Source organism: Nelumbo nucifera, chromosome 1 (genome assembly GCF_055504915.1).
Source record: "Nelumbo nucifera cultivar China Antique chromosome 1, China Antique-T2T, whole genome shotgun sequence".
Taxonomy (NCBI): Eukaryota; Viridiplantae; Streptophyta; class Magnoliopsida; order Proteales; family Nelumbonaceae; genus Nelumbo; species Nelumbo nucifera.
Window position 1 is genome coordinate 170559082 of NC_142649.1, and position 66247 is coordinate 170625328.

General features: G+C 40.6%; 4 protein-coding genes across 11 annotated transcripts; 2 read left to right on the forward strand and 2 right to left on the reverse strand.

The window, feature by feature from the left end:
• Positions 1 to 2498: 2498 nt before the first annotated feature.
• LOC104596513 (spindle pole body-associated protein) lies at positions 2499 to 6631 on the forward strand. Its single transcript, XM_010257706.3, has 3 exons — positions 2499 to 2930; positions 3842 to 3983; positions 6365 to 6631. Exons 1-3 carry the CDS (start codon positions 2647 to 2649, stop codon positions 6446 to 6448), a joined length of 510 nt encoding a protein of 169 aa, XP_010256008.1. The 5' UTR covers positions 2499 to 2646; the 3' UTR covers positions 6449 to 6631.
• Positions 6632 to 10735: 4104 nt separating this feature from the next.
• Positions 10736 to 13254, forward strand: LOC104596512 (Haloacid dehalogenase-like hydrolase (HAD) superfamily protein). Of its 2 annotated transcripts, none has more exons than XM_010257705.2 (8): positions 10736 to 10984; positions 11078 to 11143; positions 11270 to 11367; positions 11483 to 11520; positions 11669 to 11756; positions 11887 to 12096; positions 12191 to 12256; positions 12917 to 13254. In XM_010257705.2, the coding sequence occupies exons 1-8, from the start codon at positions 10924 to 10926 to the stop codon at positions 13088 to 13090; spliced, it is 801 nt and encodes a 266-aa protein (XP_010256007.1). In that variant the 5' UTR covers positions 10736 to 10923; the 3' UTR covers positions 13091 to 13254. The 2 variants fall into 2 exon arrangements, with proteins under 2 accessions (XP_010256007.1, XP_088751343.1); XM_088895217.1 differs by lacking the exon at positions 12917 to 13254 and adding an exon at positions 12815 to 12888.
• Positions 13255 to 24074: 10820 nt separating this feature from the next.
• LOC104596661 (ent-copalyl diphosphate synthase 1) lies at positions 24075 to 59423 on the reverse strand. 7 transcript variants are annotated; one of them, XM_088895220.1, is made up of 16 exons: positions 59113 to 59364; positions 58557 to 58649; positions 58257 to 58342; positions 57865 to 58168; positions 57570 to 57753; positions 57125 to 57339; positions 56866 to 56986; positions 56650 to 56762; positions 56326 to 56570; positions 56098 to 56213; positions 55875 to 55973; positions 55515 to 55769; positions 54078 to 54201; positions 53652 to 53864; positions 52455 to 52667; positions 24075 to 24531 (listed from the first exon to the last, which is right to left on the reverse strand). In XM_088895220.1, exons 1-16 carry the CDS (start codon positions 59201 to 59203, stop codon positions 24442 to 24444), a joined length of 2562 nt encoding a protein of 853 aa, XP_088751346.1. In that variant the 5' UTR covers positions 59204 to 59364; the 3' UTR covers positions 24075 to 24441. The 7 variants fall into 7 exon arrangements, with proteins under 7 accessions (XP_088751346.1, XP_088751347.1, XP_088751344.1 ...); XM_088895221.1 differs by lacking the exon at positions 24075 to 24531 and adding an exon at positions 24862 to 31059; XM_088895218.1 differs by lacking the exon at positions 24075 to 24531 and adding an exon at positions 47834 to 48523.
• On the reverse strand, positions 24862 to 25796 carry LOC104596510 (photosystem I reaction center subunit II, chloroplastic). Its single transcript, XM_010257704.3, has one exon. The coding sequence runs from the start codon at positions 25686 to 25688 to the stop codon at positions 25050 to 25052; it is 639 nt and encodes a 212-aa protein (XP_010256006.1). The 5' UTR covers positions 25689 to 25796; the 3' UTR covers positions 24862 to 25049.
• Positions 59424 to 66247: the final 6824 nt, after the last annotated feature.

The window sequence follows — 66247 nt, forward strand, 5'->3', positions numbered from 1 at the left end:
TTTCCTGGACCTGGACCTTCCTCTGGATTTATCATATTTGTTACGGAGTCTCTGCTCTTACTTCTTCCCTATCTTTCTTTCTTTTCTATCACAAGAGCTTGAGATTCTGAGTAAGTTCCTTATTCTTTCCTCCTGGACTCTTCATTCAACAAAACATCTTTGACTGTGTCAATGGTTACTATACCATTAGGGGCTGAATTATTGACTGAAACCACCAAGATTTTTCAACTGTCAGACAAGGAATTAAGTAACAACAAGGCCTGCATTTCATCATCCAGATTCAATTTCATAGTAGTCAATTGATTTATCAAAGCTTGAAAATCACTTAAATGTTCAGACATATTAGTCCCATCTTTATATCTCAAGTGTGCTAGTTTTCTAATCAATGCAGCCTTGTTTAAACCCGTTTTCCTTTTATACATAAACTCAAATGTTTTCCTATGCATGATTCCCCATTCATCACTTGACTTGTCACTTGGCTTTGCTTCATCACCTCTTATGGGTAAGTACAAATCTTTGCAATAAAGAATGTCCTCCATTCTGAGTTTCCAAATGGCATAATTCGATGAAGTTAATTTTATCATAACACCCGAGGATTTCTCCATTTGTATCAACACAAACAATTAATTTCAGCTAACCTGGTTCTGATACCACTGTTGGGTAAGTTACACTATAGTAGAAGAAATGAGTATAAAACCAATCACAGGACAGCAAGAACTTTTCCCCTAAGTTTGTGTGTGAAAATGAGTATGCCAACAACAATGATAACAAGTAAACAATTCAGCCAAGCAACAGAAAAACAGATAACAATCACTACACAATAGCACAGCAGAATTTTTACGTGAAAAAACCACAAGAACTATGGTCCGTAAAAGTCTTCCACTAATTCAGAAATTAATGGGTACAAAAGTCTTCTTTACTTGCAACTAGAGGCTTATAAACATCAACGAAATAATCCTTGGCTCACAAGAATAGCATTAACATCACCAAATGCAAGGTGGATACAACACAAACAGAGGTTTAGATCTTACCAAGTTGCTGTAAATCTGAATTGAGAAATAGAGAAAGGAAGAACAATCAAAAAATCTGAACTGGAGTGGGATTCTTAACTCCAACACTTAATATCATCAAGAACAGGCTTGAAAGGCACCTCCGAACTTGATCTTGAATGGAATAAGAGCCAGCTTCTTCTTCTTCTTCTTCTTCTTCACAAAACTCAAAGGATCTCTATCGGGTGGTTACAAATTTGATGCCAAAAAAAACTAAAAGTGAAAGCATTATTTCTACTATACGGCTCCTTTTTTGGGAGCCAATAAAGGTGGGGTGGGCCCCTCATATGGGCTGGACCCACACCCAATAGGAACTCCGTTGGTTATTGTCTTCTTCCGGGGGCGCAGGCGACCCCTCTTCTATCAGATGATGACTATCCACAGATGCGTAGTGCCTCCACGAAGTGCCCTCTATGGGTCACTTATATGCCGATCGATCAGAGCCGAGGGGACGATACCTTGCCCATTTGGAGCCTGAGGTATCTATTATAACCAACTATCTGTTGATTAGACAGTCTTCCCTGTAGGCTGTAGCTCCAACGTACGTAATTTCTGGCACATCATATGTTTTCAGGACGACATTAACCAAAATCTTTTGGGACTGGGAATTGCAGGAATAGGCCAATTGAGAACAGGGACGACATCGTGCTGTGGTACACATTGGGCTTTCATCATGTCCCTTGCCAGGAAGACTTTCCGGTGATGCTGACGCTAAGAGGCGGATTTGAGATCCGACCGGCCAATTTCTTTGACAGCAATCCGGTGCTGAAAACAAAACCTCCCATGTATGTAATATGGTCCAACGGCACAACAAGATGATGCTAGCCTGCTAGGAGGAGCTCAACTCAAAGCATTTTCCTCATGGGCTGGGCTTGTATTATTGCCTTCTTATCCTGTAGAATTGCCCACAAAAAATTATATGGTCTATATATATATATATAATGGTCAAAAGATTTGATTTGAGGATCAAGATAGAAAGCAATAAAAAGTTAGGTGGATAACTGGATACGCATTTTACTATAGTTGCGTTGCACCGGGTTGCAAGAGGAAGATGTGACGTGTGGGGGTCTTTTTTACGCCAACCATCTTGCCACGTGGAACATTCGTTAATTATTTTTACTCATTATCCCACTAGCAATAGCAGAGTAGCAGACCGCTCCCATATAATAAGCATTAAGCACCCTGCACCCTGTGGGCTATGGCTAGTCAGCCTAGTCTGGGCTGGGGCCTAACCGCGTTTCAACATGCTGTGGAAGCCCATATTAGGCTCATCCCCACTCCAAGTCTCCAACCCCGGGCCGGACCGCGTTGGTGGCTTGGTTCTAGTCGCCCGGGGGATGTCGTCCAGGCGAGGGCCGAGGAATACAGATGAGCATTTTTCATATCCAAAATTCCCGTGAAACAAAACATTACACGTATAGATTCAGTGTCACAGGCGCTCAAGATGATAATCTCCTGTGGGGACACATGTTACCTGGACGGTCAGAGATAGGCTCTTGGATAGTTGGATCAGGATAATAGATTGCGATTCGATCTTCATCTTTGCTTCGGCGTTGGCGAGACTCGAGACTGAGAGAAAACGATATTTCAGTTGGAAATGGGAACTCTGTCATTCTTCCCCCTTCATGTTTCTTCTCTACTACGACATCATCATTGCTCATCAAAAACCCATCTCGTCAATCTTGTTTTCTCGCCAAAAATCTCTTCAATCAAGCTTACTCCAAAAGATTTCTGTAACCAAATCACAGTTGCTCGATGCAATCGAAATGACTTGAACGAATCTAGGTTCGTGGATGAAAACGGCGTGGTTGAGGACATGGATGGTTATATGAACTACCTTTCTCTTGAGTATGACTCTGTTTGGGACACCAAGCCATCATGGTAAGCGTTTTCTTTGATGGATTTTCTACTTCTGTTACAGTGTTACTCTCTATTGGGCATTTGGAGTTCTACTGTTCTACTTCTGGTGGCATTCGATTGAATTTACCTTATTATCAGACATTGGGATTGTTGGTTTATGGCTTTGTACACTTGCAATTGGGCTTGTTGGCTTTGTACACTTGCAATTCTGAATAGTGCTCAGGTTTTTTCCAATGTTGAAATGGCAGAACATTTTTCGATTGACTTTGCCTTATTATCAGAAATTGGGCTTGTTGGCTTTGTACACTTGCAATTCTGAATAGTGCTCAGTTGTTTTTCCAATGTTGAAATGCAGAACATTTTCGATTCGAAATGTTTTAACCATTTCCCCGCCCCTTTTACATGTAAACAACAACAACTTAAAGATTTGTTTCCACTCTTTCTGCCCTGTAAGAGGGTGTTAGGTATCCCTATTTCTGCCAAAAATAAAAAATAAAAAATGGAGGCCTTATTTATACTTGTGTCTTTTCATGATTTAAAAATCTGAATTCCATGTTTAAGCTACATTTATGTGTTCATCCTTACAATTCAGCATTTGGAGCAGTCTTAGATAGTTAGATGGCCATGTATTGGAATTAAATTACTAGTAAAAATTGAACTAAAGTGATGTAAAGTTACAAGCAAAGTAAAAAATATTAATGCATAAAGTGAGTTCTTTTGGCTTGAAGGTGGAGAACTCCAAATAGTTGCTTCAAAAAATGCATATGGTTTACTGCTAAATCTTAATCTTAATTTGTTTTGTTAAAATTTAGCATAAGGTCTGTTTGACTGGGAATATCTATGCATAGCTCACAAGGTTGCATACAAGAAATTGCAGTATCTACATTTGTGTTTCCATTCCATTTACATCCATCCTTCCATTTTCTTGCTAGGTGTCAGCCGTGGACAATAATGTTTACTGGACTATTGGTTATTACTTTTAGCTGGCTAATCTTACACTCTCTTCCAGTCACCATTGTGGTTCTATCCCTGATTTGTGTGTGGTGGTATCTCTTTCTCTATGCATATCCCAAGGTTTGAATGTCATCCACTTGTCTGACACTTCAATTTCCTCCTTGTATGAGCATCTCATTAACAATCATATAATGTCATCAATACAGCTCAGATCAGTTATTTGATGTATTAGTCAAGTTAAATCCAAGGGAGAAACCTAAAGGATGGTGCTCTGGTGAAGCACCTTCTCTCACACTGGCCTGGAGAAGTTAAATAGTAACAGTGAAGTATGGAAAAATTGGTTGATTTTCACAGCATCTGTTGTTTGTTTATCATAGTGTTCCTTTTTTTATCCATCTTTGTTTGTCAGCTTGTAGTAGTTATGATCTGTTGTTCACTAGACTTTACCGGTGGATGTTGGAAGGAAAGGAATAACCGTAATGAATTTTCTGTAATATGGTATCAGAGTGCACATGAGGTTAATATCTAGAAACAAAATGTGATTCATTCAATCCAGAATAGTGTTGTAAAAATTGGTTAAATGAACAGAGTGCACCATGAATCTGAGTGGAGCCTCCAGAGGAACAACCACAGAAAGAAGGCTTGCCAATGATGTTTATTACCAACACAATAATGTGCCACAAAGTACTTTTGTTTCCTTCACTAGGTACAGATTGGGCAATGGAAATAAAATAAAATTTTGGACTGATCTCTGGTGGGGAAACAATCCCCTATCAGTTTCCTTCCCTTCCCTGTTTTCTTTAGTAAGAGATAAAAATGCCCTGGTCTCCTCAACCATCCTTTTGGCAAAAAACCAAGCTTCATATAATTTTAACTTCCATAGAGACTTAACAGATTCTGAAATCTCAGACATTTTCTGCCAACTCTCCATGATCTCAGAAGGCTTCCTCACTCCCTCATCTCAAGACAAGCTAATTTGGTCCCTCACTCCCTCAGGCCAGTTCTCCTCCAATTCCTACTTTCAAAAGCTAATAGAGAACCCTCCCCCCCCCCAGCCTTTCTGGACAAAAGGATTTGGCTCTCCTTTGCTCCCCCCAAAGTGGCCTTCTTCGTTTGGGAGGCAGCCTGTGGCAAGCTGAACACCTGTGATATCTTACAGAAGAAATCCTTGGGAAAGAGATATATCTCCCCCCATGTTTGTTTCATGTGCTTTGAGAATGGAGAGTCAATTAGTCACTTATTAATCAACTGCAGCTTTTCCAGAAATATATGGCAATTTTTTCTGGATGCGTCTCTAGGTGGAAGCTACGGCTGGACTCCTCCAGACTCAGTCACTGATTTTGTTACCCAGTGGGTCAAACCAAAGATGAGGAAAAGAGGAAAGCTCTTTTTGGGAAGCAGTAATTCATGCTGTGATGTGGGGAATCAGGGAAGAAAGGAATAGAAAAATCTTTGAGGATAGCTTCTCCTCCTTGGATAGTGTTCGTGAGAAGATCTTATCTAAAACTTCTTCTTGGATGCTGGTCCACCAGCTCTTCGATGGGGTGAACAGAGGGGATTTACAAAGAAACTGGCTGCAAGTCCTGTAGGGACTGTGACTACTTTTTACAGTTTGATGACAGCTTTAGAAGGTCGCTGCAGCCTCCATCAGCTGCTGGAATAGGGGGTACTGTGAGAAACTCTACAGGAGATGTCTTGTGGGCCTTTAGTGGCCCAGTCCAAGCTGCAGATGCCTCAGAAGCTGAAGTCAGATCCCTTATAGAAGGTTTAATAGTTGCTATGAACAACCATTTCAGTCCATTAGCAGTAGAAGGAGACTCAAGAGTTACAAACAAGTGGGAAAAAGATTCGGATGAGGATCCATGGAAGCTAGCTCACCTCCTTGCAGAAATCCATGAGCTGTCTTCTTTGCTGAACTTCTCTTTTAGATGGGTTCCCCAGGAGATCAATAGAACAGCAGATGCCTTAGCAAAGCAAGGATTGGGAAGGGACTTTTTGTATAGTGCTAACTCTTTGCCATCTTAGTTTGATACAGGCTTTTCCTTTTATGTTTTTTAGGCCTGTTTGTACATCCCTCCCCCCCTTTTTGAATATAAGTTATCCTTCTCTTCAAAAACAATAATGTGCCATAGTGAACTTGGGGATTATGATAAATTGAAATTTTGAGATGTGATGAAATGTCTGTGCCTGTGGTTTTGTTGTGTGGTTGGTTTTGTTTTTGAAAGCAAAAACAAAACCAACCATACTGTTGAAACACCCCCTTAAAGTTCCAATTAGATTGATTTGACAAGATGATATGTATGACACCAACCCAAGGCTGCTGAATGGTCCACTTATATGATTAGTTATAATATTTGGCTGTTCTTAACTCAAATGTATAAGATGGATGCTCTGAAAGATACATTTTGGGCAACTGGTTGATGGTAGGAGTAGAATTGGTTTATACAATGCACCAGATAAGGCAGAAGTGTATGCTGTTAACTTGCATTTCTGCTTTACAGGCATATTCTGACATGATTGCTGAGCGAAGGGAGAAAGTTCGAAGTGGTGTTGAGGACACGTTTGGTCTAAGAAAGAGTCAATGATCAATAGAAGGGTTGTCATCTTGCTTTTCTTTCTGTAAATTCCATCAAAACAAATTCCTGGTGAACAATATAAGTATTTCAACCATGTATTTACTTTCTGAATCTATTTCTAAAAACTGTCTAATTTTACTTATTAATTAAAAGGGGAATGGTATAAGAATGAGAGCTATTACATTTGCAAAAGGCTGTCCACAAAATAATTATAACAGCTATTACCAAGAATAACAATGTTGCATGGGCATGGGCATGAAGATGCCAGCTACCTTACTGGTAAGGTCTCTGGCCAGTTGCAGCTCCTGTTCTGCAGCACATTAAAAAAATGGACACGGACATGGGAATCAGAATCCAATGCATGTCTGATAGTTGTCTTGACTTGGCAAGAAGAAAAAACAAGGATTAATGGATACATCTATAGGAAAAATATAAAGTACTAAGTATTCATTTGGGAAAATGGCATTCATTGTGTAAATGTCATTCTTGAAGTGTCTAATCTATGTAGTATCGGAATATGATGCATGTCTGACGTGGATACTTCATTCACTTAGGAGAGTCCATGCAACAATGTAGAATGCTAAATTTCAACAGAAGTATGTAAAGCTAAGGTTAGGAATCACTAATGAAATCGGGGATAGGAACTGAAATTGAATACAGTGTTAACAATTAAACGTGATAGGATTTCAAGAGTTGAAAGTATAAGAACTCTAATATGATACTGATGTTAAACTTTATTCTGTTCAACTGTCTTCTCTCCTATCTGGTAACATATCATGTACTTTGTTCTATGCTTCACATCGAGCACCAAAAACGTAATCCATGGTAACCATGGGTTACAAAAATAATGTATGGTCCATGATAACCAAAGGCATTCATTTATTTTATGGACTCTTTTATTCCTTTTGCCTAAAATGCCAGCTGCATCACTCTGGAATGCATATTCTTAGAAGAGCAGTTGGTGCTGAGATTTGAATCAGTTGCATCATTCACTGTAAGGAACGCAATGATGAAATTGCTTGTGGCAGCCCATATTGCTGAAATCTGTTTGTCTCAGTTAATGTTTCTTGTAAAATTCCAAACCATTTCTTTGAACTTCTATTAATTTACTAAGATCTGAATTTGATTCTTATGATCAATATCATTATTTTTGCAAATAAATTAAACTGAAAACATATTTAGTTATTGGATAAAAATTGAAGTATTGATCAGTTAAATCTACGGTTTTGTTATTTTACCTTTTCTAACTGATGTCATAACCCTTAGTCTTCATCAGCATTTTTTCTCTAAATTATATTCCTCAGTGTTGTCTGTTGACTAGTGGTTCATTTTCTTGCTTGTTTCGGTAAAGATGTCTTTCATTTTTATATTCTTTACTCAATCATGATGTCTTGCATGACTAAAACTCATTCTGTGGAAGAGGGGAATTCTCTAGTTTTGTGATTCGGATATTTAGGGTTCTAGACTGCATTTGAGGTTATCTATTTATTTGGTGGCACATAGTTTCATATCTGTGTTTATGATCGTGATATCATCAGAAGGCACTGATTATGTACATTATCAACCTATGGAACATTGCTCTGCCCTTAATCATTAATGATGAATATTTATTTCTTATTTTGTGGGAAAAGAAGAAAGAAAACACTAACAGGAAACACTCAGTAACCCTAACCATTAAATAAACAGATCATTTTCTAAATAATATCATCCCTGTATTTTAACCATTAACAATGGTTGAAACGGGTATATACTAAATAAAAACCCAATTTCAAATAAAGTCCCCAGACCATGAATAGACAAAAAAAGAGGCAGCCTAGTGCATGAGACTTCCACCAATGCGGGGTCTGGGGAGGGACAGATATACACAGCCTTACCCCTGTACATACAGAGAGTCTGTTTTCAAGATTTGAACCATGGTCACCCAGGTCGCAATGGAGCAACCCAACTGTTGCACCAAGGCCCACCCTCACCATGAATAGACAAATATGTCTAAATAAACTGGGCGCTACTTTTCAATAAAATATGCTGCTTGATTGCCTTCTCAATATCGGTAACTGATTGCAGTTTGTATCTCTGCTTATGGTTACCCCAATTCTCCTTGGAGAGGTCAGGGGTACATTATGAAGGCAATCAATAGTAATTTGAGAATCTCCTAGTCAAAATAATAATATTATTTTGTCAAGATGATCAGAATAATAATATTAATATTGTAAATATAATGAATTAGAAGTCTGATAGGGATTTTTACTAAGAGTTTACACAATTGGGAACAGTAGCAGGTGGGGGAATCCATCACAATTAAAGGGGGAGGGGGCGGGGGGGTAGCATAAGTGAGGGGACAATACATTTAGAAAACCAATAAAAATTTTTGAGGGGGGAGTAGACCATAAATTTTCCAAAATATATATAAATTGGTTCTTAAGACAAAACAAAATCGAAGAAACATGTTATTTGGTTGTGTATGAGTGTTTATGTTTTCAAAATTGAAATAAAAAATATGTTCTTGAAGTTTTTGGTTAAAAGAATATTTTTCATAAATCATAAGATACTTTTACTCTAAAGTTTGTTTTTGCCTTTAAAGGCATAATTTCAATGATTGCAAAAATAAGATTTCCCTTTTGAAATAAATTCAATTTATTTTTCTAGAACAGAAATAACAACGGCCATTTCACCAAAAACTAACACATTTTTGTTGATTTGGTAGTTACTGTTTTTTTAGAAAACAAAATCATTCACATTGACAAATACTTCTTTTTTTTTTATAAGGAAAAGATAAAACAATATACAAAGTAGGATAGATATCAAACTAACACAAGAGAGAGAGAGAACAGAACACAGAATTCATTGTGAAAGCAGGATTTAATACCAAGTTTCCACTACAATCAGCAGGAGACGTTACCAACTAGCCGGTTGGCACTTCACAAAGTATGAGTTGCTATTGCTTGACCTTTTAAGTAAAATTAGCAAAGCATTACAGTCGTGTACTATTAAGTATTAAGGCATTATTTGATTCACGGGAATAGGAGTCTGAAATTGGAATTGGAATGAGTTATTTTGATTTTAACTATTTGGTTGGGTAGAATTAAAACCCCATTTTCATTTCTATTGAAATAATATTCCCACATTTAAGTAAATGGCCATTCTCTACCTCTCCCTTCGGAATGACATTGTCAGACAATAGAAACTAATGTGTGGCTGAAATGTATTTTGTGAGATTGGTGTGAAAGAACAAATTGGGTCGCTTTGTGTGCATAGCTGAATAGATTGCAGATGAAAACAAACTTGGATGAGACTAGGCTCGGACTTTTGTCTTCTTTGGGTTGGTTGGAAATGGATGTCAATCTCTACTTCTGGTTTCTGACTAAGCAACTTGTCATTTATATAAAAAAAAGCTAAAAGCTAGTGTGTGCTGGCATCTGCCATCTCTATTTATATTATGTTATTTGATCGATTTGATGGATTTATGGCCAATTATTGGCTATTGTTGGTGAACTCTATTCCTTCCAATATGACAACAATTAAAACATCTAAAATTGTATTAATACCCACCATTTAAGTAATGGGTTTTGGACCAGAACAAGGCATACAAAGCTTAGTATGATTTCAAAGGGTCGGATCGAATCGGATATGTCAAGATCCAAGTTTGATTTATTAATACTCACAATCTTATTGGATTTTAATTTAATTTAACAAAAATATCAAAATATTATATATAAAATAACTTGTGCAAAATTTAAACCTATGACTCTTTACTCTTGACCAAAAATACAATACTGAAACAAATTTTACCACTATATATAATATTATATATATTCAAATCGAATTTATTTGATTCGGATTTGGACAATGAAACCAACTTTATCACTAGATATTCCAACCAGGTGTTGCCCATCATCGCATACGTAAATTTGATGGCAAGGACGCGTCTCAATCTGACGGTCTGGATCTACAAACAAAAGAAAAAAAGGAAAAAACAACTGGAAAGTGGGAAAACATTTTTCATGCGTCAGACGGACGTGTCCAATTTGGATTAGACTGGACTGCAAGAGGACAAAACAAAACGGAAAAAACAAAATGTGCTCATGTGCTAAATAAGGGAAATTCTAGTCATTTTACCTCATTGATGAGATGAGCATACGTGTTTCGGGATCTAACCGTTGGCTATGAGAGGACTCACCAGCTGTCTGTAATCTGGATAACTATTGTTAGATGAGGACGATGGAGTGTGGGCCCCTCATCCGTTTGTGAAGACAAACACATAAAGTTGATATCGTTCCTTCCCTCTCTCTCCCTTGTAGCGTCTCCACGCTCTGAATAATCTATAAATAGAACTTCTCTCAAACACTTTCAAGGGGCTCAGCCTAGAAATTTCTTATTCACAGTGGGTTGCCTGGTTGGTTGGTTCGTCTTCTCCTCCTCCTCCTTCCTACTTTTCTCTTCGGCGAGGCAGTTCGTTCATCTTTTGCTGCTCTTCAATCCTGATAATGGAGCTATGCAGCAATCCTCCTCGAGAATCCACTTCTCCTTTCGATTGCCTTCTTTTCGGTATCTCATCCTCTCCATGATTCATCCTTAATTGCTTGATTCACTGTTCTTCAGTGGATGATTAATTGATTATTTCTGATTTAATAATTGCAGATCTCGACGACACTTTGTACTCGTCGAAGGTGGGAATCGGTGAAGCGTGCAAGAGAAACATAGAAGGTAAATGCATAAAACACATAGAATATAACCAGTTTCCAGCTAAAATGAGTCGCTAAACTTAATTTCAGAAATTAAAGAATCAATAAAGGCCTGATCAGTGATCGTTCATCATTGAACCATATACAGAGTTCCTTGTGAAGAAATGCGGATTTCCAGAGGACAAAGCATCCAGTTTACGAGTTGAGCTTTTTAAAACTTACGGGAGCTCCCTTGCTGGCTTGAGAGTAACTACTTTTAACTAATCATTCAAAAGAAAATCATTTAAATTGTTTTTTTCTGCATTTTTCATTTTCTGTATGCCTATTTTTCTGGTAAATTAATTTCTCTATTGCATTGCAGGCTTTAGGCTATGATATCGACACCGATGACTATCACGGGTGAGAAACCTAAAAGACTGCAAAGCTGAACAAATAGTCTCACCTTTTCTTAATTTCTCTCCACTGAAGAAGAGAATTAATTTCGACAAGTCTAATTTGTTAAGAGGTTTGGTGTTGCGTTACTGATATCCATATTTTTTCTTACTAGTTTCGTGCACGGAAGGTTGCCTTATGAGACCATTAAACCAAATCCTCAACTACGAAATCTTTTGCGGACCATCAACCAAAGAAAGATAGTAAGATTAAAAATATTCAAGTGCCTCTTGTAAATCTCAATTTTCAAGTTTACAATTCGACTTCAATTTCCTGTTAATATTAGATATTAAGCAGTCTCCGTCTTCTCTTTAATTATTATTATTTTTGCAGATTTTTACCAATTCGGATAGGAACCACGCGATTAAAGTGTTGGACAGGCTAGGATTACAAGACTGCTTCGATCAAATAATCTGTTTCGAGACTCTTAACCCAAACCTTTCGAAATCCAGTCGTCCCGACGAGTTTCCCGTTGTTTTGAAGCCATCCATCAACGCCATGAAAATCGCAATCGATGTTGCACAAGTAGATCCCTGTCGTACGGTACGCCACCTCATTTTTTGCATTTGAGACTTATTTTATATTTGCGTGATATTTTTTTATCCTGAAACGCGTATTGTTTGGCAATCTTTCCCAGCTATTTCTCGACGACAACGAACGGAATATTGCCGCCGGGAAAGTCGTGGGACTCCGCACTGTCTTGGTAAATTTTCAACTCTTTTCTGCGTGTGTGGGGGCGTGCGCCTTACGCGGCTTTGTCTCCTCTGTGAAAGACTGGGATACTGGATAGTCATAGGCTTCACGGAGGAGGAAAAGCCTCATATCGGACGGTGGATAAAAAAGCCACGCCGCCGCTTATACGGACTGTACGATCGCATTAGGAATTCTACGTGAACTGAACTCAAAATCTCAAATTGCCCCTAACAACACAAACCTAAACTAGTTCTCAGAGCCACCTATCAGAATTCAGAACTTCAAAAGCGAGATTCTGGTTTGTGAAACTTCGTGCGACACATCCAGTTTGCGTTGATAAAGGAATCAGCGTGGTCAGTCATAAGTCCTAATCACATGATACAGAGATTGTGTTCTGTATCAGTATCCTGTATTTCTATGATAGATCGCGTACACATCATTGGGTTTACGCCTCCAAAGCTAAGGATCGAAGATCCAGTTGTTTGGGAATTGGGATCTTTGATATATATATATATATATTTGTTCTTGCTGTTATGCATTTACAATTTAGGCTATGTTTGTTTTGTAGGGAGCTTTTCCCTACCTTTTCCTTCAATCCAAACATAACCTTAAAGTTTATTAATAAGTAGTTAACAATTCAACTAATGGCATTGATATCCTGGTCGTGAAGATTGGGAAGCAAGTAAAAAGCAAAGAAGCTGGTTATGTGGCGGAGAGCGTAGTCCATCTGCCGCAAGTGGTTCCAGAAATATGGTTCAGTCGAACGGACGGTAAAGATCAAAAGATCAGCAGCAGCGGGAGCGAGATGGATTCGGTTCTCAAAGCGACGACTGTTGGTGCATAGCTGAAGTTTAGTTTATAGCCCACGACCCTGTACATATCGGATCGTATAATCCGATTATTCTGTGGCTCTTGTGTACTTGTGGAAAAGATCGAATGATCATGCATGTAAATGGGTTGTACAAATAATGACAATTCAAAAAAAATGTAGAAAATAAATTCCACGTACACCTCACGCATGGCTGGTTGGGAACGACGTAGCCTTTAGTTGTTGGCCTATTGGGTCGGTTAGTTGGTTGATTGTTATGCCTGTCTGATAAAGATGCACACCAACCAACAGCTACCTATCAGAAGTTTCCAGAGACCACAACGATCTCACAGGCACATTTCATCATGTATCGAAAATATCTTTCATAATTAAGTATTATTTTTCATGGAAGATGTTTCCAATACACAGAAGGGGTATGTCTGAAAGGTCGGAATGAGGTGTGATCTGTGAAAAGCAGATCCACCAATTCAAGTTTCTATTACTTGATGTTACTCTAAGCACTCTGATTAATTTTAGTCAAATTAAGTGAAGGTCTTGGTCCCCCCAAAGCACTAATTAAGGACCATTACATCATTGTCTGCTTTTACAAAAACAAAACAAAGATGCTGTATATAATTTTACTTAGTTCATGATGTAAATGAATAAGCAAACAAGTTTATTGACCTTGATGAGATGAGATGGAGGAAAATATATATTCAAAGACAGAAGAATATTGATTGATATGAACTATTAATTAGATGTAGACGGTAGTGTTAGTAGTAAGGTTTTGTTATGGGCTTAATGGTGCAGAAAGCGGGGATACAATTGGATGTTCACTTCCATTTTAGTGCAAAACGAGTCATTCATAATTTCATATGGGAAAACCGCTTTCCGGTGACGTGTCATTCTTTTTGTGTGTGCGTGTCTCTCTCTCAATGGCCGTCACGAAGTGGATTATGGGTAAGGGAAAGATTGAAAAGGGATAATAATTAAATGATATACTACACCTGCATGAACATTGAATTATATGGTCTCCAACTCCAACCCTTCTGCTGAAACAACTCACTATTTTCAACTGTAATAATGACATGGAACCATGCTCGCATGTATCGTAAGTGGAGCCCTAATAATATCAATATCTCCATGGTATAATTGATTATTTTAATTTTTATATTCTAATATTAACTATTCGTGGAAAATCCGCTTGTTTTATTTTATTTATGCTGAATGTCAGATCTGAAAAATCTTCTAACATGTACGATTCAAGCATTCAGCCATATCATCTAACAAAAATCAGACCGTTCTTATCCTACTACCTTTAGTACTCAAGTCTAAATCTATTGGGAACCAGCTATGGTAGATCGATCTCCTCTCTCTGGGGGTGGACGAATGGGCATTCTTGAGCTATTTATAGAGAGGTAGGCGTGTTGGGAGAGCGAGATGTTTTCATACCGAAGATCCCAAGATCCCAAGTTCTAACAACACATTTGTAATTGTTCTTAAGTTCTTGAAAATTATTATATAGCAATTTCATGCAAAGTTAATAGTAGTTTTGCCTTTTATGGTACAATGTCAAAATTTGACTGAGAAACCACACATAGCGTGAATCAATTGCTATCAAATCGGATTTATCCAAGAGATTTAGGGGGCATTCTTTTTCTGGATTTTGAAAGGGGGAAGTTGGTCAATGGGATTCTGATTCCTATTGACCAAAAAACCCATATTATTTTTTCAGATTTATGTGGGGGATAGGGAAAGTTTATTTACCTGGGTATCACTTACCCGGGTAAGTGATACCCATCTCCTAGGTGGGTAAATAACTTTCCCACTTGGGGGGAAAGTTGCCAACACTTGAATGGGACAAAAATATCCCTTTTAATATTGTATTTTTATGGCTAAAACGGTCATTGCCTTAGGTGCCGTTTGGTTACACTTTTAGTGGTCTGAATTTGAAAATGCTACTTTTCATACCTCACCCCTTGTTTGGTTATACCTCTTAAATTGGGTCTGAAATTGATTTTCAGATCTGAAAATCATAGACCTTGGGCTGACTCTTAACGCGCTCAAACACGTTTAGAGCCGGCCCAATGTCCAAAATATCCTTACAATTTTTCATAAAGGACTCGAGTTACCCCTAATACCCCCAAACCCAGAAAACCTAAACATTCGACCTCTCTTTCTCTCTATCTCTCTCTCTGTCTCTCTCTCTCTCCGCCCTATCTTCCTGCCACCACCACTGCAATTGCAATGGCTCTCTCTCTCTCCCCATGTCTTCTCTCTCTCTCGCTCTCTCGCTCTCTCCCTTTCTCTCGCTCTCTGTCTCTCTCTCTCTCTTCGCGCTGTCTTCCCGCCACCGCTGCTACAAATTGCAGCTGTGACTCTCTCTCTCTTCGCCTTGTATTCCCGCCATTGCAGTTGCAACTTGTAGTGGCGACTCTCTCTCCCCCTGTCTTTTCTCGCTCTCTCTCTCTCTCTCTCTCTCTCTCTCCCTTCCCTGTCTTCCCACCACCGCCACCGCCACCGCCACCACCGTTGCAACAAGCAATAGTGGTGGTTTGGTGAATAATAATAATGCTTTTATTAATTATTAATTACAAATTATTTTTATTAATTATTTTAATATATTTATTAAATCTTAATTATTTTTATTAAATTTACTTGTTTTATTTATTATTTATTAATTATTTTTAATAACTAGTAATTTTTAATTATTTCATTAATTTTTATTTGTGTAAATTATTAATTATTTTAGTATTTTTATAATCATAATTATTTTTTAAATTCTAATTCGTTTCATTTATTAATTAGTAGTTATTAATTTACTATTTTTATTTGTATTGTTTCAATTTTATTTTGAGGTTGAAAAATAATTTTTATGAGATAATGTAAATTGAATTCAATACTTCCAAATTGTATATTTTAGGGGTAAAATAGTAAAATCAGTAAATTTCAGATGTCAAAGGGTTGATCCAACACAAACAAACTTATGGATTTAGATCCTCTAAAAAGTAGAAAAGCAACTATGCATCTTTTCATATTTTAGACACATTTAATATCTTTTTAACTTTTCAAATCTAAATTTTCAGATTTATCAAATGCCACTTTACTTACATGGGAAATAAAAGAACATGGGTAAATGTAATTACTTGGATAAGTCTTTCCTGTGAAACACTTATTTGGGTAAATGCATTTACCCGGGTAAGTAACTCACCGAAAAGCGAATGGACCTTAATGTCATAGGGTGTCTTGTCCTTTTTCTACTTGCCACAATGTGAGGATGATTTGTTGAGTGTAAGAGTGTCAATGGACCGGACCCCATCCAGTCCAAAATCAATTTGGACGGATTGGACAAACCAAGAAGACATATTGGATTGGACCACTCAGATCTAAAATATTTATTAGATTGGACTGGACCTGGTTCATCCGTAATTAATTTATATTGGATGCAGTTGGATTAAACTAATATCCAGTCCATTGATCTAAGATAAGAATATAGGTGTCAACGAATCGGGTTTGGGTTGAAATCAATCTAACTTAAAACGAATTTGAACAGATTGGACAGTCCGAACATTAAATTGGACTAATCCAAAATATTCATCGGATTGGATTGGAATGGACTTGGTCTATTTGTAATGGGCTCACATTGGACTAAATCCAATCCAATTGACACCCCTAATTGAGTGCCTTCACACGTCACTCGAAAAGAAGAGAAGAGAAGAGAAATCAGGCCATAAAAGGGCCTCTATGAAATGAAGAGATAAGAAAGTGATTCCTTAGTGAGAGAGACACGGCCAACCCCTACTCTAAGTCCAAGTCTCCCCAAATGTGTTCCATCCACCTTCATTTATAAAGTGAGGAGAAAATGAAATTAAATAATACTTTTAAAATAAAATGTGATGTCATGATCGTAATGAGTTTTTAGAAGAGTAAGAAATAGATAAAAGATCATTTCAGCACATGTTTTCATACAACATCTAATGTATGTCCCATTGTGGGTTACACACTACCCATGGGTCGTATCAACCTTCTAAGGCACCACAAATACTCTATAAAAACCATTATTTTATTTTATGATTGGTTAATGGCATCTTGCCATGTCAGCCCTACCGTTCATTTACTTTTCACCATATGCACCGATCTTTGGGGCATGTTTCCCTGACCTTCAAAGTCCAAACCACTTTTCTCACGTAAAAAGATAAACGAACCTTGTTAGAAAGAATAAAGCATCCACCCTTAGGCTTATTGGATAACTAGGTCTAGATTATATATATCTATGATGTGTGGACCTATGCGGACCAGGTCTATGGCATATGAGCCCAAGTCACTAGGTTGAATTAAACCCATAGGCTGAAGGCTTCAAGTCAAGGTGTGTCTCTAAGTCGAACATTCCATGTCGCGCCCAGGCCCCAGGTCGAATTAAATCTCTAGAAACACAGTGCTAGGCCTAGATAAGTATAAATGTCATGAACTATTGAATTATGAGGGTTTATGCAAGTTCCCTTTTGTCTACTGTGTCAAAAACATCCCCGGGGATACTTCCAAAAAACTCTACAGCACATGCTGTGTATTGGGAACATCTCTTGATGATAGTACCAGTCCCGATGATGACATCATAGGGAGATGTTCCCAATACACGAAGGGGATGTGCTGTGGGGCGGAGATATGATCTCGAGTCTTAGTGCTATAAAGGCATTTCCCATATTCGTTCAAGAGTCATCTAGAACTAAAATACCAGAGTTCTAGCACAACTAGGATTTTTCCCTAAAAGTCTAATACAACTAGGAGCTTTATGATATTCATCCCAACTTTACCATTAGACTTAGGGTTAAAGACTTAAACCTCCCTTCACATTTCTCATAAAAATACTGAAACCTCCCTTCTGTTTTGAAATTGGACTAAGACCTCCCTTATTGGGTGATATCATTGGACAGAAACCTCCCCTCCTCTAACAAATCTGTTTGTGATCCACTTGCACATGATATCATGCACATGTAAAATTTTATAAAAATCGAATTTTGCCTTTATCCAAAACTGAAACCCCAATGTAATTTGGCTATCTCTTATGACCAGAAAAAATCCCTTTCTATTACTCCTTATTTAGTATTTGTGTTGTGTTTTGTTTTAAATTATTTTGTTAGTGATAATCTTTGTTTTCCTCACGAGTCAAGATATGTATGAAAAAAAAGCATCTATACTAGCTTCAACTAAAGGAGATTCTATAAAATATGGTCTTGGAAGAAAGATTGGTCATGATGCCTCTTTGAAACAGAATAAAACAACCACAAGCATTGTCAATCCACTTTATAACTGATGAGTTATCAAGAAGTAGCGGATGTACTTTCTCTCCCGTTTTAGAAATCTGTTGGGTTTTCATTGGATGGTTTGAGAACTTCCTCCATTAAATAAATGAGTAGGTGTTCAAACCTGGGAAGTTGAAAATTAGGACTGCTCTTGTAATTAATTAAAACTTACAAGTTTGTTTAGTCTTTTCAAGAGAGGTGCCTTTAAAATGACTGTCCTTTGAAAATTAAGCAGGATTTGTAGAGAATGGTAGATAGCTTGCAAGGGAGAATTTCGCAAGGCATCCTGTCCTATTTCTTCCCTGAGTTTATGGTTTATATAGTTTTATTTGAAAATTTAAAGAGTGATGAAGGGTAAATTTCTTCTAACAGGTGAGGTTTAAGTCCTATAAAATATTGGGGGGAAGCTACAAGTATTTATCACAAACCTCAGGGGAGGTTTAGTCTTTTACCCTTAAACTTGTATAGAGTTCTAATCAAATCGATATTCCTCTATCAGTCCTAGTCAAACTAGGATCCCTTGTTGAAGTCTTAATTCAAATCATCTTCTTGGAAATTTCACCCTCTTCATGTTTGGAGGTTGTAGTTTCCATGTTGAACATTCATAGAATTATAGAATTACTAGCGGTGACCCGTGCGATGCACGAGATTTATTAAGCGAAAGATAAATAATAGAAATGGTCTTTTATTAAAATATCCCTTATAGTTCCATGAATTTACTAAAATCTATCCTATACTTAAAATTTTACTCAAATAGCACTTATAATTTGCAATAGATTTAATCAATCTTCCATTAGATGACAATGGAAAATGACAGTGTTGACCCTAATGTTCATTTAAATAAATTTAATAAAAAAATAAAAATAAAAGTATCACTTTTGCCCTTTATAAGACATGTGCAACCACTCTATTGGCTATATTTGGTTAATTTTGTTTTCTGTACAAAACGAAAGTGTTAAGGGTATTATTGATTTAAAAAATCATGGGCCTAATGGCAAAACAAACACTCCTTAGTGAAATGTTGATTAAGTAAATAAGTTGTAAAATATATAGGATGTTTTAATAAAATGAAAACTATAAGGTAGGTTTAAGTAAATATGTAAAAGTATAAGATGTGTTCTAGTAAATGACCCTAATAGAACCATAAGAGTATACAATTGTTTTATATTTTCAACATTTTAAATAATTAATAATTACTCATATTTTATATACTACTTTTAATAAATTTTTTCATAATACAAAAATAACAATAATTAATTTTAGTTAGGTTTATTCATCAAACTGATGAAACCAACCAACCCGATCAACTCAACCCGAGTTGGTCGGTTTCCTAGTATTTTAGGTCGGTTTTGGTTAAAAAATTTCCCAATTCGATCAAGTTTGATCAATTTCACTTTGGTCATTTGCAAACCAACCAAAACCGAATGATATGTATGCATATTAATATTTTATATTTTAAACATAATTTTTAATATGGGACAGTGGGAAATTTCCCATATTTCTTAGTCTAAAATGTTTTATATTATAAATCTAATTTTAAATTTATTTTTTAATAATTGCATTATAATTTTTAAGTTTAAATCTTTGATTCGATTGACCAAAACAAAAAATCGACCCAAACCAATACAACTTGAGTGGGTCAGTTTTCACAAAAGATTAGTCGATTTTAGCTAACCAACTACCCAACCTGACCAGGTCAATTTGCTTGGCCAAATAGTCTCCGACCAAACCGAACCAATTCATTAACACACATAATTTCAGTTAAATTAATAGTCTCATCTCTGATAAAGAACAATAGTTTAATCTCCAATAATTATTAAAAATTTATAGCAAAAATACACAATTATTGAAAATATATTGATAATGAAAAAAATACAATAAGTACAAAAAAGATATTAACTTAGTCAATAAATAGTATAATCTCAAATAATAGTTTAATCTCTAATAAATATTAATCAATAAGTTATAACAAAAATACAATAAGTACAATGAATTAAATTTAAAAATTTCACTAATAGTAGTTTAATGTCCAATAATTATTAAAAGTTTTCTATTAAATAACAAAACAAAATAAATTTATACATAATCATTGAAAATACATTTATCATAAAAACAATAAATAAATACTAAAATAAAATAAATATTATTTTTAGTATATACAATTTTATAATAAATACAAATTAAGATTTTAAAATTATTATGATAAATATTAATTTTTTTAAAGTTATTTTCTCAAATTATTACTTGATATAAGTGAAATTAGTTATTTACAATATTATATAAAAATATTAAATTATTATTAATTTCAATATTATGTTATAATTATTTTTCTACTTTTTAGAAATTTTATAAATTTATTACATAATTTCTTTATTTTAACTATTTAAAATCTAGTTATGTTAAATATCTAGTTATTTAAATATTTAAATCAATTATAAAATATTAATTTTTTTTGTTTTTTGAATTTTATTTATTTAAAGCTATTACATATTATTAAATATTTTAAAAGCATTTAAATTGATGATCTGGAAAAACATAATTTAAATTGTTAGTACAAAATTTCGTGATATATTTTGTAAAAATACAAAATTATTTATTAGATAATTTCGTTATTTTAACTATTTAAAATATAGTTATGATAAATATTTAGTTATTTAAATATTTAAATAATCTATAAAATATTTAAAATTTTTTGGTTATTTGAATTTTATTTATTTAAAGCTATTACATATTATTAAATATTTGAAAATCATTTAAATTGATAATCCAGAAAAAAACATAATTTAAATTGTTAGTACATAATTTCGTGATCTATTTTGTAAAAATCTAAAGTTATTTTTTTGTGTTTTAATAAATATTTTAAACTTATTATATAATTTTGTTAGAATATTTAAATAATTCTTAATTTTTTTTTAATTCAATGTAGGGGAGAGGATAAATAAGAATTAGAGATATTTTAGATGAAAAAATCTCTACTAAATTAGAGATAATTGTGAAGATAAATTGGAATTAGAGATAATTTAGAAGATAAATAGAAATTAGAGATAATTCTGGAGAAAGTGGGAGAAGTAGTTTAGGATAAATTTTAGGAGAAGAGATTATTTAGGTTATTGAGAAAGTGCATCTCATTGGTTGTTGCAAAAATGACATGAAATAAAAAAACAAAAAATTTAAGAAAGAGAAAAAATTTCTTGACAGCTTTGAGTATGCCAATCACAATGTCCACATTTAGAATTACTTGTGAATATATGTTTATAGATTCTAAATCACGTAACACGTGGTGTTTGCCAATCACAATGTCCACATTTAGAATTACTTGTGAATATATATTTATAGTTTCTCAATCACCTAACACATGGAGTATGCCAATCACAATGTCCACATTTAGAATTACTTGTGAATCATATTGATAAATAAAATTTGTTTTGACATGTAAACAACAAGAAACTCAAAGCAAACTTTTTTAACTAAACATATACGAATATTTGGTTGCGTTTGAAAATGGTGTAAATGCCAGTTCGGTGGAGAATAAATCAGCCTCCCACAAAATCCCACCCCACGGCACATCCTACCATGTATTGGGAACATCTTCCAATGATGATATCAGAAAGCGAGAATGTGCTGTGGGACGTTGTGGAGGCCAATCTAGTGGGGGCTGATTTTATTTGAAGTCAGTTCTGCGTATTATTACACCCCATACCCTTAATATCGAAGTAAATTTGAAATCTTGTTAGAATTTACTTCGATCTTCGGGTGAAAATCTACTTCGATTTTAACGATGTAAATATTCACGCCCATTTCCATCGATGGAAATAGGTGAAAAGTTTACCTTCATCTTCAACCTACGACGACAGCGAAGGAGGCAATGAACTCCCTCCCTCCCAACTATTCTCTCCTGCCACCGACCTCTTTCCCTCTGGTAATCTCCTCTCTCATCCTCTCACTCTCTTACAACCATCGCTCGTCTCCTCCTTCCTAATCTCGTATCTATCTGCCACCGCCGCTACAACTCTTGGCAGCGGTGGTTCGGTGATCTCTTTCTCTCTCTATCAATCGCTCAATCTATCGTTCGTCGTCCCTCACATCTCAACCTAACCTCGAAGGCGGCGTCAGATAAAGCCAATCTACTCACATTTATTGTATCCTCATCGTCATCCTTTATATGATAGTGATTCTCCTCAGGTTTCCTCTTCATTTTCTCCCTCATATACGACACTGTTGGTCAATTTCTTCATCCCCTGTTTTCCACTCGAGCTACAGCAGCGGTGATTTCCGGTGAGGTATCACCATTTTCTCAAATCCCATTTATACTCTGACATCTACCTCCAAGAACAAACGTTCCGAATGCAGGAATACTCCCCTATTGCAACATCCCACATCAGGCTGATATATAATTCAGAGACGATGACGGGGTTTTGTAGAGCCATTGTCTGTGAAATTTTTGGCCAACGACAAATGCGGTAACATATTCATCGTACCTCTTTCTTTTGTCTTTTATATATTGTTATCCGCTTTGTTTAAGTATCTTTGTGTGGTTGTTGTGAGTGGTTTAAATATCAGAGATAGGCTCTGTTTTGCTAATTTCTGGTTTGATTAAACATGTGGTTTTACTTTCTGGTTCAGTTGCATCGAATAGGACGATTTGGGATTAAGGGAGTTGTATAGTTTAGTCATTCGGGACTGAGATAAGAGGTTTAAAATCTGTTGTGTTATTTGATGCAACTGGGATGGGAGACAGTCGAATGCTTGTTTACATCGTTGTAAGTTTCCAAATGCCGGAAAAAGTGCACTAATGTTTTACATAGTTGCTGCCAAACAAGATGGGAGGAAATCAAACATACAAAAGTAAACCGGTTTGTATTTTTTGAAGCCGGTAGAATGTTAATTTACCCCCTAAAAATTTGCATTTACATCATTTCCAAACACAGCCTTAAGGATTATAATGCTTTTACATGGTTGGAAAACTTCGATTATTTCTTTTTTCTCACTTGGTCCTATATGACTCAGCTTAGTTGCATGGTTCAACCCGAGTCTTGGTTTTTGACAAGTAATCCATATTAAAATATTATAAGTATAATAATGATAAATCAATAAAATAGGAGAGATATGTTAAAGTAATAAACACTAGAAGAAATTTCAGAACTGATGAGAAAATATCATCAAATTGTTCATCTTTTCTAAAATTTCAACTTTCAACATCTTAGAATTCATATTGTTAACACATCAAGTACAAGTTGACTCATTGACTGGGTAAACTCAGAAAACTTGGTTGAAGTCAGCCAAACCGGGTGAACCTACTCTTGGATGATTTTTATCCTCCTGGTTAACCATGACTCTTGACCAGGTAGGCATTTTCTTTTTTTACTTGAATCAGCGAGTCATCTCAGTCAGGTGTAAAAGATTGGGTTCCGATTGGGCCAGGTCTCCCTGCTTACAGAATTAACATTTCTCATTTAATTACACAACTCCCATTACATAATAGGAACCCAAGAGAAAGAACAATCCTAGAATGAGTTCCGTTTTGAGAAAATCAACTTATCTCAAAGGAAACATGCAAAGATGCGCCATGAATCATGGCACTGAATCACCTAGCATTAGCAACCACAACTGCAATAATGTAGTGTGTTGACCCTCTTGCAATTGATCCATTATAACAATGTATGTTCTGATATACTTCCTTTGTGGAAACTAATTAATTAGCTTAAACAACTTCTGGTACATTATGTTGTTCTGTTATTGAGTTACCTCAGAACATGGAATATCCAAGATAGAGGATGGAGGATCAAATCAATATGAATCCAAGCAAAACAATCAGCAGTTACCACAGTACAAACTAGAAACTTCAGACTTGAAAATTTTCAGTATGGGGAGGCAACTCAGCCAATTTTTCCATATCTCACTAAATTCTGGTACAAGTGTGACTCTGAGTTGTGAATATGAATCACCATAACCCCATTGGCTTTCTTTGAGTTGAGACATTTACCTCAAATCACAATTGCTGCTCACATTTGGGAATTAACAGGCAACCTGCTGAAAGGGGAATGCAATCGAATGGATAGAGTGTGGTGTTAGTAAAGAATCACCGTCTCATCTGTTGCCTGTGCGTATCCTTGTGTGTGGCATGATAATGTTTGGATCTGGAATATGCCTCAAACATTGTCTGGTTGCTCTCATTTTCTGCAATGAAAACGACCAGGCAATCTTAGAGGGGTTGATCAAATAACCCAATGAACATATGCACACACCTAAACACACCAACTGCTGTTTGGTATACAGACTCTTAACTATCCCAAGTACCCCAAGTCAGAAACAGCAGCATGGGCACATAAATGGAGTAAGCTTGTTGATGATTTGGGGGTACAGAGGACAACCTTGTTGATGACTCGGGGAAAACTTTAACCCTACATATAAAGTTTTAACTTTCTTTTATCTTTTATATCTTCGACTTTTGGCCTCTTGTGATTTGACTATCTACATTTGTAATTTCATATTAATAAATCCCCAAAAGAAAAAACGGGCCTGAGTATTCAACTAGATGGAGAAATTAAGAAAATTACACAATTACACAATACTTATGCTAGCTATGTTTTCACTGAAGATTGTGATCAGAAGTAAAATACAAAGGTACACAAAACAAGAGTAAATAATCACATAATCTCAAATACATTAACTCACTAAGCACCCCTCGCCTCACTTCACAAGTCATACACTTGCTTGCCGGTGAACTTGACCTCGATGGGGCTGACGTTCTTTCCGATTGATCGGAAGTTCTGCCCAACTCCTTGACGGCCGGGGTTCACCTTCTCGGGGTAGACTCCGTCCTTGGGGTGAAGATATTGGACCTCTCCATTAGGGAAGACCCTGTAGAATTGGTACTTGATCTTGTACTTGGACCTCAGTCTAGTTCCAAGGGCCAAGCACTGCTCCTTCCTAGCCAATTTGAGCAAATTAGGGCCCTGCCTCATTATGGCTGCACCTCCGGTGGGCATCTCAAATATCTGTTCCTTGGGGGAGTCCCATGTAATCACATAGAACTCTTCGACTTGTGCCTTGCGTAACAATCCACCAGTGCTTCCGCCGAAGATCGGAGACGGTGTGTTGGGGTCCAACTCAGGTGGGGTGAAACCCACAGGAGCCTCTGCTGGAGGGGCCTCAGTCTTCCCATCTGCGGCTGAAGCCCTGATAGTCCGATGTGCCAGAGACAGGTTGAGAGGCCTAGGACTGAGGAACGACAACGACGACGATGATGGTTTCCACGGAACAAGGGCACGGTTGCCTGAATTTGGAGTAGAGAGGGTTGGGGTGAAGAGACCAGCTTGGGTTGCCATGGCCATGGAAGTGGTAATGAGGGGAGATAGTAGTGGTACTGCTACTTGTTGTTTGGGATCGTCGGGGAGAGAGAGAGAGAGAGGGAGGGAGGTAGAGAGAAGGGTTATGTGCAGAGTATGGAATTTTGGATGGGTGGTGGTGAGGAATTGGGTATGGATAAGGTGATATGGGTTGGACCAATGAGAAGTTATGATTTTGATACGTAGTCTTACCCACACCTTGTTTTCTTCTGACTCCATATCTATTTTTTGGACGAGCTATTATCTATATGTCTAGCTGTCACATGACGCTCAAGGTAGGGGTGCAACCGACCCGTGGGCCTTTTTTTTAACCGAACCAGTACTACCGGTTTTTGAAAAACCGATAATCGAAATCGAACCGTTGCCAATTGGTTAACTAGTTAACCATTGGTTTGATTCGTCAGTTTTTTGGTTTTTTAATTTTTATAATATATATTATAAAAATATATATAAACATATAATAAAAAATTACAAATATATATAAACTATTATATTTTAAATAATAAATAATACATTATATATTATAAATTTATTTTTATATATAATGCACATTTATTAATTTATAATATATAAAATATATAGAAATATATGTATACTGGTCGGTTTGGTTAACCGTTGGTTTTCTATATTGGTTAACCGAAACTGAACGGTACCTTTGGTTTTTTAAAACACCGAACCAACCGATTCAGTTAACTGATCTCTTAGTTTAGTTTCAGTCGGTTTTCTCAGCCTATTTGGCTTTTTGGTTTTTTTGTTCACCCCTAGCCCAAGGCACATTCCACTGTGCATTGAGAGCATCTCCCGTACTTATGTATTTATGTATTATTATTAGGGGTTTCCACTATTTGGTTAATCGAACTATGGGCAATTTTTGCAAACTGAATTGGTATTATCGGTTTTTCTATTTCTTCAAATCGAAATTGAACCGGTACCACTGGTTAACTAGTTCGTCGGTTTCAATTTTTGACCAGTTTGGTTCTTTAGTTTTTCAGTTTTTTTATATTTATAATATATATTATATAAATATATTTATAATATTATATTATAAATAATAATTGATATATAATATATTATAAATATTATAAAAATATATAACATATTTATTAATAGATTATTATAAATATAATATATGTATATATATATAATGAAATATATATTTATATATAATATATAGAAAATATGTGACATATATTAAAAATATATATAAAATATATATACAGGTCGGTTCGGTTAACTACTGATTTCTTATAGGTTAACCAAAAACCAAAATAATCCTTCGATTTTTCAAAAATACCAAACCAACTGGTTTGGTTAATCGCTTTTTCCGATTCGATTCGTTTTTCGGTTTTTTCAGGGACACCCCTAGTTATTATTTATGGGAGATGTTCCCAATGCATGGTGGGATGTGCCTATGAGGTCGTTGAGAGGTGCCCTGTGTGAGGAGCAAATCCCAATTTAGTTGCTGAGCTTTACTATATTATATCTACATGCCCATTGCAAGAATTGGGATCCGCTCCTCACAAGCGTGCCTCAGACATGTCTCATAGCCACATCCCACTCTATAATGGGAACATCTCCCATGAATATTAAATACAAGTATGGGAGATGTTCCCGATGTGCGGCCAGAACATGCTGTGAAGTCGGTGTGAGGCGTGTTGTGTGAGGAGCAGATCCGAACTCCCATTGCACTACCCAAGTGCCCAGTCACAGACCATAGGCTGTGGCTACTTACGAATGGTCATTTAGTTTTTGCTCTATATTTTAAAACTAGCGGGCCCTCATGCGATGTACAGAGTTGGACTTAAAACATATTGTATATTGTACTATGGAGCTATACAACCTAAGGGTAGGGATGGCAATTTTCTCCATCTCTGCCAAATACCTAGCCTCCTCGATTAGGTGGGGATAGGGATGGTTAGCGGGGACAAGGTGGGGATGGGATTAATAGGAATACCTGATTGGAGACGGGGAGTGAAGTCCACACCCTGCCCCGACCCTGATTATAAATTAAATATATATTAATCATATAATATTATTTATGTTATTTATAATATATATATATATATATATATATCAAAATGTATTTAAAATGTTATTTGCATTTTAATTTTTCCTTTATATTAAATAAATACCTTTCTAAAAACAAACTTTTAATTAAAAAATTCAAACATTCAGGTTCTCGATGGGAAATCCCTCTTCATTGAGGATTGGGGATGCAGGCTAAAATTTTTGATGGGGATTAATTTAAAACTTGAGGTCGGGATGGGGAGTATGATCCCAACCCGAACCCACCCATTGTCATTCCTATCCTAGGAGTCATCCCCTAAACCCCTAACACACCCAAGTATCCAATACTTGGGTGAGTTGGAAGTTTTATAATTTTAATTTCACTAAATTACCAAAATCACTAATTATTGCTAAAAAATTATAGTAAATATCAAAATGATTGAAAATATAAAAAATAAATTTATATTTTTTGAAATTAATTTTTTACTAAAAATTATTGATAATTTTTAATTATTAAATTATTTATTAATATTTAATTAATTATTAATTTTTACTAGTTATTGATTTCAAAACTAGGGTGGTACTTAGGTATTTTTTCAGTCCGTTAAACGCGAGCTGACACTCATCGGTCCACACGAGGTCTTTGTTTTTCTTTATTGCCTTAAAGAAGGGTAGGCCCTAACCCGCCAATTTAGACATAAACCGGTTGAGGGCAGCTACCCGACCAGTTAGTCTTTGTACTTCCTTAACTTTCTGAGGTGGTTGCATATCTAGTATGGCTTAATTTTATCCAGGTTGGCTTCAATACTGCATTGGTTTACTATGTAGCCAAGGAATTTGACCAACGTGACCCCGAAGACACACTTGTTCGGATTGAGCTTCATGTTGTAGTTTCTTAAAATTTGAAAAACGCAATTTAAATCATCAATTAAAGAATTTGAAATTTGGGTTTTCATGAACATGTCAACAACATAAAATTCAATTTTATTCCCAATTAATGGTTCAAAAATTTTGTTTACAAGTCGTTGGAAGGTTGCTCCAGCGTTTTTCATTTTGAAGCGCATCACTTTATAACAGTACAACCCTAGCTCGGTTACAAAGGCGGTATTGTCCTGGTTAGCTACGTCCAGTCTAATCTGGTTGTAGCCAGAGTAAGCGTCCATGAAGCTCAGCAGCTCGTGCCCCGAGGTCGTATCTACCAAGCGATCTATCCGGGGAAGTGGGAAGCAATCTTTCAGGCAAGCTCTATTGAGGTCAGTGTAGTCGATGCACATGTGTCACTTGTCGTTGGCCTTCTTCACGAGCACGGGATTTGCCACCCAACTCAAGTAATGGACCTCTTCAACAAAGTCCGTTGCAAGGAGTTTCCCGACCTCCTCGTCTACTACCCTCCACTGCTTTGGGGCGAGGTTTATTTTTCTTTGTCTAACTGGCCTGACTAAGGGGTCCACATTAAGTTTATGAGTAATTAAGCTAGGGTCAATACCGGGCATTTCTGTCGTGGACCAAGCAAAAACATCTAAATTACCGAGTAAAAAACTTACTAGTTGCAACTAGAGAGGTTCGTTTAGTAGAGCGCCGATCTGAAGGATCTTCGTCGGCTTGGCTTCGAAGACCGATACATGGACTATTTCCTCCATCGGGGCAGCTTGCTCCTCGGTATGTTCAAGTGGGGGTTCTAGTTCGACATCTTTTGCCAAATTTGCCTTACCCTTTAACGCTGCTACATATCACTTGTGTGATTACAGTTAATCACCTCGTACTACCCCCACTCCGCAGCTCATCAGAAACTTCATCGACAAGTAATAGGTCGACACGACAGCTTAGAAGGCGTGCAAAATGGGCCGACCTAAAATTGTGTTGTAGGAGGATGGAGTTGCGACCACGAGGAAGTTGTGTTCGAAGCGCACTAAATTGGGTTATGTTCCTTCTGCAACTAGCACTATGATTCGGCCGAGGGGCCTAACCACCTCGCCACTAAACCCCACTAGAGGTGTATCTGTCGTCTCCATGTCGCTTCGCTACAACTGCAACTTGTCGAAGGCTTCCAAAAATGAGACATCGGCTGAACTTCCCGACTCCACCAGTATTCGCTTCATCTCGAAGTCGTTAATCACGAGCTTGACAACCAAGGCATCATTGTGCGGATATTGAATCCCACGTGCGTCGTCCTCGGTGAAATAAATGGGCTCTTCAAGCCGAGGTCGCTTTGGTGGGTTCTTCGTTTCTTGCTTCAACTCTCGGACCGAGGTCTTCCCTGCTACCGTGGTACACCCCACAATAATGGATCCACTGGGGATCATGTTAATCACCCCGCGGATCGGCCTGTCTCCAGGTGGTTGTGGTTGCCGAGGTGACGGGTCATACCTCTTGCTCGGTTTTGGGGCTTTTCTTCTTTGATCGGTCTGTCAGTCTGTCGTCTCTCTGTTACTGTGCTGAATATATTTCTTCAGATATCCGCGATGGATCAACTCTTTGATTTCCTCCTTGAGGTTTCTGCAATTTTCTGTACTATGCCCGATGTCCCGATGGAAGTGGCAGTAAACATTCAGATTCCTTTTCGTTGGATCTCCTCACATCCTTGGTGGCCACCTGACATTAAGGTTGGAATCGTTGATTGCCATCAATATTTCACCCCGCTTCGCATTGAGGGGGTGTAAGTGGTCCTTTCAACCGGTGGGGTTCCAGATCGCTGACTTGACCCAGCACCCTGAGGTGGCAACTTACTCCTCTTGTGTGGGGACTTGCTCCTCCTCGATGACTTGCTTTTCCGCGACTTACTCCCCTTTATCGCCGCGGTGAGTCGTATGGCCGGGTCGAGGTCAAGGATTTGCATGCACTCTTCGTTGAATCTACTGATGTAACTTCTGATGGTCTCATTATCCCTCTACACCGCATCTAGAAGGCCTGTTGCGGACTTTGGGAACTTCTTACATGTGACGAAGTGGGCAGTGAATTTATCGGCGAATTGCACCCAACTCTTAATCGAGTGGGACTGCAGTCCAAAAATCCCTATTTTTTATTGGTATTTACTTTTTTGATATTTCTATTGATTTTTTATACAAAAATTAGTAAAATATTTATTGGATTGAATTGAATCTGATCCATTTGCAATGGATTTATATTGGATTGGGTTGGATTGAACTAATGGAACAGGTTTGCATTGGACCTAATCTGAATTAAAAATAATTTGAACAGTTTGGAACTTTAAATGGTTCAGACATTAAATTAAATCAGTCCAAAAATGGTCTAAAATATTCATCACATTGAAATCCATTTATAATGAATTCATACTGAACCAGATCAGATTGCAGACAGCAGACCCATGCGTTATAAAATGCGAGCCGACCTGCATATATGAGTTGGCCAAATCGGATCTGGTATACATGATTGTTGTAACAACTGATGTAGGTAGATGCAAAGAAAAAAAAATTGATGTACAAATAATTTATGTGTTTAATAGGTGTTCAAATAAATTTCATTACTTATCAATTGATTTTTTTTTCCTTAGTTAACTAAGGCCGTATTTATTGGGAGAAGTACAAATCAGTTCGGTTCAAAATTTATTAGGCCCAAAGTGCAGGGGGAATACATTCTGACCGTAAATTGATACCAAATTCACGAACAGGATGTGGTTTATAGGGGGGGCTGGAATTCAAAATTCTGCATCGTGTGTCTCCGTACTTTTCCTGTGTTTATTTGTAGTGTGAATATGGATGGGTGTAATTAAACACTCTGATCCAATTTTGTCAGAGTTTGGATGAAGTATAATTAAACATCAAAAATCAATGCAAAACTCCACTTACATCGAGTTTTATAAAATAATATAAATATTTATATTGAAAATCAAATTTTCCAATTTACAACGGTTTATAACTTTAAACCAATCCATCCATGTGCAATTCTATTGGATCACATGATGAATAGCATGTGTTTTGGGGAATTATATGCTTAATGACTTTGTAAGATGGGTTTATTCTTATACATTTAAAATTTGTATTTCTTTTATTTGTATGTTATATATATCTTTCATATATTAGTTGGTTCATTCCAGCAAAGACCAGGATTTGAATCCCACTGTCACAACTTTTATTATTCTTCCTTATACTTAACTGTCCCATTTATTCGGTATTACCCCTCGCTAGTTATAATATATTATGAATTGTAATAGATATTATATTGAAAATAAAAAATATGAAATTAGTAATAATAAAACAGATTTATGGATAGGGCTGATCATGGGCTGAGCCTAGTCAGGCTTGAAGTATTGGGCCCAAGTCCGACCTTATATTTTCTGGGCTTGATGCAGGCCTGGGCTGAGCTGTACACAAAAATCTGGGCCTAAGACCAGAAATTTGCGGGCTAGGCCGGGCCAAGAATGGTCAGCCTTATGGAACGAAAATCACTAACGACAACTTGCCATTAGGGTTAGATCTTAAAAATTAAGACAAACTGGTAATTAGAACTATAATACATGTGCATAATAGCAATAGTTAGGTCAGGTTCAAGTTGGGTCAGATTGGCAAAATTCAACCCTAGCCCTAATCCAACATCAACGTAATTCAACCTAACCCAGCTTTTATTTGGGTTGGGTTCAGGCTAGCCCGGCCCAAATTGCAGCCCTAATTAGGTAGAATCCTAGCAACCCCATATAAAGTCCGATTTAGATTAGGTAAGCTTGATGCCTTGAGCAACCTGACCCAAAGTAGAACTCAATGTATTAAACTTATAGTTGTATCTTGTATGTTCTGGTATATAAGCATGCTAACGTGAGTTGGGGACGAGGGAAGATCATGATGAACAACACTTTTGAAGTCTATGCATCATTTGAATTTACAATATGATGGTGTGCAATCTGGCCGATCCTAACTGTCAACGACCTTGCCTCTGATTGGAGAAACAGGGGGGCCTGAAACGAAGAAAGTGGGGAATCTCCAGGGAGGAATCCGGCGAGATCACTCCGAAGCTCAAGTTAGTATTCTCTCAAAGGCAAGATAAAACCAGATAGCGCAAAGTTCACATACCTTCCTCGGGGGGGTAGAGAGCCTTTTTATAACCACCTCGCGCACTCACTCCGAGGCCTCTGTCAGTTCGGGTATGATTACTTTTGTGCTTCTGCCAGTTCAGGTGTCATCACCTCTGCTGGGACAGAACCGCCACTGCTCCTTCTCGGAGCCGTCTCTGTAACTGGAGATGGCGGCGGCAGGTGGCCTTTGGAATGCGGCTGTCAAGCATCAGATCCCAAGTCAGTCAAGTGCACCGCCCCTGGATACGGACTCCTTCGGTGTCAGGTACGGTTTGTTTAGTTCGGTGTTCCGGGGGTCAAGTGGTGGAGTGGTGTGCGAGGTTAAGTCTTGAGTTCGGATAGAAGTGTGGCCCGAACTGCCGTGGGGCAGGCCAGTTCGGGTTGTTGCCCTTTGTGTTCGTAAGGCTCGGGGCCTAAGGGAGAGCACGGGCTCCTTACTGGGAGTTCGGGCTCCTTGCGGGGAGTTCCGACCACTGGTTCCTCTCGGAGCTCACGCCTTGGCGAGCTGTTGTGCCGAACTGTTGCCTTTGCCACGTGTTGAGTGGTTACGAGGTCAGGCCAAATCTTCCTTCATCAATTGCCCCCCACTCCTCGTGCTAAGGGTCTTGCCCTGGCGCGGGGAGTTTGCGAGGTGGCGGGTGGATTTGTCCCGTACTTTGGTTTGACTAATAGCGCGAGGTGCGTCGTCAAGATTTTTTGGGCTTCTCGAGTGCCCAAAAGACGGGAAACGCACCGTTCTGCCTACAAATGCTGACACGTGACAGCGCGCACTTTATTTCAAAATTCAAAAAAGTGTGCCGCTGAGAGATGTGACAGCGGGCGTCTTTTCAAATTTGAAAACGTGCTGCTGCCGCCTTTAATGTGAGGAGACGTGCGGTCAGTTTCGAGAGACGTGTGGCCAGTCACGTCTTGGTCTCAAGAGATGTGCGGTCAGCGCGACTGCGGGCCGTCGGATTGGCTTTGATCTAAGCCGTTGATTCTTGGTTACTGTGGGTATAAATAGTGGGGGGACCCTAGTTGCTTGTCACTTTTGCGCTTTGCTTCTTGAGCTCGCATCCAAGCCTTTAGTTCGCTTTCAAGGTCTTCTGCTCGTGTTCAAGTTCTCGTAGTCCGTTCAAGCATTTTTCCGGGTGAGTACTTTCCTGGGATCCATCTTCTCTCCCCGATGTCTAGCTCGGATAGCTCAGACGGTTCTTCAAGGGGGTCTGATGTAGGTTCTACAAATCGAGTTTCAACCCTTGGTGGTCCTAGCGAACCGGAGGTAGAGCTTGAGGAAGAGTTCGAACTCGTAGGCTGAGCTGCTTCGGGTAGCTTGGCGTCCACCTCTCGTCGAGGTCGGACGTTAGACAAGTTCGGTCCCTCGACCATGATGCCTGAGGGGCTCCAATCCCTTATTACCTATTACAACTTGCCTGGGGAGTACGCCTACTTCATACCTTCGGGTAGCTTTCCTTGGGAACACGGTCCTGAAGAGATCGTGATATTCCGGGAGCAGCTCGCTGCGGGACTGCGACTGCCTTTCCATCCCCTCCTTGTCGAGGTCATGAACCACTTTGGCATTACTGTCGGCCAATTTCACCCGAACTCCATTCGTAACTTGGTGGGGACAATCTCCCTATTTTGCGAACAGGGCTTCCCTTTAGACTTGGATATCTTCTCTTCCATCTTAATGCTTAAGAAGCAAGCGGGTCCCCTTCCCGGGTGTAGGCGGGCGTATTACCTGTCTCCCCGCCCGGGTTTTAAGCTTTTATACGAACTTCCCAACAAGGTCCCGGCGTGGAAGCGGGATTATTTCGAGGTGCGAAGTGTATTGGGGAGGCTGTTTCAAACCGGGTGGGGAATGGCCGCCCCTAACTCCGGTGTTACACTTGTTAAAGAGACGGCAAAGGGCCTCCGGCAATGGGCACAGCTTGGGCTAAAATGCCATCTTTATCTGTTAGAGGCGAAGCTCATTGAGGCCGGTTTGAGTTCGAGTAGGTTCCTTACTCAGGTTTGTCTTGTTTTGCTTTGTTCTTTCGCTTTTTCCTGATGCCGAACTCATTTTGCAGGTGTGATGGACTTAGAGAGGACTCGCGGCGGGCACTTGTTTCACGGCATGAAGAGAAGGAAGCGGGTTGCAAAACGAACTCACGCCGAGGTGCCCCAAAACGCGGAGCCCGAAGTACCAGACTACCCGTCTGTGGATCCGCCTATGGAACCCGAGATGGCCCCTCCAGTCCATGAGGCGGCAGGGGCTCCTTATGCCGAAGCTACTTATACAGGGGCTCCTGCTTACTCTAAATCCGCTTACACGCGAGTTGGGCCCTCAGGCTCGGGGGCCCAAGGCGAGTTCAGGAGTGTGTTATCACCGAACTACGCTCTGCAGAAGAGTAGGGAGGCCATCTATCCTGAGGAGGTCGCGACATGGTCCGAGCTTCCTTTGAACTAGGTAGCTTGTCGTGCTGCCACTCATGCCATGGTGGTAAGTCAGATTTCTTGTCCGGCTCTTTGCTTTTATCCTTTTGTCGTTCCTTTGATCATTTTGTTATTCCCCTTTTGGTAGGTGAATTCTTCAATCAATGCCTTGGCGGCCCAGGTGGAAAGGAGCTCGAGGCAGGCGCGAGCTGCCGAAGAGGCCTTCCATGCTGCCGAGGCGGCTCCCCGAGCTGCTGAGGCGGCTGCTCGCGCTGCACAGGCCAGGCAGGCGAGGTCTCAGAGAGATGCTGAGGCCATGGGAGTTGTGGTAAAGCATATGGCGGACCTGAGGCTGGACTTGCAGCATCAGGTTGAATATCTTCAGGAGGATTTCAGGGAGAGGACGCAGATTTTTTCCCAAGGCATTGAGGACGCCAAGAAGAAGGCTATTGACGAGTACATTGCTTTGCCGTGCTTTGATGACCTGATGGTGGACTCGTACAGAAAGGGCTTTAAACTAAGCCGGTGGATGATCCGGAATACATACCCCGAGCTTGATATTAGTGCGATATCCACCTCGCGCATTACTCAGGAGATGGCCGATGCTGCTGATGGTGAGCCGGATTCCGAGGGCGAGGCAAGACCTTCGGGTGTTGTCGAAGTGCCTTATGATGAAGAATAACCACCTCCGAGCCTGTGAGCTCGATATGTATTTTTTTTTTTGTTTGAAATGTACACTCCCTTATTTTGGAATGGAATCTCTTTTGGTTATGTGTTGGTTGTTTTCTTTCTCCCGAACTGACCATATGTCTGATCTGTTTCTTGCCCGGGTTACAGCACACGCGTGGCCTGTTTTGGTGTTAATACTTTGTCTCTGAGATGCCGATGTCCTTATTAGTTCGTTGTCACCACTTCGTTAGCTCAGCATCCTAGCCCTTGGGCTCTGATAGCGATTTTGTCCACTTCGCTTGGTGGTTATAGGTAGTATCGCCTTAAGTTGACGATGTTCCACGCTCGGGGTACTTGTTTACCCTCTAAGGTTTCGAGCTCGTATGCCCCCCCGAGCGCTCTCTTTACTCTGTATGGCCCTTCCCAATTTGGTCCAAGTTTGCCCACGCAGGGTTCGGGTACCATGATCTTACGGAGAACCAGGTCGCCGACGCGGAAGCCCCGCTTCTTTACTCTGGCATTGTAGTACCGAGCTACTTTTTGCTGGTAGGCTGCTATCTAGATGTGCGCGAGGTCTCTTACCTCATCCAGTAGGTCGAGGTTGGTACGTAACTCGTCTTCGTTTGTCTGATTGTCATATGCTTCTAGTCGTAGTGTGGGTATTTCGATCTCCGTTAGGATTACTGCTTCAGTGCCATAGGTGAGGTTAAAGGGGGTCTCTCCCGTGGCGGTTTTTTTCGTAGTTCGGTGAGCCCATAACACACTTGGTAGCTCGTCCGCCCACAACCCTTTAGCTTGGTCTAGTCGTGCTTTCAGTTCACGGAGGATGGCTCTATTCATTACTTCTATCTGACCATTTGCCTGCCGGTTCTTCAGTTTTCGGTCTTTTTGGAGGGTTCTATTCCTCTCGGGTTGCTTCACGAACTGACGTTCGGGCCGCTGCCAAAGTGCACCCTGCTACCACCGAACCTCCCACTATTACATGGATGGTTCCCCGAACTGACCTCTCTTCCGGAGGCTGTCGCTGCAATGGTTCGGCTGGCCTGCTGCTGGATTCGGGAGCATCCTTTCCGTGCTCCCCTTGCCGACCTGCCTTATTGTTATTATTATTATCATGCTGTACAAAATTCCTCAAGTATCCGCGACGGATGAGTCCCTCTATCTCGTCCCGGAGATTATTACACTGTTCAGTACTATGACCGTGGTCTCTATGGAAACTACAGTACAAATTTTTATTTCTCTCGTTCGGATTCCCCTTTAGGCAAGGTGGCCACTTTACGTATGGGGCATCTTTGATCGTCATCAAGATCTCGGTCCTCCTCGTGTTTAACGGTGTGAAATCCGTCCGAACTGCTAAGGGAGCTCAGAACGGCTGGTTCAGCTTCGGCTCCCGGGCCGGGTTTTTTCTGTCGACTGGGTTGGAGGGCTCGCCTTCCCTCTTTCTTTTCTCGTTCCCGCTTTCGGTCCGTTGGTTGATTTCTTCCTCTGTTCTCATGAACTTATCCGCGAGCTTGAGGAATTCGGCCACGGTTGCGGGCTGGTTAGTTACCATGTGCCATTTGAATTCCTTGTGCGTTACTCCTCTCTTGGCCGCCGTGAGCTGCACCGCGGGGTCTAATCACGGTATCTGCAAGCACGCTTCATTGAACTGCTTGATGTAGCCCCATATGGATTCTCCTTCTCTCTGGACTACTCCGAAGATGCTTTCCTCGGTTCTGGGGCACCGCTTGCTGGTGACAAAGCATGCGGTGAAGACCTGCACGAACTGGGCCCAGCATCTTATCGACCCGGGGGCCAGGTTCCTGTACCAAGTGCAGGCTACCCCCCTGAAGGTGGTGGTGAAGGCCACGCACATGCACGATTCACTGGCCCTGGCGAGGTGCATTTGGGATTGGAAAGCATCAACGTGGTCGTTGGGGTCGAAGGACCCATCATACTAGTCCAAAGGTGGGAGCTTGAAATCTCTGGGCATGGGGACTGTCAGGAGTTCTGATGCGAGGGGGGAAGGTAATGAGAGAATTGGGGCAGCTTTTACCTCGTCCGAGCTCGTCTCTTCTTTACCTCTGAGCTCGGGCAGCACACGGGTGGCAGTTCGGCAACTTCGCCGGCGCCTTCGTTGCTGAGTGGGCCTGGTGCTGGCACTGCTGGCCTTTGTGTTGCCGAGCTCGATGGGCCCGGACTGTTGGTAGTCTGCCGCCAGGACGCTGAACCGGTTCTCTGTCAGTGGGAGCTCAGACTTGGAGTGTTGGGATATTGACTTGGCGGGCGAGGTGCCCGACCCGCCGGCGAGCTGCGAGGAGGGGGTGATCTTTCTTTCCCTAGGCCCGGGGATGAGGCCTGACTCTTGTGGGGGTTCTGAGGTTGGGAGGCCTCTGCTCGGAGATGACGTCCACCCTGAGGGGAGGGCTTAACCGGCTTTGGAGTAGGGTGTCGAGGTGGAAGCAGTGGTTGGTTTAGAGGCAGTTGGGGGAACTACTGTTGATAGTGATACTGGGAGATGTGGTGCAGTACTTGGTGCTACTGGAGCTAATGTTGCTGGAATTGTTGCATTTGGGCTTGCATTGCCCGCATGCATTGCATCAGGTCGTCCAACTGGTTCTGGCTGGTTGCCAAGGGGACAGCAGTTGGATCAGTAAAGGTTGTTTTGATAGGGAGAGGAAAGGGGATACTCATGGCAGGAAAGTTTACGGGCGCCACTGCTTGTTGCGCATTCAAGCTGGGGATCCCATCCACCGGAAGGGGGATGGTGAACTGACCGACGCACACCACGGGGACTTGAAGTTGTTCCCCAGTGGTGTTCATCTCCGTGCCACGTCCGGCATTGCTGGAAGAAGCCATGAGTGTTGGGGTTTTTGCAGAAGAGAGGTTATGAGAGTTTTAGAGGGAGGCTTTTAGAAGTGTTCCCACAAACGGCGCCAATTGATGGTGCGCAATCCGGCTGATCCTAACTGTCAACGACCTTGCCTCTGATTGGAGCAACAGGGGGGCCTGAAACGAAGAAAGTGGGGAATCTCCGGGGAGGAACCCGGCGAGATCACTCCGAAGCTCAAGTTAGTATTCTCTCAAAGGCAAGATAAAACCAAATAGCGCAAAGTTCACATACCTTCCTCGGGGGGTAGAGAGCCTTTTTATAACCACCTCGCGCACTCACTTCGAGGCCTCTGTCAGGTCGGGTATGATTTACTTATGTGCTTCTGCCAGTTCGGGTGTCATCACCTCTGTTGGGACAGAACCGCCACTACTCCTTGTCGGAGCCGTCTCTGTAACTGGAGATGGCAGTGATAGGTGGCCGTTGGAATGCGGCTGTCAAGTGTCAAATCCCAAGTCAGTCAGGTGCGCTACCCCTGGATACGGACTCCTTTGGTGTCAGGTACGGTTTGTTCAGTTTGGTGTTCCGGGGGCGAAGTGCTGGAGTGGTGTGCGAGGTTAAGTCTTGAGTTCGGATAGAAGTGTGGCCCGAACTGCCATGGGGCAGGCCAGTTCGGGTTGTTGCCCTTTGTGTTTGTAAGGCTCGGGGCCTAAGGGAGAGCTCGGGCTCCTTACTGGGAGTTCGGGCTCCTTGCGGGGAGTTCGGACCACTGGTTCCTCTCGGAGCTCGCGCCTTGGCGAGCTGTTGTGGCGAACTGTTGCCTTTGCCACGTGTTGAGTGGTTACGAGGTCGAGCCAAATCTTCCTTCATCACAATATGTTTACCTCTATATTAGCATTGTATTTGATTTGCCATTCTAGTGAATTGTGGGGCGCATGATGTGAGTCCGAATGTCCTGCCCACAAGAATTCTACCCACGTCTACCCATATAACATTGTAATTATACATGGGGAACATCTTATCCTCTTCCTACATAGTATTATGCATCGGGAGATGTTCTCAATGCACAGTAGTGTGTTGTGGGAAGACATGGGCAGGAGATCCAGAGTCGCATGAAATAGGGACAGTTTGATGACAGTTGAGACCCATTTGGGAGGTTTCAACGGGCTCGATGGAGATCACCTTGGTGCCCTACAAGTGCCCCACCCCACATGCACATCTCAGCGCGCATTGGGAACATCTTCCAAATTTATCATGGGAGATGTTCCCAATACATGGGTGGGAGGTACTCTAGGGTAGGGCTGTTCATAAGAATGCCCAACCCGACCAAACCGACCAACCCAGACCGACCCAACCCGAGTCGGCCGGGTTTTCATCAGTACCGGTCGGTTTCGGGTTGGGCAAATATATAAACCTATATATCGGGTCGGTTTCGGTTTTCTTGTGTGAAAACCGAAACCAATCCGATCCGAACCGAACTAGTCTTCTACTAGTTCGGTAGTTCCTAGTTTGAGTAGTTTCCTACTTAACTATAACTAGTCTTCTACTAGAACTAGAAGGCCCATTAGGCAATTACAATTAGAATAGGCAATCTATCCTAGTTTCTAACTTTCTATAATCTTTTACACCAATTAGGCAACCCATTAGGCAATTACAATTAGAATTCAATTAGGTGTCCTTTCGTACAGGAGCAAAACCGAAACCGACCCAACCTGACTCAAACCGACCAGGTCAGTTTGGCCTATCAGTGGGTCGGTTTCGGTTTCCACCTCACGTAACCCGACCAGGTTGGGTCGGTTGGGAAAACCCCAATAAACCACCCAACCCAACCCGTGAACACCCCTACTCTAGGGTGCCAATGCCAATTTGATCTTCCTCCAGTGTTGATTGAGCTGCATTGACTGAACAACTTCAGAGAAATTATCAAAAATAGCTTCACTATTTTTTTTCGAAATGCAAGAAAAAATATCTTCATTGCTTGATGCAGGCTGATTTGGCCTGGCCTATTGAACAAGGGACACATGAACACAATCCGACAGCAAGATGATGACTCAGCCCTCCCCGCCACTTCGGCAGGATGAGCCACCTTGGGTACCTCGGCCATGACCGAGGTAGGAGCAGCTCGGGAAAGCATCCTACCGTGGTGACACGTAGCAGACTTCTAGAAGCCCGCCAGCTATCTCCGACACCTATGGGATAATGCCTCGCAACCGCCGGCTTTACCCTCAGTCCGCCTGATTCGGGCAGGCACGATGAGCATTATCTGAAGACATGATAACTACTATCCAGTGCAGAACGGACACCTGATAACACGAGTGTGGATCCCGAAAATGTTTTGTGAGACCCACATCACTCTACTATATAAGGGCACAGACCCCCAAGACCTAGGTACGTGCGATTAAGTGTACTCTAGCTCTCTTACTTCCAAGCTTTTAGCTCGCAACCACAACAAGAATACTAACTTAAGCATCGGAGTGACCTCACCGGGTTAGCCACCCCGGGTTCTTTGATCTGTTTTCTTGTAGTCCGCCCGTCTCGTTCAACAACCGACGTCCGAGCTGCCATCCAACTAGGTTCATCCAGATCGCGCACAATCAATTGGTGTTGTCTGTGGGAAAGATACACAAAAGCTAAGTTGCTACTCATCTCTTGTTTTCTACTTTGTTTCAATGGCATCTTCAAGCAACATCAGTAAGGCCACCGATGTAAATGTTACCGGGGGACAGGACAACATTCCAGCGTATCCCGAAGGCACCGCCATGACCATCAGCCAAATAACTATCCCCTTGACCATCTCAGGGGCCCTATCAACCTAGACCTTTGCAACCCAACCGTTACACGCCCCGTTGCCTCGAGTAAGCACCACTTTCTCCATAACGGAGCCTTCTGTGGTTCCCCCTGGAGTCGGGAACCAACAGTTTGATGATCTTAGTAGCATCCGAGTTATGCAGTTGCAGATGTAACAGATACAATAGCTTCAACAATTTCAATAGTACTAATTCTACTAGCAGTACCAGTAGCAGTTCCCACCACTACAGCCTCAGAACCAGCACTACAGTCAGAATGTGCACCAATCTCCCCACCAGGGTGTAGAGAACCCTCGGGTCCCAACTCCTCCCCGAGGTAGGACTCCACCACAGGATAGGGTTGATGGTCAGCGCATGCCGCCGCCTTCTCACGGGGGAAACCAGAAAGACCGACCCGAGGAAAGTCGACGTACAAGGACCAATCAGCAACAACCTTCGCAGCTTGAGAACCACAATCAGCAAGACAACAGCCATCAAATCTGGGACAGAGGAGCGGGCTTAGGAGAGACCCCTCAGCCCCCCATAACAGCCACCATCATGCTCGAGACCGTAAAGATGCAGGAGACCGAAGTTAGCTCCCACCTCACGATAGTGTCCGAGAGCGCAAGCAGACAAGGATCGAAGTACTAGATAATACTGAGGTAAACAATACACACATTGAGGAAGCAAGGAAGCGATGGCATGGTAGGTCCTATCGGGTATCAGCTAAGAGCAGTTCGCCAAGAAGCAAACCTCTACCGCCTGTACCGAGCAGGGTGCAGGAGGAAGTGAGCTCTGTTGTTGCACAGCTGGCTCCAGTACTATTGAGACAGCCCTCCCCCCTATCCCAAGACATCCTCACAGCCCCAAGGCCGTAGGGGTTCGAGACACCAATGTTTGAGACCTATAGCGGGAAGGGAGATCAGAATGACCACATTGACGCCTTCCAGTTTGTAATGTTACTCACCAGAATGGATGAAGCTTGCATGTGCATAGCCTTTTCGATGACGCTCAGGGGTACAGCCAGGATGTGGTACAGGAATCTAGCACCGAACTCGATTAAGAGTTGGGCGCAGTTCACCGATAAATTCACTGCCCACTTCGTCACATGTAAGAAGTTCCCGAAGTCAGCAATAGGCCTTCTAGATGTGGTGTAGAGGGATAATGAGACCATCAGAAGTTACACTAGCAAATTCAACAAAGAGTGCTTGCAGATCCTTGACCTCGACCTGACCGTACGACTCACCGCAGCGATAAAGGGAGTTTGACACGAGAAGTTTTCTTGGCGCCTTGGAGTGAAACCCCCCTGAACTATGGAGAGGTTTCTCGCTGATGCCGAGAAGTACTTGCAGACAGAGGAAACCCGAGAGCTTAAAAAGGAGCCTCAGCAGGGAGAAAAAAAAAAAGAGAAAATGAGCATACCAGTAGTAGCAAGCATCAGTGGCGGAAAAGCAAGTCATCGGGGAGGAGCAAGTCCCCACACAAGAGGAGCAAGTCGCCACCTCGGGGTGCTGGGTCAAGTCAGCGATCTGGAACCCCACTGGTTGAAAGGACCACTTACACCCCCTCAATGCGAAGCAGGGTGAAATATTGATGGCAATCAAGGATTCCAACCTTAATGTCAGGTGGCCACCAAGGATGCGGGGAGATCCGACGACAAGGAATCTGAATGTCTACTGCCACTTCCACCGGGACATTGGGCATAGTACAGAAAATTGCAGAAACCTCAAGGAGGAAATCAAAGACTTGATCCATTGTGGATATCTGAAGAAATATATTCAACACAGTAATAGAGAGACGACACACCGATCAAAGAAGAAAAGCCCTAGAATCGAGCAAGAGGAATGACCCGTCACCTCGGCAACCACAACCACGTGGAGACAGTCCGATCCGCGGGGTGATTAACATGATCACCGGTGGATCCATTGTTGTAGGGTTTACCACGGCAGCAGGGAAGACCTCCGTTCGAGAGTTGAAGCAAGAAATGAAGAACCCACCAAAGCGACCTCGGCTTGAAGAGCCCATTTATTTCACCGAGGACGACGCACGTGGGATTCAATATCCGCACAATGATGCCTTGGTTGTCAAGCTCGTGATTAACGACTTCGAGATGAAGCAAATACTGGTGGACTCTGGAAGTTCAGCCGATGTGTTGTTTTTGGAAGCCTTCGACAAGTTGTAGTTGTAGTGAAGCGACATGGGACGGCAGATACACCTCTAGTGGGGTTCAGTGGCGAGGTGGTCAAGTCCCACAGCCGAATCACAGTGCCAGTTGCAAAAGGAACGTGAACCAATTTAGTGCGCTTTGAACATAGCTTCCTCGTGGTCCCAACTCCATCCTTCTACAACACAATTTTAGGTCGGCCCATTTTGCACGCCCTCTGAGCTGTCGTGTCGACCTATTACATGTCGATGAAGTTTCCGACAAGCTGCAGAGTGTGGGTAGTATGAGGTGATCAACTGGAATCCCACAAGTTCTTTGTAGCAACATTAAAGGGTAAGGAAAATTTGGCAGAAGATGTCAAACTAGAGCCCCCACTTGAACATACTAAGGAGCGAGTTGCCCCGATGTAGGAAACAGTCCATGTATCGGTCTTCGAAGTCGAGCCGACGAAGACCCTCCAGATCGGTGCTCTACTAAACGAACCTCTCTAGTTTCAACTAGTAAGTTTTTTACTCAGTAATTTAGATGTTTTTGCTTGGTCCATGGCAGAAATGCCCGGTATTGACCCTAGCTTAATTACTCATAAACTTAATGTGGACCCCTTAGTCAGGCCAGTTAGACAATGAAAAAAAAACCTCGCCCCAGAGCAGTGAAGGGTAGTAGACGAGGAGGTCGGGAAACTCCTTGCAGCGGACTTTGTTGAAGAGGTCCATTACCTGAGTTGGGTGGCAAATCCCGTGCTCGTGAAGATGGCCAACGACAAGTGGCACATGTGCGTCGACTACACTGACCTCAACAGAGCCTACCCGAAAGATTGCTTCCCACTTCCCCAGATAGATCGCTTGGTAGATGCGACCTCGGAGCACGAGCTGCTGAGCTTAATGGACGCTTACTCTAGCTACAACCAGATTAGACTGGGCGTAGCTCACCAGGACAATATCGCCTTTGTAACCGAGCTAGAGTTGTACTGTTATAAAGTGATGCCCTTCGGAATGAAAAACGCTGGAGCAACCTTCTAGTGACTTGTAAACAAAATTTTGAACCATTAATTGGGAATAAAATTGAATGTTATGTTGATGACATGGTCGTGAAATCCCAATTTTCAAATTCTTTAATTGATGATTTAAATTGCGTTTTTCAAATTTTAAGAAAATACAACATGAAGCTCAACCCAAACAAGTGTGTCTTTGGGGTCACGTCAGTCAAATTCCTTGGCTACATAGTAAACCAGTGTTGTATTGAAGCCAACTTGGATAAAATTAAGCCATACTAGATATGCGACCACCTCAGAAAGTTAAGTACAAAGACTAATTGGCCGGGTAGCTGCCCTCAACCGGTTTATGTCTAAATTGGCGGGTTGGTGCCTACCCTTCTTTATGGCAATAAAGAAATACAAAGACCTCGTGTGGACCGAAGAGTGCCAACTCGTGTTTGATGGGCTGAAAAAATACCTAAGTTTCACCCTAGTTTTGACCCGACCTGAGGAAGACGATGGGCTGAAGTTATACCTCTCCCCGAGTGACGAGGTAGTCAGCTCAGTATTAATCAGAGGAGTGGATTGGGTCCAATGACCCGTCTACTACGTAAGGTTTTCTAGGATGTGGAAACTAGGTACCCCAACATAGAAAAGCTGGCGTACGCACTGGTAATTGCAGCTCAAAAATTGTGTCCATACTTCCAAGCCCACACAATCATGTCCTATTAAAGCCCGAGGGGTCTAGCAGGTTGACAAAGTGGGCGGTTGAGCTGGGTGAGTACGACATCCGGTTCGAGCCATGCCCAACAATCAAAGGTCAGGTCTTGGCAGATTTCGTGGCAGAATGCACGTTCAGCACGCAGTCCCTGAATTGATTGAGCCTGGTAATGTGTCGAATGCATCAACCATTGTAGCATCGGTCCCGGTCAGATTAGTGCCGACCTGGGACAAGGAGCCCTGGATCCTCCACGTAGACAGCTCATCTAATTAGCGAGGAAGCGGTGTTGGGTTGATACGATACGGGCTTAGCGAAGTAAAGCTGGAGTACGCTCTCCGGTTCAGATTCGAGGCATCGAATAGTGAAGCAAAGTACGAGGCATTGATAGCCAAGCTATGATTAGTGAAGGAAGTCGAGGCAAAACACCTCATAATCTGCAAGCGACTCTCAGTTGGTCGTAAACCAGGTCAGTGGTGACTACGAGGCTTAAGATCAAACTATGGCCGCCTACTTTGTTAAAGTGATAGAACTCCTACCAGCCTTTTGCTCTTGGTTCGTTTGACAGATACCAAGGTCAAAGAACGTTGAGGCCGATGCCCTTTCGCGGTTGGCTAGTACTAGTGACAATACGATAAGAACGATGTACATAGATGACCTGCCTTAGCCCAACTTTCTCGGGGGGGGGGGCAGAAGAGGTCGCTCTCATGTTGCAAGCAGAACTGAGCTGGATTGATCCACTTGTCGATTATCTGCTCCACGAGACCCTACCAGAAAAATGCAATGCAGCTCGAAGGGTAGAGCATTAGTCAGCTTGGTACATTATTATTGACGGGTGGCTATATAGAAGGTCCTTCACACTCCCTTACCTACATTGCTTGCAACCTACGGAAGCAGATCATGTATTTTGCGATATCCATGAAGGACTTTGTGAAGGACATTTGGGGGGCAGAGCCCTTGCCTAGAAGGCATTAAGACAAGGGTACTTCTGACCCACCATGATGGAAAACACACTCGAGCTCGTCAAGAAATGTGACAATAACCAAAGGCATGCTAATATCCTCCACCAACCTGCCATCGATCTGAAGTACTTAACCAGCCCGTGGCCTTTTGCGCAGTGGGGGATAGACATCCTTGAACTGTTTCCGCCGAAAACTAGGTAGAGAATATTCCTGGTCGTAGCGGTGGATTACTTTACGAAGTGGGTGGAGGCCGAGCCGCTGGTGATGATTACAGCCCGAAACGTGTAGAACTTATTTTGGAAGAACATAGTGTATCGTTTCAGACTACCCAAGGTACTGATTTTAGACAACGGGAAGCAATTTGAAGACATCATATTTCTAAATTGGTGCGCCGAGATGGGCAGGCCGAAGAGACGAACAGGGCCATCCTCTATGGACTGAAAGCTCGCTTGGCGTGGCTAAGGGGTTATGGGTTGACGAGTTGCCCAACGTCCTTTGGGTATACTGAACCACTACTAAGACTGCAAGCAAGAAAACACCATTTAACTTGATGTACGGAACAGAGGCCGTGATCCTAGCCAAGATCAAAGTATCGACCTTGCGGCTTAATGCATATGACGAAAAGGAAAATGACGATGAGCTCCGAACTAACCTAGATTTGATTGAAGAAGTGCATGACTTAACCTATATTCGGACTACGACCTATCAACAATGGGTAGCTCGGTATTACAATGCCAGGGTCAAAAGATCAAAGTATCGACCTTGAGGCTTAATGCATATGACAAAAAGGAAAATGACGATGAGTTCCGAACTAACCTAGATTTGATTGAAGAAGTGCACGACTTAACCTATATTCGGACTACGACCTATCAACAATGGGTAGCTCGGTATTACAATGCCAGGGTCAAAAGACGTCAATTTCGAGTTGGCGATTTGGTGCTCTGAAAGGTAATGGTATCGGAGCCCGATGTAGGCAAGCTTGGACCGAACTGGGAAAGACCATACAAGGTAAGACAGGTGTTCGGAGAAGGAACATACGAGCTTGAAACGATGAAAGGAAAGCAAGTACCTTGAGCCTGGAATGTCAATAGCCTCAAGAGATACTACCTATGAGCTCGCAGATCGAAAGTTCACAAAACTTATCAAGTACTCGGGGCCACCGACTGGCTAAGGATATGAAGAGTGGAGTATGAGACGCTCCCAAGGCCTAAGGGCCAAGGTGTTGAGTTGACAAAGACCTAGGAACCAAACGAATACTCAGTCGCCTCTTTGGCATGGGCCAAAAAAAAAGCCCAATCGCCTCTTTTGCATTGGAAAGACAAGACATAGTCGCCTCTCCGGCATGGGCAAACCAAGAGTCAGTTCACGTGTAGCCTCATTGGTGTTGAGAATAGGTCGGGAATATACCCTACATTGTCTGCACCTTGGCTTACATTAATATTGGGTTATTCCTATTCACACCTAACTTTTCAATTCGGCACTTCGGATAACCCAAACTTGAAAATTTTTTGTCAAACATCTAGATTTCTGCACATAAAAAGAAAGAGATTTCATTGAAGATAAGTTCAGTTACATCCTGTTGCAAAAAAAAAAAAAAGAAAAAGAGAGTTCAGATATTTAAACCGAGCTCGGAGGCTTGGGATATCGTATATGTACAAAAGGTCCAAGAAAAGAGGCAAGATGAATCAGTCATTCAGGGACTCCTCGCCCTCACCAACAACATCCTTAGGCTGGTCGGTCTCCATGGCGTCCTCGACAACAACGTCTTCGGCATCTTCAGCATCCCCTTCATCGGTCTCCTCGTTGTCACTTCCCTCCTCCGAGTCTGGGTCCTTCCCTGCCTCTTCGGCCATCTTGCGAGTGACCCAGAGTGTGCTGATAACACTAAGATCAAGGTCGGGGCACTCACGTCGAGTCAGCCACCTGCTCAGTTTGAAGCCCTTTCGGTAAAAAGACGAGCTGATCTTAGTTCCTAGCTCGCGAAGCTCCTTCGAATTCTTGTAAGCCTCGACGGCTTTGGACCCGACCTCCTTGATTGCCTCGTCATGGATTGCCTCGCGCTCTTGCAGAATAGCCTTCAAATTCTCCTTCTCCTTTTTGAGGTCCGCTTTCTCGTTCTTCGAATCCTCCTTCTCCCACATCAGGTACTTGATCAGGCCTTTTTCAGCTCGATCATCCTTTTCCAACTTATGGATTTAACCCAAGGCCTTGTTGAGCTCACGCTGAGAGTGCACAGAGGAACTCTCGGCTTCCAAGGCCCTTGACAAATGCCGATCGGACTGTTGAACCAGAGCATGGATCATAGAGTTTACCTATCAAAAGAAAGATGATGAAGTCTCAATACTGAAAGAGAATATAGAGAATGATGACCAAAGTGCAGAAATGTACCACCATGCAGTGACTAGTAGCCCTCTGCCCGAGCTAACTGATCGACAGTTCGGAGAAGTGAGCGATCTCCTCGGGTTAAACTACTTATTTGCTCTTATGGAGGCTACATTTCGGGTTCATGATGCTTGGCTGGTCCTCGGGGCCCTCTATAGAAGAGATGACCTTGCGGGTAGCCTGGAGCTCGGGCTCTGGAATCTCCTCGGGCAAAGTAGGTTGGGGAACCCCATCATGGTCCCCCTCAACCAAGTTGAACACTGGAGGGTCCTCGGTAGCAGGAGCATTAATGACAGGGGGGGTAGTGGTATGCACGGTGGTGGAGTCTTGGGGACGGGCCTTCTTGGAAGCCCTCCTCATGTTCTTGGACAAGTCACCAGTGGGAATGTCATCCATGGTTACTTTAGAAGGCAATGCAGAGCAGTTAGGCAAATTAAAGTCGAACCAAAAGAAGACCGGGCATATACACCGAGGTGACAACCTACCGGGAGGGCTCAACCCGGCTCTTATGAGCTTCTCCTCAGCCAAGAAGTCCGCCATCTATAGGTCTAGCTGCTTCCAAGAGCGGATTACCGCCATTATCTCCTGGTCCAACCTAATGTCGGGGTCTTGTATGGCTGAGCTCCAGTGAGTTGGGAAAGGCCACCCGCGGTATTACGAACCACGAACTAACGTCTCTTCTAGGCCGGAACCTTATTAGGAGCCCCGTGCAGAATCTTGTACCTAGGTCAAGGAGACATAGTAACTACGCCTGTTCTTGGCCAGAACATAGACGGAGTTCTTTTTAATGGAGTAGGTCGAACTAAAGATGTCAAGGCTCAGAGGTCGGTTATAGACGTGGAAGAGGGAGATGGTGCGGATCGAGTTTGGGTGGAGCTGGTTTATAGCAATATCAAAGAAATTGACTACCTCGATGATGAAAGGATGAAGGAGGAAACATTGCCCAGACGCAAGCTGATCCCCAAACACCACGATCTCGTCGTGACCGTGATCCCAAGGATGTTGACCTAAAGGAATGCTAAGTACAAGATCGTTTGGGAACCTATAGCGAGCTGCCAACATGACAAGTCTGTCAACTGTCATAACTAAAGGACCAAAGTTATCTGGCCCCCGACATCGATGAGAGGTGGAAGTTTCTTCTCTAGAAGCTTGGCGCTCCTACCGAGTTGCATCCTCCCCGGACGCACTAGAGTCAGGGTCACGCGACATAGTGCTCGCTTTGCCTAGATTTGGTTCTTCAACGAGTGTCGAGGTCCCCACCTTGGCGCCCTCTGACTCACTAGTTTGATTAAACAAGTTGCCCGTACTAATGCTAGACATGACTGAAACTAAGAACAAGCGAGCAGAAAGGGGAAAAGCAAGGACAAGGCGAACTCACCGAAGAATGGAGAGGAAATTGGATGACCTCGAATACACGGGCACGTAACACCGACCTGGAGACGTATGCGCGACCCCAAGCACTCTAATGCACGAAATATGGGAAGGAAAGGGCACCCCTTGGCACGGGGAGTGGGGGGCAATTAACGCGGGCTGATTCGGCCCAACCTATTGAACAAGGGACACGTGGACGCGATCCGACAACAAGATGATGACTCAGCGCTCCCCACCACCTCGGCTATGACCGAGGTAAGAGCAGCTCGGGACAGCCCAACCTGCCGAGGTGACGCATAGCAAACTTCTAGTAGCCCACCAGCTATCTTCAACACCTATGGGATCATGCCTCGCAACCGTCGGCTTTACCCTCAACCCGCTCGATTCGGGCGAGCACGATGAGCATTATCTGAAGACATGATAACTACTATTCGGTGCAAAACAAACTCCTGATAACACGGGAGTGGATCCCGGAAACATTTTGTGAAACCCACGGCAGTCTACTATATAAGGGCACAAACTCCCAAGACCCAGGTGCCCGCGGTTAAGTGTACTCTAGTTCTCTTACTTCCAAGCTTTTACCTTGCAACCAGAACAAGAATACTAATTTAAGCATCGGAGCGACCCCACCGGGTTAGCCACCACGGGTTCTTTGATCTATTTTCTTGCAGTCTGCTCGTCTCATTCATCAACCGACGTCCGAGCTGTCGTCCAGCTAGGTGCATCCAGATCGCGCACAATCACTTTTGAAATGCAAAAATAGCTTAACTAGACGAGATCACATCTGCGCCCCACATGCACATCTTAGTGTGCATTGGAAACATCTCCCAAAGTTGTCAGTGGGAGATGTTCCCAATACACAGTTGGGATATGTTGTGGACGTTTGTGGGGCATAGATGTGAATTCTCACTGGACAGTCGATTTCTCTAGAGGTGTAAATTGGGTTGTGTTGGGCCGGCATGGCATGGCCTGCATGTGGCCCGTGCTATGTCGATCCGCGGGCCAAGTTGGGCAGTACTTCCCTCCCCTAGGATACTTTGGGGGTCAGCCTAGCACGGCTCACGGACCGACAAATCAAGCCAAACCATTTTTTTAATTTTAAAAAATAATGAAAATTTTAACATATATTAAAAAATAGACGAAAAGTAAAAAAGATCTTAAAATTTTACAGTTCATTTCAAATTTTTGTGGGGGTTCTTTTGTCTTTCGCCCACTTCTGAATTGCCTCTTAGCATGTTAAGCACCTAGGGAGGTTCTTTTCTATTTAGATCTGAAATTGGGTTTCAGATCTGAAAATCAGACTCAACCCAAATGTAGGTGGCATAATATTTTCAGACTTCATAGGTCTGAAAAGTGCCATCAAGCGCCAGCTTAGAACCCAGGTCGATGTCTAGAAATGAGCTTTGGTTGGGTAAGCACTGAGGTGGTATATAATATAATATAGATATAGATTACATAAGCAAAAGGATTACTTCCTTCTAAAACTAGGTTTGGGAAGTTAATGGACTATAATTGATGCAACATTTAAGTGATTATCCTTTAACAAATGCAATAAACAAACCCATTTGAATGGCGTTCCACCAAGCTTCCTTGGTGTTTTCATTACCAGAAACTTGTGGCGTGTACAGAAATAGAATTGGAAACACTCATTCCCAACCTCCTCGAGGACAAGAAACAAATTTGACTTTTTCTTTTTTGATATTACTGGGTGCATGTGGGGTTCATTTACCATTCCACATGGAGAACCTTCAATTATGTAGGTGTGATCCTGCACATCTAAATTTGGGGGACACCGAGTGACCATCTCAGCTAGTGAGTCATAGGCAGGCAGGAATAAATTTCACTAAGAAAAAAGAAGCAATGACAATGGAAAAGAAATGATTTCATTAATTGTAAAAGGGGTTCTTATAATGGTAGAAAATCTGGTAGACCTCCCCCAAATTTAGAGGTGGTTCCTCCATAATATATTGCCACAATATATATTAGGCAACGTACGTACCCTTGGAAAGTTATAGTTGTGTGTTGATGAATTATATTAGCCCTTCAGCGTCTCTAGCTCCATTGTCTTTGTCATTAGATTACTAAACGTACATGTAGATGAGGGAGGAGTACTGGACCAGTACTCCAGTCCAGTCTCCACTTTCCTCTGTCGTTGATGGTAATATTGGAAAGAAGGGCCGTATTGCTCTTGTGGGGGTTGTCAGCCATTTCCACATATACCACGACACGACAAACAGCCTCCAGTATCTTATTTCTTCTTCTACTATTTCAATTCTCTCAAGAGCTGTAACATGCACCTCACTTCACCCCTCCAAGACCCCGGCTTATATTCTCTTTTCTGTTTGCTTGATTGTTAAAATAAATCTTTGGAAACCCACTACATCATGCATGTCCATAAATGGTTATTCTTCAATTTATTTATTTTTTATTTGTAGAAAAAGAAGCAAATATATATAAAATAGATCATCAATTTATTCTCTCAAAGAGTACCTTGGCTATGTGGCGGTTGATCATGTCGTGTGGACAGTAGGCAGTGTAGTAGTAGCCCTTGGCAACAGTGAGGAATGTTTGCTTGATCGCAGGATCAATGCCATCAGAGGGCCGGAGTACACATTGGACTAGTTCTTGCATGTCTGATTCTATCTCGAGGGGGGTGGTGGTGCTTCTCATATTTGGAATATTATTGCTCTCCTTTTCCTTTACCTGATAACCAAAGGAAGTTGGGAAAAAAAATTAACAAATTAAGAACATAATATAAGATATATTGAGCATCGATTGGTCACTGCAATATTCCATATATTATTGCTCTCCTTTTTGTTTTTGTTTCTTTTCTCATTTCAAGCATAGCTCCATCAGCTACCCAAATTCAGAAGAGAGAATACCCATTTTTTTTTAATGAACTTAAGAAATAATAGAATGAAGTCATTCAAAGATGCATGTGTTGAAAATGAACTGATTTACTATTTTCCTGAACAACCTCAAGTGAATCCATCCCACTAGAATGAAGTAAACTTAATTGAGATGAAGGCTGTCAAAACTAAAATTAATGAAATGGTGCTATTTCAGATGGAAAGCAAAAAGAGTAGACAAGTAATTCGTGTAATAATGTCCATGGAAAGACGTTTGTAATTATAAAATTACTCTCTCTCTCTCTCTCTACATGTATTGGGAGGGACCCATAAAGTTCCATTATTAACTCCATCCCTTAAATATTAGTTATGGGCCGGGGTTTGATGAGTTTTTTCTTGCACTTCCGTTGGGTCTGTGAGAGGTGTTCTCTTACATGCACGTTGACTCGGGAGAAAATGTGTAAGAAAAATATAACGGGATCAGACATGTCCAATTGTCTTCCCACTTAATTTTGAGTGCGGATGACCCATATCTATTTCCAGCTGCAATTGTCGTCTGGGAAAGGTGTCCCATTTCATGTCATGCATGCATGTGAAATGGGAACCAAATTCAGCCAACAACAGCGAGTGCTTTTTCATTTTGAGAAGAGAATTAATCATCCTGAGAGCGCAGAGTGCAAATTAAAGAAGAATTGGATTAGAACAAATAAAGCCACATTCCTACTTGTTTGTGCAGCAATAAGAGAAGATATATAGATAGAGATCTATTTGGAGTGGGTTTTTGTTTGTCATGGATAGCTCCTTTCTGTGCCACACTCTGCTCATTCATAATTCTCACCTTGCATTCCCGGAAACGACTCAAGTGGTGGAACAATCTGTTGGTGAGTTGGACGACACGAGCATAGTGGGGATGGGACAACAGCTCCTCCGAGATGCAACGGCCGGCACATAGGTTTATGCTGAGTACCAGTAGCTCTGCCTCTCTTTCATGCTGCCTATCTTCTTCTTCTTCTTGTTTTTCCTCCCACCATGTCAGCAGCCACCTGCCCCACTGTACCCATCAAAACTTTGTTAATAGCAAGGACAGAGGAAAACGGTACGGCAGATCTCTTTCTCACTCTCGCACACGCACACGCACACACACACGCACTCGCACACACACGCCACGCGTTAACATCAATAATGCAGAGAGAGTATATATAAAAAGCTTCCCTTGTCATTGTTATTGGTGGTTTGAGATGTGGTTCAAGTATAGAGTACTCACAGCTCGTTGTAAGTAGTGGCGGATGTGTATGCCGTGCGCCATCAGTGAGTCCAATGAAAGCCGATTGAGGGTTTGGAGCAGGGCCCTAATGAGTCCCTCTGCTGTCCTCTTCGAACCCCACCTCCTGCATAAAACCAAACAAATACAACCTTTCATTTTTCTCCAAAAGCTCCTTTCATTTCTCTCGACAAATGAAACCCACTTTTGAAAAATGAGACCACTAATTTCCATAATAGAGAAAACATATATCTCTGGCCTGTCCTTTCAGTGGGTGGATGATGGATCCTCTATCTCTCTCTCTGGTGGTAGCTAGTATTGGTGGTTTGGTTAGTGAAACTTAATTAGAACAAATGAAGAGTGCTACATAAAGATGAACGCTTCAGAATTTTGTGTTGTCATCACAGAATTGGTTCATGTATAAGGTTTGGATATATGATGCTCAGAAGAAGACGATTATGATGAGATAGCACAAGGAGGCATTAGGGGAAAAGCTTCTGCTCCTTTTGAAAAGGGAGGGGGAAACAGTCTTTTTCAGGATGCATAACAGGTCCAAAACACCTCACTGTTTTGAAGATACCGGTATGGGGGCTTTGACATCCACAGTGAATAAGGATCAACCCCTCCTGTAAATAAGAACCATGGGATCTAGCGTGCTGTGGTGTGTTGCAAAACACCAAACAATAAGCATGCATGACGCATCTGCTAGACCCTCGGGTCCAGCACTTAATTAGCTGGACCCTCCAATCCTAACCCTTTTTCACCACACTTAACGGAGTAAGAGTTAACGGCTGGATTACACATAACAAGTGTTGATGTTGAAGGCTCCAATATTCTCTACTCTTTTGTAAGACAGAATCCTGACCGGGGAACCACACCGATTGTGAGCTTCGGCAACCAGAACCCTCTGCACAAGTCTTTCGAAGCAAAAGACTTGGTGCAGCTTCTGCCGTGTTTCCTATCTCTAAATTCGCAACAACACCACGCTTACTATATAAGCCTTCTTCCTTCTTTGCATCTATTATGTTTGGTCTGAAGAATTAATGAGTTTCTTGCCTTCAATTTCTTTTACCTCTCTCTCTCTCTCCTTCTTTTTCGCATTTGGTTATTCTCGGAAAGCTGCCGAGGCTTGCTTGTTGCAATGCGAAAGAACTACAAAGGTGGCATAAACCGGGACTGAATCGCAGACTCAGTCGCCAGGCAGATAGAATGGGAGATGGAAGTGGCATCTAGAGAACAGCGGTATATATAGACGTTGCCTGAATGCCGGAGCTCACAACTTGTGCGGTTCCTGGGTGAGGGTTCTCTCTCACATAGTCACATGGAGTAAAGAATGAAACCTTCAACCAGTGTCGTGATGAATTTTCAGAGATTTTCTGCTGAGAAACCGTTTTATAAGTTAGAACTAACAACCATCAGAGTCTGAATATAGTTTCTAACCTTGTGTTGCTTTTAGGTGTGTTATCACAATTATTGCTACTGCTGTTGAAAGCATCAACGAAGTCTCTCCATTCTTGATCAGCTTGCTTCTCTAAGTAAAAGCAGACTGCCTTGACTAGGACTCCTGTTCGAGCCCATGCAAGACGCTCAGTCCATCGTTCAGGCTCGAAAATGCTTGCTGCTGCCACAAAATAGGCTTGGACAAGTGTCTCCCTGCTCACCCCGAACTCTCCAAGATTATACTCTGTGTACCACCTGCATGATGGGATACTTTAATAACTAACTATTTCTCATATACGCAATATATATATATATATAAATATGTCTCATCAAGGAACCACTGTAAGTCTCTTAGCTTACTTCTGAAAACTGATCCATTCCAGCTGATGCAATGCTTGGCAATGATTGTAGTCTATTTTTGCTAGCTCAAGATAGTCATTGTTATTAACTAAAGGCATCCTGAATAAAATTATTCAACCGGGAAAATTATGACGAAGTCGATCAGATCGAATAACCAGGTCAAACGTAGAATCCAGGGGAAAAAATAGAAAATCCATATATGCTGCCGGAAAGAGATAAGAACCTGTACAGTGTTTTCCCGATCCATACATCATCGTCCCCACCATATTGCTCTATATAATACCTAGACTCCAGTCTGGGTAGGCTGGCGTACCATGGTATGTCGACAGCATGGCCCACCTAATAATTTGGACGTGCAACCCATTATTTCTGTTTGACAAAATCCTGAATGAAAGTAGAATTAATTATAGTACAAAGTTGGCTTTATTATTTTAATTTAATTTATATATACCTCACCAGGCAAGTCCTTGGTTATTATCCATTTATCTAGAAGTTGATTGGCAGCCAGCTTTTCTTTTAGAAACCTGAATGAAAACGTCTTGGCATCTTCTAGGATCTTCTCTCCGGGGAACAACACCTGAGACGCCCGGTAGAGGTTAAAAATTCCTGTGACTGCCTGGTTCGATTGTCCTGCAAAGCAGAAGAATTCCCCGCCTTTCTCGAATTGCCGAAATGAATCTGCATGCGGCAATGAATCTTAATTAGTAGTATATTATTAATATACTACTATCTATATATAATTTGATATTATTCGAGCATGGTAATTATTAATTACCAGCGGAGACATCATAGCCATGCAACCTTAGGAGCCTGAACCCCATAGCTGTGTCATCAATATCATGTACCCTTGAATTTCGTGCCCAACAAATCCCATCCTCCGTCCAATAACTAATGTTTTCATTGGGATTTGAGCGTTAAAGTGGGAGGAATAATGTTTCAGTCAAATAATATTTTAAGGTAAAAATCTGAACTGAGCATTAAACAACGACACCTGTAGACATAATTGAGGCACTCTTTAATTTCTGATTGGAAATATCTAGAAATGCCGAGGCGTTCCAACCGATCAACAGCCCAAATATGTTCAAACAAGTCGACAGGATAGACATTAGGCACTGAGAAAAAACAAAACCATATATATACTGTTAGTAGCTGAGCACATATATATGAAGCTAAAATAAAAAAAGTTAAGAGGTAATTAATTAAAACGGAAAGCTTTCTAATTAATCGTGGAGGCAGAAGAGATATTTTACCTCCTCCATTGAATCTCTGGACGACTTTGTTGAGATATTGTAGGCAATTTTCATCTTTAGTCTGCATGAGGGCAAAGGCTGTCGAGGATGGCGAAAAGAGGAATGACCCATCTGAGCACTGAAGCTTGAGAAGCTTCTCCCATTCCAACCCATGCATGCCTTCCAAGCTATGGAGGAGAGTTGTGGGAACTAAGTGCATCATGTCCTTCGGTATCCTATATATATATATATATATATAGATCACACAATTAATTATTATATTAATCTATATATAAAAATAAAATCTCTTCGGTCTTCTCCCTGCAATAATTCACAAAGTATGTATATATATATATATATATATATATATATATATAACAAAGACAAATGACATACTCCATTAATTTTCACCTTCGATTATAAGAATTTTTACAAACCATTACTCGCAGAGTGTCAAGTTAATTACCTAGTGAGCTTTAGATTCCGCTTGGTATATATCTCTTGCATGAAAGCAGAATCATCTGGAATTTGCAAATCCAGATTTTTAGCAATTTCAATAAGAGAAGGGAAAGCAATTTCAAAGCCTATCGGCATGTTCTCTGCATTTTCAGTTTCGAGCATGCACATGTTCTCCCGAATGAATAACATTCCTATTAAGCCAAAGCAAAACCCATCTTAATTAATTCATGATCACTTTCATTTGATAAACTGATAATACGTACAACTGATGATGAACCAGTATTTAGTTAATTTTGTCATACCTTTCTCCCATCTCTCTGGGTATACGTTCCATGATTTCAATGCAACCACACAAGCCAAAGTGTTTAGTATCCGATCGTGAGCAGAGAACATCCCAAGGTCACCCCAAGAACCATCTGGGAGCTGATTTTCGACGATCCACCCAAGGCTAGAAGGGAACTGAGGAACACCACTTCCATGAATATCTTCGACTAGAGCCACCCATGCAGTGTCGTAGGCCGAGATACTAATTTCTCCATCCTCCATTGAATTCAACATTGATTTAATGGAATCCACCCTCTCCGCTATCTCTTTCGAAATCAAAACCTTGGTCAGCATAGACGAAACTCCATTAGTTTAGTTGGATAAACCAGTGAAGATCAAAAAGAAAGCAATAATCGACAAGTGAAATTACGTTATGAGCTTCCCCTTCTTCGTCACTGTTGACAGTCTCTAGCCACTCTATCACTGCTGAGCCATGTTTAGAAACCTCCGCGTAAACTGCACAAAACGATCATGGATTATCCAGCTAGCTAGCGTATCATGTGTGTTGTGTATACGTAGGGTTAACTTTGGTCTTTGGCTGTTGGGGCCCAACAGCAACAGCTAAAGTTTTTCCGTATACGTATGCATTTGCAGGAAAGGACGTACGTATATATATGTGCACAAGTACGAATCTATCTGGGATCCGGAACTATAATCAAATGTTTGTTACCTTGCGTGGGAGATTTGGATTTGGCGCCAAGTATGGAATGGAAGAGACCAAGGTTATTCCTTTCATTCATAGTCCTGATCATAGACCATACACCTTCAAAGAAGAATAATTAACGGACGGACACCCATTGATTTATAGCCGAAACTAGAAAGTAAGTTTGATGTGAAAAAATTACAATACGGCCGGCCACTATATCATTTTAGACTCATTCATTCGATTACTCTGTAACAGTTAGAGCAAAGTTAACAGGAAACTTAGAAGAGGTTATGCAGTGTTCACCATTAATTCCCCGGCTAAAAACATGAATCTCAATAATTCACCAGAAAAATAGCTCGCCTTTTTTTTTTGTCTTAGAAGTTACAACTGTAATCCAGAAGGATATAGATTCTAGAGAAAAACGATCAATCTTGACGTTCGTTTCTTTTACCTTTACCAACTGGATCAGTAATAAAAAGCATTTAACTGCCGTGGAGATTATCCGATTTCGTCCCCAGAAATCTGAACTTGTACCAGGTGATGGTTCATAAGATATATAGCGTAGAAAGTGGAAACTCACCAGAGGAAACCGCCGGCGTATCTGATGAAGGAGAAGCTCGTAAGACTGGAAGATGTGGAAACTGGCGGAGGAGAGTTGCCGTAGAAAGCATTTTGTTTTAAAAGTTTAAAAGGTGGCCGAGAGAAGAGAGGGAAGGGGCAGAAGAAAGTAGAAACTGAACTGAAGAGATTAATGGAGAGAGAGAGAGAAAACAGATCTCACCTGACGCAGAGGTAAATGAGAGTATGGTGTGATTTGCTCTGTAATACACTTTTAACAACTTCACAATTTCTCATCCCATCCCATCATTTCTCATCCCACAAATCAAACAGAGCCTAAGAAATTCACATCTGCACCCACAAACGCCCCCACATGCACATTTTCGCACGGATTGGGAACATCTCCCGAAACTGTCAGTGGTAGATGTTTCCGATGCACGCTGAAATATGCATGTGGGGCGTCTGTGTGGCACCCTCTGTCAGGTGCTGATGTGATTTCTTTTCGTTGATAAGGCCTCCTGTAACCTCCTCCCTCGACTGGGGTTCTCTCATAAAAGTTCTGCTACTGTATGAGTTTTTGTTTTCATGTTTTGTCTTTAGTCTTTAGCGGGGTATTTGGTTCACTGCATATAAAGCAACTCTTTTTCAAAACAAAGAAAGTAAAATAAAATAAGTAACTTTTTCACTTGTCTCAAGTGATGACTGTAATTCAAAAAGTACAAAATTAAGGATATAGATAATTAAATTTTATTTTATTACAATATCACTTAATTAACCGAAACAAAGGATACTTAGTCTAAAAAGGCTAATTTTGACAGTATTTAAAAATAAACGATTATTCAAATAAGTACTTATTTTGGACCAGAAAGCAATTATTTGCATTTGGGGAATAAAACTGAATAAGTGTTTATTCCTGAGAGTAAGCACTTACAAACCCAAATTTAGACTTATTTTTAAGTGTTTATTTCTTTTGACTTATCTTGGCCTGTCATGTTATTTTAAAAATACCTATATTACCTATAATTGAAATAAGTGCTTTTTCAGCAAATGCTTATAATATAATAACTTATTAAAACAATCACTTATTATTTTTCAAATAACTACATTTGGTAATTGGCATTCCTTATTTTAACGACTCGTCCCTCCTTTTGGGTTAAAAATTCAATATATAAAGGCATTTTAATGGCAAAAAAAAAGATAAATCCTTAAAAAAAGAAATTCCAAACGCAGCCTACGCACTCCCAAAACTTCCTCTTATTTATATCAGACGAATGTGAAAGGAAGTTAGGAAGGAGGTCATGTAGTAACAGCTGAAGCTGAAACTCAAACTCAAACTGAAAAACTGAAGTTGATTCAATTATTATACCCTCATATTATTCAAATGCTTTATTCATTAAAAGACAAAATAAAGTCATTTAGTTCGGTCATTTCAGATGCAAAAGGACCACCACTATCTATCATTCTCCATGTGCGCATGCTGCAAGGAAGACCGAACATCCGACTCCTCTCCACATTTTTATTTTTTTTAAAAAATAACCTTGATGAAGTGTCAGTTTGACTAAGATCAAATATAGATATCTGCTCTTATGTCATTAGGTCAAAAATCCCGTTTGACAAGTCTTTTTTGAGAAGATATTCTCGTAGCTCTGATAGTGAATAGACACATTGAGCTTTGACATAAGATTTGGGCAGCCTGAATACCGTTTGGCAGATGAGTGTCTTTCCGTGCATTATTTTGAGTCTTTCTGTGCGTGAAAGACGCGGATTGAAACTTCCCAAAATCAGCCCAAAATAGGCTTTGCATGTTTTTTCGACGCCACATCTTTTGACGACTAAGTCTTCCGCATGCCAAACGGGAATAAATTTGGCTGAGGGGCTCAAATATTTCATATCAACCATTTTAGAAAAAGATGCATGGATTAAATGATTTAGGCCCATCCAATAATGATAACTCTCGGACTGAGATTTTTATTTATTTATTGGCATTAGGATTAAGACTTTATTAGTATCATTCAAACTCCAAAAGTTCAGGGTCGAGATCCAATGAGAACTTTTTTCGAATTTGAGTGATCCATCCTTATCAATTTAGGACTGATAATTTTGACCCAGACCCATATGACCTACTCAACCCACCCGTTTGAAAATTCATCCATACCCACTTATTCTATTAGTGGATCCATAGACTCCGAATCTCCTATTTATAAGAATTTTATCCACATTTCCCTACAAAATAATAATATGTAAGAGGATGGGATATTCCCTATATATGACCGCGATGTTATGTGAATAGGTGTGGATAAAGTTATTGTGAATAGGAAATCTGGATTCAGATCAATATGGGTCAAGCAACCTATTAAAAGGGTAATGTGAAAGATGATTAAGGATGGGAAAATATCTGTTGAATATACCATGAATTCCACCATTAAGGATGGGAAAATCTCTGGTAAAAATGGAAGTACAATCTCTGGTTAGGAGCTTTTTGGTGGAACCCTGATTAGGAACTGAGAGGTAATTTACAGATTTGGAAAACGACATTTGTACTTACCAAACCCATATGCAAAATACAAGATTTTAGAATCTCATATAGTTTTATCTAGTGGTTTCGTGTAGCCTTAATTGGACTTCTTTCTCTATCTCAAATTTTTGTTTGTGATATTCGACGTTTCGTATAACGATGGCTGAAGGCAAGGGTGATCTAACAGAGGATCTCCTCTCATTGAAAAGAGAAAACTTCCGATGAGCCGTGGACCTCCAAAGGTACTTAGGGTTCTTGAACGCTGATGCTTGACATTCATTGTTATTATTTTTTGGTTACGATAATTCGTCAAACTGATGAATTTAGTTGTTGTGAAGTTACTGTTAAGTAATTGTTGCTTGATCTTGATCTGATGTTGCAGCTATATTCTCTTTTCCAGCCCCTTCAATTGAGTCTTTAAGCCAGCAAGTGATTTCATCATATGCCCAGTCCGATATTTGTCCGACAGAAAAATACTTCATTTTGAACTTTGCAACAAAGTGATTGGTAAGGCAGAGAGAAAGAGAGAGAGACCGGAGATGGAGAGAGATGCCATCGTTGCCAGCGTTCACCATGCAGTGCAGGTCCGTTAGGTTCGCGGCTGACACGGGGAAGACCACGACCGAGAGCTCATTCCCTATCACCACACCAGGAGGTCATTGAACCGACTTCCGAAGGAGGTGACAGGCTTCTGTTGAACCAACTTCCAGAGGAGGTGACGAGGTTTCTGTTGAACCGATTTCCGGGAGGTGGTGCAATGAACATGGCAGTGTTTTTTAAATATATTTTATTTAACTCATTTTACATGTGGAAATCTCTGGATTTCAGGAAGCAAGCATGGAAATCGTTTTGAACTCTGAAGTGCTGAACTACCAAACCCATTTGCCTCAAAATGAAAGGTTTGGTCTTCTTTCGAAGAGGATAACAAGATGTTATATTAAGAAATCAAAAGAGAGAAGAAATGCAGTGTTACAAGTAATAAAGCCCATAGAAATCAGGGTCTCGAGAGTTGTACAAGTCAGTTCTAAGTAAGCCCGTTTTAACTAACAAGTCGGCTTCAGTATTAAATAAAATCCCTAGGAGCCAACCCAGTTAACAGAGGATGTAATGTAGGAGACGATATCTGTTGTTTCATTCAAACACACGACACAGCCACTATGTTTAGGTTTGGTCTTGGGCTTGGCTCTTTAACATAATCTAATCCATCCATAAATGACTATGAGCCCCCCTTCAGAAGAAGAAAATCCCCCCACGCCTTTACCATTAAAACCAGCACGTTGAAACCAAGTGTTAAAATCAAAATACTACTGAACCCCCCTACCCAGCAAACATGACATATGTCATATTCGTTCAACTTTTTTCTTCTTTTTTTTACAAAAATACCTATAAAACCCATACTAGAGCTTCTCCGTTTTGAAATTTCTCAAAACCGTTTTATCACCAGAGCCTCATCTTTCATCGCCAGAGCCGTATGGAACTGGTTATCATCTTAGACCGGTAATGCCATTTAGCAATTGATTTGTTCGAGAAAAAAGAAGCAACTTTTGCAGGTTCAAAATCTCAACAGTTATATTAGTTCAAGTGAAAATCACGCTTTTGAATAGTATAAACGAGAAACCTCAACTACTGAATTGAGTACGGTAGAGGAGTATGGGTTTTATAAGTATTTTTGTAAGGAAAAAAAAAAGTTGAACGGTATGACATATGTCATGTTTGACGGGTAGGGGGTTCAATGGTAAAGGCTGGGTTTCACCGTGCTGGTTTTAATGGTAAAGGCGTGGGAGGATTTTATTTTTGTTAAGGGGGGATCATAGTCATTTCCCCATTAATATATACCTTTGATTCATCGGATGAGCATTCCATTTATTTAGTTAAAAACCAAATTGAATAAATCGAAATTTTAAAAACCAAAATTAAAAAATGAAAACCAAAAGGAAACCGAATTATAGGAAAAACAAAATAATTACAGCCAAAATTTTCAATTCAATTTTTGTTATTTTGATAAAAAACAGATTTTATTAATGTACATAATATTTTATATATATATATATATAAAAAGCGAGTTTCATTATAAACATTATATAATGAAATTCGATTTTTTTTTCAGCCAACCAAATTTCTAATTCTGAAAATTGAAACCCAAACTGAATATTTTTTAAAAAACCTTAATTAATCAAATTAAATAAACCAAAACCAGAAAAAATCAAACTGAAAAAACCGGAATCAAAATTTTCAATTCAATTTTTCTGTTTTAACCAAATAATACTCACCCCTAATTAAAGATACTCAAAAGGGTTTAAAGTAAGGGTGCTCAAGTTCAAACAATCAAACCTTGAGCATATTTTTGAAAGCGAATTGGTATCACTGGTTTTTGCAATTTTCCAAACCAATACCACCAGTTGACTGGTTCAGTTGTTTGGTTTTCAGATATTTATAGTATATTTTAAATAAATATATAAATATATTTAATATATTATATTATAAAAATTAAATAATATATATTATTATATATATATATAATGCATATATATAATACACAAGTAAGTTTGGTTAACCACTGTTTTTTATGTTAATCAAAACTGAACTGTTTGGTTCAGTCAACCGCATATTTCTGTTTTTCAGTTTTTTTTGAGTACCCCTAAATTAAAAATATTTAAGAGGGAAGAAATTTAAGTGGGAGGAAAGATGTTATAAACATTGACTGTTGAGATTTAATAGAGAAAAAATAAGTTATTTTAAAAAATAATATTATTAGAGAGTAAGTATGAATTTTATTTTACATTGTACATATTTTGTCCTCTTCCCAAACTGAGCTTTGCTACGAAGCTTCTTCTAGTAGCTTATCCAAAGCTTCAGTCCCATGTTTGCTTTCGAAGAGGACCCAAAACCTATCAAACTTGATTAATTTCTTGACCATATATATCGGGTAAAAGGTCGACCGATCAACCTGAGCTAACCCGGTCTGGTTGCATCGTTATTTGTAGTTCTATCTTCTGAGAGAAATATATTGTACATTATTCTTGTATGTCTATCAAATTAAGTTTCATGCTATTGAAGGAATTAAACTAGAAGCAGCTAGCAACTTTATAGATAAATCATAAAAGGTGTTTTTATATAGAGGCCAATAGGAAGGAGGCACTCGCTAAATCAATAACAGAATTCTCTTAATGGACTGTTGAAGATGTGATATCACCTCCATTTTTTCAACCTTGAACAGGAGAAGAGCGAAAAAGTTTCATCCGGTCAAAATTGGAGGATATATTTCTTAAGCCTACCACCTTACTACTTGTTTGTTTAAGTAGTTATTGTCATCCACTCAAACAATCTCGATCTCGTCAATCTTGGGAATTGACAAGGGCATACTTGCATTTAACAAGTAAACAACATTACAACCATTGATTCTTTTGTTTTATTATTAATTCAAAGATGCTTTCTTTCTCTCATTATTTTGTAGATGGGATTTATGACAATTAAAGGTGTTAATAAGTACTGAATTCCCAATCCAAATGCAAAAAAGCCCACCTACCATTTCAAGTTTCCAATGAGAAAAGATAAATAAAAAACCATAATAATAGAAACCCTTGTAGGGCCTTTGCAAACTTTAATTGAATTCAGTTTTATAATTAAGGGATAATCCACACGTTAGCATCCAATGTTTTGATAGTTCGAATGTATCTTTGACCGATCCAATACTGTAGGGCCCTTTGGCTTTGGGATTTGGGAGGGCTAAACTGAATATTCATTTCAGCTGGTTCAGCTTCTTTGAAGTAGGGGCCGTTTGATCATTGATGAGAGATGAAGTGGTTGAGCTGAATGATTTCGAGGATATACATATATAGTAATCAATCCAACTTCAGCTTCAGCCATTAGGGAAAAATAAGTTCATTTCAGCAGTTATAAAATTAGGACTGTCAACAGTTCGGGTTTGGTTTGGGATGGGGTAGAACCGTTCCAAATTGATTGCTAAAACCACAGTACTGGAATCAAACCAGACCCGGTCGGTTTTATTATTTCACAACCAATACCAAATTCATGGGCCAATCGGAACAATCGGGTTTGGATCCGATTAAATAAAAACCCATACTTAAGATGGTAAAACCTGTAGCTTTTGATAAAATATTCTATATTAATTAATTAATATTACTAATAAATACAGCAACAAAAAATCACTTACTTGATGCTAGTTTGATAAGAAAAGAACATTTTTTTCAATAACTTGTTATCAGAATATCAGTAGGATATTTGTCAAAAAAAAAAAAACCTATTATATTTACATAATCTTGCTAAAAGTCAATCTGTAAACAGCCTATAATCCTATATAATTTCATTTTGACCTTACTAAAAACAAAATAATAGCAATTAAATTGAAGCTAATGGAAAAAAATTCAGCAAACCTACATATATCCATCCAGTGATCTTGAAATAACTGCCTCCTTATTTAAAAATTGAAATATCCAGCAATTAAGCTAGAGCCCACTTACTAGCCATCCATTTATCTGGTACTCCCAGTCCCAGGTTGACATGGGCGGCATTTAAACTATGATAAGCTTTTTTCTTCTACCCCATCTTCTCTTTTTCTTTGTCCATGGTAGAGCTTGGTGTGTAGGAGACAGTGATGACTGAGAATCGGTGAGATGTAGAG

Coding starts and splice junctions, on each gene's coding strand:
- LOC104596661 (XM_088895218.1), bottom strand. CDS start 59,203: ATGCTTTCTACGGCAACTCTCCTCCGCCAGTTTCCACATCTTCCAGTC. Junction 58,343..58,556: donor ATCCAAATCTCCCACGCAAG/GTAACAAACATT, acceptor CGTTTTGTGCAG/TTTACGCGGAGGTTTCTAAA. Junction 57,340..57,569: donor CGGAATCTAAAGCTCACTAG/GTAATTAACTTG, acceptor ATATATATATAG/GATACCGAAGGACATGATGC.
- LOC104596510 (XM_010257704.3), bottom strand. CDS start 25,688: ATGGCCATGGCAACCCAAGCTGGTCTCTTCACCCCAACCCTCTCTACT.
- LOC104596512 (XM_010257705.2), top strand. CDS start 10,924: ATGGAGCTATGCAGCAATCCTCCTCGAGAATCCACTTCTCCTTTCGAT. Junction 11,144..11,269: donor GTGCAAGAGAAACATAGAAG/GTAAATGCATAA, acceptor AACCATATACAG/AGTTCCTTGTGAAGAAATGC. Junction 11,757..11,886: donor CCATCAACCAAAGAAAGATA/GTAAGATTAAAA, acceptor TTATTTTTGCAG/ATTTTTACCAATTCGGATAG.
- LOC104596513 (XM_010257706.3), top strand. CDS start 2,647: ATGGGAACTCTGTCATTCTTCCCCCTTCATGTTTCTTCTCTACTACGA. Junction 2,931..3,841: donor TGGGACACCAAGCCATCATG/GTAAGCGTTTTC, acceptor TTTTCTTGCTAG/GTGTCAGCCGTGGACAATAA. Junction 3,984..6,364: donor TTCTCTATGCATATCCCAAG/GTTTGAATGTCA, acceptor TCTGCTTTACAG/GCATATTCTGACATGATTGC.